Below are 72,089 nucleotides of genomic sequence, written 5' to 3'. Positions count from 1 at the left end.
TGATATAAGATCGAGAAAATGCATCTATAACCTCAGATCGTTGGATTAATTTTACAAAAGTGGGCCATTGGATGAAGATTTTTCTCATGAGCAATTTCTCCTTTGATGAATTGAATTCGATCCAAACTCCTCGATTGCATGAGAGGGCCAACATGCTAACAATGGTTTCCTGCAGCCTATATTGGAGGAAGACAATGTTGTTCGATGTAGAATTTGAATTGTGACAAATTCAACAGATGGATAATTTGAGGGCAAAGATGCTTGAACATCCAAGACTTGAGTTTGGACTCTGTATGGTAATGCAAGGTTCACTAATGATTGTGCAAGCTCCTCCATGGGCATGGGATGCACAGGAAGGCTTGATTATGCAATTTGTTGCATTGGTGGGAGAAGGCAATCTAGAAGCTCTAGGCTTGCATCAGATTAGTCGATCTGATGGGAGTGCTCTAAATTTTGGATTTTAGAGTGGTATTGCCAGAGTTTGGTCTAATGCAATGAGGCTTCCAAGGTTTTTTGGATTATTGACACTGGATACATGCCATTGTATGGAGTAGTTGCATGCGAAGCATTTCAAATGCCTCTCTTGAATTTGTTCCTCACTTAGATGCTTCCCCAAATTCATCATCGCACATGCTTTGGCCAAAGCCACAACACCGAAGTCGTAAGCCATGTGATTAAGATGAGACTTATCCCCACTGGAGCATAGTACCATAATCTAAAGCCACAACATCGAAGTCGTAAGCCATGTTGGGGTAAGACCATGACCATAACCTAATGGTTCCTTGCTTAGATTGTGCAAATGGATGGCGTTGTGGCTATCAATGGCAAAAACTATAACGTGTATGCCCGATCTTGAAAAAATCATGGGAACAACTCTAATTGATAAGCAAGTTAACCAGGGACTCATCTTCCATAGCGTTAATGGAGCAGATGAGAGCATGACACAAGGAACTTCTAAGCATTCTCTACATAGGAAAAAAAAGAACTTTTCCTAGTTCCAAATGAGAAGAACTAGGAAAAGTCTTAACTAGGAAAAAGTGAATACTTTCTAGATAGATACCTAGGAAAACAACTAGCATCTCTTCTGTCAAATTTCCTATGTACGCCTTATTATCTATATAGTAATTTTTCTCTATCTAGAAACTTATTATCTATGTAGTAATTTTTCTCTATCCAGGAACTTTCCTATATCAACTTGCTATCCATTTCCCATATAGAAACTTATTATCTATATAGTAATTTTTCTCTATCTAGGAACTTTCCTAGATCAACTTGTTGTCCATTTCCCATATAGAAACTTTCCTATATCACTGTGAATCAAATTCAACTGCACATCAAAGAAATATATGTCATTAGAAAGATAGAGCATTAACATTCATTCACAATGTGCCTAACTAAGCAGTTTTTCTATTACTTGACGTGCAGGTATTGGTTTCCCATTTTCATATGATTGTCTGAAAACAAATGATTGTCTAAATGTTACAACTATCTTACTATCACGTCATCAAGGCTCAAATTTGTTGATGCGCCATTTCTAATGGGTATTTTGCTTTCTTGCAAAAGCCACTCTACCACTCCCTCTCTCATGGAATGATGATCTTGTTCTTGTGAACTCTTGGACTTGCCCTTTATGCAATTCCAAATTATTTTTATCTGACCATACATTTTGTCTACGGTCTTAGCACCAATGAATTTCATGAGTATGGTCTCTTGATTGACTATACTCCAACCTCTTGCCTACAACAATTAAAATATAAATCAATCCAAATTGAATACACTTAATGAAAAATGAATGTGTCAAATAGCATAATAGAGCTTTTTAAAACTCTACAAAAAAATGTGTCACCTTTTTTGGATGTGTCAACTCATTAATTTGCAAAGTGGAGCTTATGAGATGAAAGATATATGCACACACTTCAGGTAAGGACGTAGCTCAAAGCAGGGCATCCTTGTCTAGCAACCTCGACATTAAGAAGTAAATTTTGCGTGTAGAATAGATTCGATATAGATCATATCAGTTCTAGCCTGGTTAAACAACAAGACCCCTTCTACTTTGAGGATCCAACCCTGTCATGGTGAAGCACCAACTTGAAGATACCAAGGCAATCAAGAAGTGACTACAACAACTGACAAAATCTAGATGAACTGAGAATACAAGTAGCTTGGTCACAGCAAGTAGCTTGGTCACAATAAGTCATCCAATGTACAAGTCATACAAGTAGCTTGGTCACAGCAAGTCATCCAATGTACAAGGAAGGTTTGGCATGACAAGCACATTGCCCCAAAGAATCTCAAGAAAGGAATTATTATTTTATTAGTGGAACTCGTTCAACAATCCATCGTTGCATGAAAGCTAATGGGGAATCAACTAACAATTGCAATTCATTCTCTAGTGTGTTTCAAGCTCTACAATTATGCAGCTCCAATCTTTGTTCGCTACCTTTTATCAACGCTTTTGCCTTCACCTCCCTCTCTTCTTCCATGGCTACCTCTCTCTCAAAATAGAGCTACCTCCAGTCCAACTCAATAAGGCTACTTCGAGAGTCTTGACCCCTTGCCTGATGGAGATGAACATCAAAGCTATGGTGATTCTCAAGAGCAATCAATTGTGCAAGTTCATAGAGCTTCCATGGGAGGAAGGATGGGATGCAGCGGCCATGGAGGAGACCAAAGTCAACACTGGTGCCTAGCAACACCCATTACGAGACCTACTTTGAGGATGGGAGTTAGTTGATGTCATAGGGGTATCTCATAAAAAAGGCCTAGATCTGGACACCTGCCCATTCTTTCAATTCAGCTCTAAGTTCATCGGCCTCACTAATAGTACAAGTAGCATACCTTGGACTTTTGTGGCCAAAGCTTTAGCCAGGTATGAGGACAAATAAGCTATTCATCGGCTTGATGTGTTTGCTAAAAATTTTAGTTCATAGCTCTCATCAATGAGCAAGGGCCAAGCACATTGCAAACTTGGTCCCCATTCATGTATGTGGAGGTATTGCTTGGACAATGGCCATGTAGCTTGGCCCATTCCCTCACATTTTTTGATTGGTAGACCTAGACGGTGATTACTTGAGAGGTGAAAGGCTCAAACATGGGAAGGGTACCTCTAAATAGAACAAGGATGGAGAGAAGTTGATTTTTGAGCAACTTTATGACAAGGATAAGCTGAATAAAGAAAAAGGGAGCCAAATGATGAGGCTGGCCCAAATGAAAAGGCTAGTTACAAGCAACCAATTGAGATATCGAGCTCCACACTCGTGATATGCCAGGGTGACCGTTGTGCATTTATGTCACCGACTTGTTAGTTGCAGATGCGGTTGGTACACCGCCCATGAATAATAGCTGGATGATAGCTACCCTTATGTACTCTAGTTCGTGGGTCAGTTAGTATGCCACCTTAGTTAGCTGAGTTTGGTTTGAGACCCACATATAGGGTTCTCCTATTTTTTTGTACTAGAGTTCTTTTGGCTTTCACAACTAAGAAGAGGAAAACTGTTTTCAGCCTCCACCTTTGTGTGTATTCCCCCATTGTGTATGTGAGAAAGCCGCAAGTGAGACTCCTTCCCTCTCTCCCACTATCTTCACACATCCTACACTTTGGAATAAGGACAATAGCAATAGACCCTAGATATGTTTCAGATTCTGCTCATCCCCACTGACATGTCCCTGTAAATTCTTTGCAAGCAACAGTTTTTTGACCATAAAACTCCACCAGTAGTATCCAACTTGTCCTCTTGTGCCAAAACCCCAAATGCATCTCCTCCTTAGTGACCATCATTATGCAAATGAAAGTTAAGAAAATGCTTGCAATCTGCCCCAAACAGCTGACTCACACTAAGTCTAAAAATCTGAATCCTCAAAAAGTTGCAACAGTAGCTTAAGCCCCAAAATGCTTGTAGACGAATCTGCAAAACTTTGATTTCTTGCAGATGTCAACTTGCTTGTCTACAAAATGCAGATTTCAAGCAAAACCATAAATTTTACACACAAATATACCTAAAATTGATAAAGCCCCAAATTTTCACATTCTATCTAAACGAAAGAAAGAAAGGTTTTTATTAGTCTTCCAAAGACCAAAGGGTCTATGAGACTGAAAGAAATTGATATAATGAAGCTATGAATTGCTGCATGATCTCTTTATTGTAATAGCCAATTCTTCCCACATTCACTCCATTCTCAAGAGTGACCTCCACAATCATGGCAACTGAAGGAGTGGGATCGATTGGAAGAAGGGGGTGAGGGAGAGAAAAGCCAACTCCATTCTCAAGAGTGACCTCCACAATCATGGCAACCGAAGGAGTGGGATCGATTGGAAGAAGGGGGTGAGGGAGAGAAAAGCTAGTGAATTCATCACCAAATGAGAGTTCAAGGCAAATGCTATAGTAGAAGCTCTCTAGAGTCACCTACGGAGGAAAGAGAAGCAGTGCAAACTATCCACGTTTGAAGCCTATGGCCTCAAGCCGCTTGCTTGCAAACTTGCTACATCAGCTAAATAAAACTTGCTACAAAATGATTGCATGCTTGTAGTAAGTTATGACCTGTTCTAGCTCAAGGGAGCGCTGCTCCAAAGGCTCAGACAACTTAGGAATAGGAATACTAGAACACAAAGTACATAGGAACACTGGAACAATGCGTGCCTATAGGATGATGTGACCCGTTCTGGCACATCATACTACATTGCAAACAAAAGTATTTCTTTACATCTAACCAAACAGTTTTAGGGCCCCCCTTACTATGCCCAGACTGGACATATACAACAATCATGGCATTTGGGGAGGTTCAATTCTTTCTAGCATTTTTGTGAACCCTGCCCTAGCATTATCTAGGCTTATACATTTCCATACATATTGAGAAGGGTTGTCCCACCAATAACAAATTCTGCCATTACCAGAGTGGCATGGATCAGTGGACCTCTACTAAAGCTAACACGGCAGCAACTGTATCCAATGTAGATGAAGGTTATTTTGTATATCCCTTGACCAAGATAATTTGCATGGCTTCCTTGCCATGGCTATTCTGAGCACGTGCAATGATCATAGAATATCCATACTATAATTGCTGCCAACTTCTATGCAATCGCCTTGATTTTAGGAATGCTGCGATTGATGAGTAGTGAAAACGTATCAGTAAATTATGTACCAAAATCCCTTTCAAAAGGATCGCAGGGCCACTGGTGTGGTTTTTATTGACAATAAATTTTGCAAGTTGGGGCATGTAATGCCCTCATTTATGCAACATTTTCAAGCAAAAATGAGGTCAACAATACAACCCACAAAAGAATGGCATTAGAAGCATTTTAGAGCTACTTGGACTTGAAGATTTCCACGATTGAAAATGGCTTCTATTTTTGGATTGACACACATGAAAGACGTAAATTTTTTTGACTGTTTTTGGATTGACACACATGAAAGACGTAAATTGTTTTGACTGTCTTTCTTGCAAATTGCTTAAAGGTTAAAGAAGACATCACCTACATAGCTTTCTCCTGCAATGTAAAAATCATTCATAATTGAGATAAACACTGAGCAGACTCAATCTTCTAAGTTTTGTCTTGATCATCTCTTTGAAAAGGGACAAATTGTAGACTTTCAAGACGACTTCCTTGCTCAACATTGGACCCATCACCAGCTCTTCTGTGAGATGAACTCGTAAAAAAATGAGGCCTTTAGGATTAAAACTTGTGTATGACGGCATAAAGTCGCACCATCTATGATACTTCTTCTTCCCTGAGAAGCGATGCCACAAATCCCTCTTGATCGAGTCTTTGATTGACCACGCATAATCTCTATAGCTAGCAAAGCAATCCTTCTTAGATGAAGACAAGCCGCACAGATCCCTGACTTGCAAGCAGATGGATAGATACCCTCCAAAGCTTGTGAGTCTCCTCAGAGATAGAGGAAAAGTTTGCAGTCATAACCTTCTCCCTCAAAGTAACGACTCCACAGTGTGCGTGCTTTCAATTTGGCAAATTGCACAATCGTCGACTTACAAATTGTTGAATGCTCTCCTCGCTTCTCCGCCATGACTAGCTCATTCCCGCCTTCACGACGGGGCTCACGCGCATGCTCCTCGCCAATGCTCTTCTCAGCCCAAAAATTTGCTATTGCCTAAGGCCTGGAATGCGTGCAATTCCTGCAGAGGTAGGAACCGCTGAATTATGAGAGTGCTCTCAACGGAAGCAAGAATAGAAGAGGGAGAGAGAGAAACAGAGAGCCACACAAGTTTTGGTGGGTGTAGAACCACCCTAATCTTCTTTTTCATTAATTTATATATGTGTTTGAGTATTGTACATAATCGGGGTAAAGGCACAGTGACCTTTAACCCCCACAACCTCCCACTTAAAGGACAATGTGCCTTTAAGGGAGAACAACCAGTAAGCATACTATCCAATGCCCATCAATACACGACAATACTCAAACCGCTGACTAGGTAGACTCTTCGTTAACATATCTATAGGGTTATCATCTGTATGAACCTTGACAAGCTCTATGCACTTGTCCTCAAGTACCTCCCTGATGAAATGGTACCTGACCTCAATGTGTTTGGTCTTTGCATGAAAGACCGGATTCCGTGCTAGCTGAACAGCACTCATGGAATCACTATGCAATGTCGGTACACCTGTATGAATCCCCAAATCTCCCACTAGCTAATCAAGCCATATAGCCTCCTTGCAACCCTCTGTGGCTGCAACATACTCAGCCTCTGTGGTAGACAAAGCAACGCACTTCTGTGCGCGAGACATCCACGACACTGCACCACTTGCAAAGGTGAACACATAACCAGAAGTGGATCTCCTACTATCCACATGCCCTACATAGTCTGAATCTGTGTACCCAAGTACATGCATATCTCCTTTACCAAAGCAAATGCACATCTCCTTGGTATGCTCCATGTACCTCATGATGCACTTAACTGCCTCCCAATGCCTCTTTCTTGGATTAGCCATATACTGGCTAATAACTCCCATTGTAAATGCAATGTCTGGTCTAGTAGCTATCATAGCATACATAAGACTCCCAACTGCTGATGCATAAGGAACCTTGGCCATCATGGCCCTTTCCTCATCTGATTTGGGACTATCTGTATGACTCAGTTTCACATATGGAGGCAATGGAGTACTCACTGCCTTCCCCCCCTCCATATTGAAACGCTGCAATACTTTTGTAACATACTCTTTTTGTGAAAGCCAAAGGAGTTTCCTGCTCCGATCACGCGTGATGTGCATACCAAGAATATGACCTGCAAGTCCCAAATCCTTCATATCAAAGGCCTCATGCAACTTGGCCTTTAATGCATCTAGCTCATAAGTATTCTTGCTAGCCAATAACATATCATCCACATATAGTGCCAAGATTATCATGCTATTATCCTTAGCCCTTTTAGTGTAGAGGCAGTGATCAATTTCACTCCTTCTAAAACCCTGAGACCGAATGAAAGCATCAAAATTCTGATACCATTCTCTAGGCGCTTGCTTAAGACCATAGAGACTCTTCTTCAGCTTGCAAACTAAATGCTCTTTGCCCTTTTCTTCAAAGCCTTCCGGCTGCACCATGTAAATTTCCTCATGCAAATCCCCATGCAAGAAAGCTATCTTCACATCCATCTGCATAAGCTCCATATCCTCTGATGCCACTAGTCCAAGCATGCATCTAAGTGTGGTCATCTTCACAACCGAAGAGAATATCTCATCAAAGTCCACACCCTTCTCTTGCTTGAACCCTTTAGCAACCAAACGGGCCTTGTACCTAGGCACATCATCACATGTGACCTTCATTTTGTAGACCCATTTACATGGCAATGCTTTCTTTCCATGTGGCAAAGAAACCAAGTCCCAAGTCTTATTCTTCATAAGTGAACTCATCTCTGATTGCATAGCATACTCCCACTTGCGTTGATCCTCGCGCATCATAGCCTCTCTGTAGCAAGAAGGCTCCCCGCAATCAGTAAGCATCACAGAGTCTACCCCTGGAACAAACCTATCAGGCGGTCTAGACACTCTAGATGATCTTCTCAAGGGCATTTCAGCTTGCTGTCCCACCTGCATATCAGCCACATTTGGCTCATCATTTCCACCAATAGATGATCCATCATCTACCCTTGATTGTATACCTGTGGGAGTACTTAGTGGTACCATTTCTTGCACATTTGGTGCATGGACAGCTTGCTGTCTATCCACATATGCAGGTGGATTCACATCTTGGAAAGTGATTCTTCTCATTTCCACATCCCTCATGGGTGTCCTATGCATCTTCTTTTCGTTGAAGACTACATCATCGCTGCGTATGGTCTTCTTTGCTTCTAGATCCCAGAGATGATAGCCCATCTCTCCACTTTCACCATAACCCAGAAAGATGCATTTCCTAGACTTAGGATCTAGCTTCTTTCGAAGCTCTTTTGGCACATGTGCATATGCCACACACCCAAATATACGTAAATGAGATTAAGAGGGCTTCTTGCCACTCCATGCCTCTTCAAGAATACCACCATCCAAACTCTTACTAGGTGATCTATTGATCACATGCACTGCAATCTTCATTACCTCAGCCCAAAAACCACCAGAAAGACTTGCATTGGAAAGCATGCATTGCAACCTTTCTTGAATGGTACGGTTCATCTTTTATGCAACTGGATTTTGCTCTGGAGTACAAGGGGATGTGAGCTCCCTCTTAATCCCACGTGTATCACAGAAATGCTGAAAGTCATGAGAGAGATACTCTCCACCATTGTCAGTCCATAGGCATTTAAGCGTTCTACCTGACTGATTCTCAACTAAGGCCAGCCATTTCTGAAATACCTAGAACACATCACTCTTCCGAGCTATAGCATAAGCCCAAAATTTCCTAGTTGCATCATCAATGAATGTCACATAGTATTCAGTCCCGCCTAATGACCGTGTAGGCATGGGACCACATACATCTGAATGCACCAAATCAAGCTTTTTAAACTCTTTCTTTCCCCTTCTTTTATGGGCTGATTTAGTCTGCTTCCCATAGAGACAGTGCTCACAAAATTCAAAATCAGAGAAACTCAAATGCGGTACATAACCCAAACGACATAAGAGTTTCATTCCATTCTGGCTCATGTGTCCCAACCTGCAATGCCACAAAGACGTGCTTGGCTACTCGGTTATTGCAACAACATGATCAAATACCCCTGATACATGTAAGGGATACAAAGTCCCACACTTGGCACCCCTAGCCAAAAGCATAGAGCCCTTCTGAATTTTCCAACTCTGAAAGCCAAAAGTGGTGTGAAAACCAGCATCATCTAGCTGACCCACTGAAATAAGACTCTTGGTCAACTTAGGCACATGTCTCTGTTGGGGTAAAGGGTAGTGTGCCCACCCACTTGTACAGTGCCCATGTATACTCATATATATTTGATAGAGGAATAAGCTGGAGTAGCTTTTGCTCCACCACTTTTGGTGTCTCCTAACCCCTTTGTGTGTGCTCTCCTCTCCCACAACTGGTATCAGAGCTCAATGAGAGGAGAATGGGCATTGCTTCGAGAGATCTACTGGGAGCTTGGAGATGGGTGTGGCATTGTATGTGTTGCCTGTTGCATGAAGATGGAGGTAGCTCGACTTGGTGCTTAGTCAGCTGGCACCTGGGATATGCAATTGTGTTGGGCATTGTGGAGAAGGGACTATAGACGTGTATGAAGAAGCTCAAAGGTCCGCTTTGATGGCGACTATTTAACATAAGAGTCATTGATGGAGGAGTTGGGCGTCGTGGGTAATGACCACGCTGCTAACCTTCTCTGCTCTGAGGATGCCTTCGGCGAACAACAATAATGGATTTTTTTTTGAAGAAGGATAGACGAATGCCTCTACAAAGGCCCTATTGTTGGAATATCCGACAAATCGCTCTAACTGCCGTGGGCTATCAGTTGCTTAATAGGAGAGGATTCTTACTCTCAAAATTCAGAAATGTCTCTCTTGAAACTCTCAAGGAGAGAAGTCTCTCTTTTTTCTCTCTCAATAATCACTCAAAACTTTCTCACACTCTCAACAAGAGAACAACAACATCCCAGCACTAGCAGCAACTCCATCCTGTGAGCAAAGGAAGAGCAGCCCAGTGATAGCAACAACATCCACTTTGGAGAAAAAGAGTGAGTTCTTTGTTTTTAGTTTGGAAATCTGACAGTATTTCAGACAGTAAAAGTAAGCAGAATGCCATTTTCGATAGCAAGTATTTGCAAATCCATAAGGATTTAGGCTCGGTACCCAACAGAGGAGTCGGAGAACTTTGGAAGGGCTACGTTTTCTCTGTTGATAGCTCGGTCATCCGAGTTTACAGTATAGAGTTATTTATTGTCCAAAATAGGGACAGTTCGATAATCAGTGTGCAGACAGCCATCTTGCAGACTGTATATCTTTTCACTTGTGCAAAATTTGCCACTAGATTCAGCTAGAGAGTTGTAGATCCTTCAAAACACTACAACTTTGTTGTTGGACGCAAGTTGATCCAACTTTTGGATCCAAAGATATTGCTGTTTAAAATCAGTGACAGCACAAGTACAGTGCCATTTTTTCTTTTTGCAGATGTCACAAGGGTACAACAGATGCATGATATTGTCACTTACTTGGATGCCTATGCTCAGAAGTTGGATGCACAAATAATATAGTGGTACATGCCATTTCGATGCCATTTTGGTTGTCAATTGACACATTTTGGATGCATCATTCCTCACATGTTGTGAGAGGTCTCAAGGTTGAGCAGAAAATACAGCCTTGGTAACATTTGTGAGGTGTCTTGATGCTGAGTTTAGTGACATTGATAGTCACTTTGCATTGATTTGTTGGGTTGATTTACATCTTTTGGACAACTTTCGTTCTTCAGTTTTATACTGGCTTTTCATAGGGGAGACTCTGACAGATTTATGACAGGCATTTGGTACGCTTTTATGCATGAAAGTGGATACATGTTTGAGCTGGTTTGTGCTCATTGACTTATAGGAAGCTGTTTTTCATGTGAGAATATCTAAGAATCCACAAGGATTTGGCTCTTGAGCTCAACTGACAACTTGTAGATCTTTCTACAGGCTACAACTTTGCTGTTTACAGCTTTGGCATCCGGTCTTTCAGTGAAAAGATATTGCTATTCAAAAACAGGGACAACGTGTTATTTTGCCCAAAGTGGCTGTGAGGTATTGTTGTAGGAATTTCTCTTGTACAAAAGTGAATTGGGAACCCACAGTAAATTACAGAAAGTGATTGGGATCTCACTTCAGTCCAAGGGCATTATTGGCATTTTGGCAAGTCACTTTGGCACATTTGGCAAGTGGTGAATGCTTGATTTTGTTGCCAAAGGATTGCACACTTGAGGTGATGCATTGGTGATGCAGTAAATGCCATTTCGATGCATTATGGATTTGCATTGGTGGATGCTGCACTGATGTTTATGGATAGTTGAGCTGGGCTCCTATTGCCATTGGTTGAGCAGGCATTGCTCATTTGGTTCAGTGCATTTCTTACTTGGATTGCCAAGCATTGGCAGGTTACTGGGCTGCATATATTCCTGCTTATGCCTCTTTATGGCTGAGTGCTTTTGAGCATTGGATCATCCAGTTTATTTGGAGACCTGATTGGTCTTGACAACACTATATTTTTTGGTCATTTGGGTTGCCTATTGCACTATACTGTTCTTTGGTTTGTTGTGAGCTATTGTGCCACAGATATGGCATCTACAGTTGGTAGTGCCCTCTTTGATATTGAGAGGTTGGATGGATCAAACTTTCAGTATTGGAAAGAGCAGATTTATGATGTGTTAGTGCAGAAGAGGCAACATAAGCCCATTCAATGCAAAGGTGTCAAGCCTAATAGCATTAAACAGAGTGATTGGGATGACATGGATGAGCAAGCATGCTCTATCATTCAGTCATCACTCTTGAAGTCAGTCTACTTGCAGGTACAGGATGGTGTACAGGGTGTAGACTGCCATGCATATGAGTTCTATACTCGTATATGCCGGATGTATGACCATGATAGTGTTATGTTACAGCATGATGGGTTGAAATGCCCTGATGGGCTGAAATACAGCCTTGATATGCACTTCAAAGGTCGATCAATTGGTAGAAACAGATCATGTTCAAGGGGGAATTCCAAGAGCAAGTCATGTTCAAGGGGGAATTCCAAGAGCAAGTCTAGCTCTCGGACTTGTGTTAGATGTTTCTATTAAGGAAAGTATGACCACATGAAAAAGTACTGCTGGAAATGGCTAAGCAAATGCAAGAAGAAGAGCAAGGTTAAGAATGACAGGAAGAAGGAGAAGAAGCATGTTAAGCTTCAAGGCGTGGATGCCAGGGTTTCCATTGACAGTAGCAGTGATGAAGGCATTCTTTTGTCTATGTCTGACACCTCCTTCTTGGCCATGATGTACCCATTCTCAGTGATTGGATGTTAGATCCATGTGCTTCATGTCATATGACCCCTCATAGGTCATGGTTCAGTGCATATCAGGAATGCATTGTGGAGAGTGGTTTGATGGGCATTGATCATTCTATGGATGTCTATGGTTATGGGGATATCCACCTTGTTATGCCTAGTGGCTCTATTCTTGTTCTACAGAGGGTTAGACATATACCAGGACTTGCTACAAGCAAGATCAGTACTGGACAGTTGGTTGAGGCAGGTTATCATGTCTCTTTGGGTGATCATGCATGGAAGATTGCTAGAGGCAATCTGGTTATGGTAGGGGATCACGGGTTGGATTCTCTTATGCATTGCATGTATCAGGTGTCCAAGATAAGATGCTTATGATTAGTAAGCAGCCATCAATTAGTTTATGGTATGCCAGACTTGGACATATTTCTACTATAGGTATGAAAGCCCTTACAGCATTGAGATACATTCCTGTTATGGATGTCTCTCAAATTTTATGTCATGATTGTGATGATGGTCAGCAGTCAGGATCCTCTTTTGTGAGGAAGACGGTCAGTGAGAGGTATGTTGAGCCATTGCAGTTGGTTCATAATGCAGTTTGTGGGCCTATGCCTACCATTTCACTAGGTGGCGCCTCTTACTTTGTGACATTTATTGATGCTGCTACAAAGTACATATGGGTATATCCGATTTGGTAGAATCATGATGTATATGATACATTTCAATGCTTCTTGGGTAATGTTGAAAATCAGTCAAGAAAGAAGCTATTGAGCTTGATGACTGATGGTGATGCAGAGTTTACCTCTTCAAGATTTCAGCAACTATGTGATACACTTGGTATCGGGAGGGTGTTGACCACTCCTCATCTTTCTGCTCACGATGCCTTGGCAGAAGGCATAAATCATATTCTATTGGATAGGATTAGTAGCATGCTATGATATGCAAGTCTTACCGAATGCTATTAGGCTGAGGCATGTAAGACAGCTGCATACTTGCTTAACAGGTCACCCAGGAGATCTCTGAATGGTAGAGTGGCATTTGACTTCTTGACAGGTAGGGCACCATGTTATGAGCATTTACGTGTGTTTGGCTGCGAGGCTTATGCTCATGGTTCCTGATCGAGGAGGTGTATCTTCCTTGAATATAGTGAGTCCAGTAGGGACTACAGGTTATGGGATTCTTCAACTAGAGAGTTGATACGCAGCCATAATGTCTATTTCAGAGAGGATGCTATGTTTAGACAACCTAGGACTATGGATAGCAGGAGAGTGGTGTTCCAGGAGAGTGTAAGTGCACTGATACCTCCAAATTCTTTGCAGGGGCAGCCCATATCCCTTGGAGTGGGAGGTTTTTCCCACAATGAGTAGGTTATAAATTTGGGACAGCCACGATTACTTCCTGATTTTGGTCAGAGACGATCAGATGTCTCAAGTATTCCACAGATTCATACTCCTATGGAGATTGTTAATGCATCTTCTATGAACAGTTACAGTTTACTCCCAGGATGCGAAGTGCCTCTTGCAGATGAGGATGAGGCTATGCATGGTGAGGAGGATACCTTGGCTAATGATGCCTGGTATGATCCTTGGCTAATGATGCCTGGTATGATCCATTGCCAGGACAGATGTGGTTTCTGCAGTTATTGACTCGGGTCATATTGCGCATGGGCAGGAATCATTGATATGTTTGCTTCGTAAGTGCCTCCATGGCCAGAAGCAATCCCCTCGAGCTTGGCTTCATAGGTTTGATACCGTTATGAGAGCTCAGGATGTGATGCGCAATGAGACAGGTTATGGTCTCAGTATTCAGGAGGTTGCTATCCTTCTGAGGTTACTTGCCATATGGTTCCTTATGGGCAGTCACACATGATAGTGACAATGACGTTCTCTTCATGTCTAGTTTATCTGCAGAGTTGCTTACCACTTCAGATGATGCATATTCTCAGGATTGGATTTTGGATTCTGGTGCTTCATTCCATGTTACTCCCCATAGGGAATGGTTCTCTACTTATGACAGTGGAAAGACAGGTTGTGTGCATCTTGGAAATGACTATGCATGTGACATAGTGGGAGTAGGTGACATAAAGTTTTCTTTTGCAAATGGGTCTGTATTTATTTTAAAACATGTGAGACTGTGGGAGAGGAGAGCACACACAAAGGGGTTAGGAGACACCAAAAGTGGTGGAGCAAAAGCTACTCCAGCTTATTCCTCTATCAAAGATATATGAGTATACATGGGCACTGTACAAGTGGGTGGGCACACTGCCCTTTACCCCAACAACCTCCCACTTAAAGGCAGTGTGCCTTTAAGGGAGTATAGTATACATATAATACAATCAGCCATAGGCTAAAAAAACAAGATGACCAAACCGTCATCCTATGGCCATCAGCACTTTACAATGTGCAAAGTGCATAGAGGATAAGCTGCTAGCAGACATCAGGTTTGCAGGATGGAAAATCACAAGCTGTAGATGCCTATCAACCAAGAGCTCATGCCAAATCTCATTGGGAGGGTGAAGTCTCACCACCACGTGCTCCTGTGCTAAGTCCATAGCACCCGAACTATCACTGTGCAAAGAAAATGTCTCTGTACCACCTGACATGCCCTACAATAGACCTCTGCTGGTCTACCCAACCTGCATCACCTGCATGCTGCTCCTGGAAGCATAAGGACCTGATGTCCACAACCGCTTCCCTACTGCCAAAATCTACCATAATCATGCTACCAACTCCCACTGCAACGGAAACAAGAACCGCTCCTCGATCTTCACTTTTCCTTTGTCCTCCCTTGGACTCTCTTCCTTTTGATTTGCACCCCAATTTGCATTCTTTTTCTTATCCTTTTGCTCTCTTTTCAGCTTGTAGCAATCCTTTTTCATATGGCCCTTCTTGCCACAGTGGTAACACTCAATGTTCCGTGCCCTGGATTTGCTACGAGACTTCTCTCTTTCTTGGGACTTCCCCCTGAACTGTGATCTACCCCTTTGTACATTTAAGGCTGCATCCTACTTGTTGCCGTCCATAGACTTCCTTCTAATCTCCTCGGCCAACAAGCTACCCACAACATCATCAAATTTCAGTACTCCACCAGGTGTAGAGTTACTGACAACTGTACGGAAGGTATCCCATGAGGATGGCAATGAACATAAGAGAAATATTGCCTTAGTCTCCGCATCAAAATTCATCTTTTGAGCCTAAAGCTGGCTGAAAATAATATTGAATTCATTCAAGTGAGAAGCAATGGAGACCCCTTCCTTCATCTGCAGCTCAAACAACCTCTTCATGAGGTAAACTTTATTAGAGGCGGTTTCCTTTTCATAAGTGGCACACAGTTTCTTCCACAAATCTTCCGTAGTCTGCTCATTTAACTACTATAAAATAAACAGACTCTACAAGATGAAGTCTAATAGTAGATTTTGCTAATGCATCCAACTCATTCCAATCATCCTTAGACATATTTGCAGGCTTAGCTTCAATCCCTGCCATGATGCAAATGAAGCAAAAATCCCAAATGCTAGTGCCTACAAGAGAGAATCACACCATGATGCAAATGAAGCAAAAATCCCAAATGCTAGTGCCTACAAGAGAGAATCACACCAAATACCAGGTGCACCCAAATGTGTATGCCACAATAGAGCGAAATATCACCAAAACTCATGTCTCAAAGCATCTGACTCATGTGCATACACTATGCATCCATATGAGCAAATCTGGCCCAAAAGAAAATGCCAATTGCAATGGCAATCCAAAATGCCAATAAGTGCCAAATGACTCAAGCATAAACACCGTCCACTAGCATATGCATTAATAATATCTCATCCAAGAGAGCATAGCACTATCAGTGCATCACCTGCAATGTGTCAAAGCTGTCCCTCAGCATAAAATAGCATCCATGTGCAAAGCGTCCATAAAAATAGCATCCCACAAGGCAATTTGGGCCTATCAGCGCATCCAATAAGGACCGCAATGCATCCAAATGGCCTATAAAACATCCATTGCAACCCAATGCATACCACGAATGAGCGCACACTGCTCAAACCTGCAACCAGAGTGATCTGCATAAGGTATGCTCAAGAAATCATAGTCCTAGGGTAACGACTGCTACTGAAAATAGAACCTGAGATGCCTCAAAACATGGGCGCCATTGCATAATAGGACTCAGCAAGAAAATCTGCAAATATCTCTCCTCTACCGGAACTCCAAAATCCCAACCGATGAGTGAGAAATGGGAGTCAACACTTATCTACTACCATGTGGCATAAATCTAAGGTTTCAAAACCTTAGAATGAAAAATGCATAACAGAGAGACGAAATCGAATACACAGAGATCTATAACTCTGAAAATCCTCTACTGAATCGCGTAAGAACTGACAGGTAGGGGTTTTTGGGCGTCCGGAACGCAATGGCATAGACGGTTTTGGAAACCGTCGTCTCAATCACTGGGTCCAACACACGGACTGAAAAACGTTTTTGAAAACAGAGCTGTTTGTAAACTCCACCGGAGTGCTCTGATACCATTACATAGAAGTTTTAGGACCTCTTGAGTCCACCGGAACTGACAGATCTGCAAATGGCTACTCCAAACTTGAGTTCCAACACCCGGGCAAAAAAACATAGAAACTGACACAGTGAGTCAGAAATCCAATGAAATGATCCCAGATTCAAGAACGAAGGTGTTTCCAAGCTGCTGAAGTGACGTGGACACCAAAAGCAAGCAATAGTTGTCTCTACAAGTCAATACAGAGTCTCTGTCATCGAACGGAACAAAGAAAAGCTCAAAAAACGACTTTTTCTTTGAAAACACTTAACAGGCTCTCAAAACCACTTCGCAAAACCAAAGTGACTTTTCCAAAGGTTCCTCCAAGGTCTCTACACACTCAAATGCAAGTAAAGTCACCCACAAAGCTTCCCACAGAGCTTCTCCTTCCTCCCACAGAGCTGCTGAGCTTCAAGCATTCACGCACGCTCAGCTAGATCACCCGGGCTCTGATACCAGTTGAGAGTGCTCTCAACGGAAGCAAGAATAGAAGAGGGAGAGAGAGAAACAGAGAGCCACACAAGTTTTGGTGGGTGCAGAACCACCCTAATCTTCTTTTTAATTCATTTATATATGTGTTTGAGTATTGTACATAACCGGGGTAAAGGCACAATGACCTTTAATCCCCACAAATTGAACATGGAGCATAGAGGAAGTCAGTTCGGGAGGGAGAGAACTTCGAGATGTGATAGGCATTGCTAAGATATGCTGAGTTTGGGAGGCAAAAGAGGCATAGGCAGAAGAGGATTGAAGGCGAGACTCGTCAATCATAGCCAGCCAAGAACAGGTATGCAACGGTTTGATTGAAATGCAGAAGACATGCAAGGAAATAGAGGGAGTGTCTTGTCAATATCAATATTGATATTTAAAATGGAATTTTAAATCATGACACGTGGCTTAAGGAAAAGGACAATACTACCTGCGTAACCAGTTTGGACTGTGGAATCTTACGTTACCTACCTTGAGAGACACGTTAATTCCCATGCTTGATTAATCGTCTGCATCGCCTTTGGATTCTACTTTGGACTTCGGGGAGAGAGTAGCAAGGGAACGGCATTCAGAGTATGCCTTACTGCGAAGTAGGACATTACAAAAGGAAATTTAAGAAGCCCAATCTGCCTGACGTTGTCAAGCAAGATGAGACCGATACAGTCAAAAGCTACTACCAGATCTATGGCCAAGGAGACATCAAAGTACTGCTGATCATGGGTATGGTTCTTGCTAGTGCGATGAGTGGCTTGAGAGACCGTCATTTTCTTTGTTTGAAGAGGTTTCTGGGTTCCCAATTGCCATTTTTGCGGATGTATTTGTGTAGCTTCCCAGTACCTCCCGAACATTTCAGTTGAAACAAACTCATATGCTGGCACTATATCTACTACCGCATCCTTTTAGACGAAAGTATCGCACTTGTATTCAAGCTTCATCATCCAAAGGGATACGTTGCAAGGAAAGACTAATGAACATTGCAAACCGATTTGACGAAAACGAACTTTCCTTATACGTGACAACATTAGAGGTTAATAAGTACGTTAAGGAAGCTACGCATTTCACCCGATACATCGACCTTATTATCCCATACGACTGGAGGAGTCTTGTGCGCTCTTCCGACATGATTCAATATGAATCCGCCAATGGCCGCATTGGTTTCGTCCAAGGAATAAATTAAGTTACAGAAGATGCGCATTGGTGTGCAGGTTTGGCAGCAACCCATGAGGGTTGGAATCCTCAGATTTTAAAGCTTGCTGGAACTAATACAACTAATGCTGCCAACGAAGAGGATCACCTGGCAGAACACTTGAGTGTGAACCATGAAAACGGTCGAAGTTTAGATGATTTTGCTGATCTACGACAGACTCAAAGAAAAAGCTCCAGTTTTCATGATGTCGAGGTCGCTCCAACTGGCATTCAGGTTTGTGCATTTGACAATCGTGGAGTTGGAAAGAGCTCTGCACCCCTGAACAAGTCTGAGTATACGTAAGTACTTTTCCAATCTTATACTCTGTTTGATTATATATATATTGTTGTTTTTGAGCAAAGGGTGAAAAACAGCGATTAATTTTTTCTATCCTATAAAACTGGGGAACTATGAACGCTTCTGTTCTCTCCAGTTGTTCGTGTTTCCCCTATGGGCTGAGTTCATCACCAGTGTAAGCGGCAGTGAGGTTATAAGTAAGGACACTTTCTTGGCTTGCATAACTCAGCTCTTAGTTGTGATAACCTTGCAACACACAGCTCTTATTTGTGAATTATCACAAATAACAGCACAATCTCATCTGACATCGTTTCTTTTGCGTCTCTGCTTGTTTTTAGTACTCCTTTCCTGTTGGATCTGTCCTGGGTTCGATGGCTTTTTTTTTTAAACCTTAGTATCCTACCTTGATAAAGCAGAACCTGAATCTTTTGAAGACAGCAAATCTGATTCCATTCGTGCAGCTCCTGCTCTACAGTGTCCTTATTGTCAGTTGTTGATTCCAAGTGGTATGACACAGGACCGCCATAATGGCCATGGATGCCGTGGCTTTAATGGATCACCTGGGATGGGAGAAGGCACATGTTTTTGGTCACTCTCTGGGTAGGCTTCAAATCGGTTGCATCAAATGTAGCTTTAATTGTAATAGTACCTTTACGTCCTGTTGTTTTTGGGTGCATCTTGTAACTCACAGTGCTCTATGCAGGGGCTATGATAGCCTGCAAGGTGGCAGCAATGGTACCAGATCGTATTGCCTCTCTCGCCCTTATAAGTGGAACAGGGGGTGGCTATCAATGCTTACCTAAGGTAAATTCGACGTTGCAAGCATAACTTTTAAGCTGGAAAGCAACTGTATCTTCTACGTGAGGATGGAAGTGTCTGTTTCATTATGCTTAATTTTATCAAGGGATTTCAGGCTCAAGGTGTCAAGATTGTCTTTTGTTCATTCTCTTCCGAGACGTGTAAAGCTTAGGAGGGTTTTACAGAGCCCGTTATCTGATCAACTAAGCTTGCTAAGGATCTTGATATCTTATAGATGCCAAAGTTGAGCAATACGTATTTTAGGACCACTTATTTAGCAAAACTTCATATAGCAGGTGTGACTACGTCAAAGTGGATGCTGTGAGCTTTGGAAAACATTGCCTTCATCCTTGTGGTCTCAAATTTACGTAAATAATGCATAAAATTAAAATAAGTATGAAATGTGCTCGTTTCGTTGCCAGTGGCTCAATTCCAAAGTAGTTTACTCATGATCTTTTCTGTGGTTAAAAGAATGTGCGTTGCCCTATCATCTAGATTTAGATGCTCGTCTGGAGAGATTAAAATGAAATAGTTTAGTCTTCACAAGCAGTTGTAGCTTGAACGAAGTGATTCTGGACTACCTTTTGATTAGCCTTCTCCTTTAGTGCTAGCCTTCGTCATGGCTGGGTCTGCCCTTCACCTCCGGAGTGCTGACAGAAACTCAGTACGAAGACTTTGTATAAATGGATGCTCAAGTATGTGTGGGTGTGTGGATTTGTATGTGTGAGAGCATATGTTTATACTATGGTCTACACCCACTGTTGGGCGCGTTGATGACGTCAGTGGGGATGTCATAGTAGCTAGTCCCTGCTATGCGTGATGGAGTTTGTGGTTTTCAACCTTATGAGTGACTATCATGAGATTGAAACTGCACTATGCTGTGTTTTTAGAGGATGAGTTTGGGCATGTTCCTCTATCTAGGTGTATGGGCGATTACGAATTGCTGTAAGGTGTCAAACCTGCCATCCACCTCTTCAAATCATGAAGAACATTGAAGCATGCAGGAAAGGCTGGAATCTTATTTTAAATCTAGACATATTTTTGGAAGGGGATGATGGGTGAAACGTCAAGGTTTTGGCCCCTAGAGAAAAATCGGTGAAGTTTCCAGGATTTATGGGCTAAAAGATGAAATAAAATTGCCAAAGAAACTGATGTGAATGAGTTTTCAAGACAAATTTGGGCAGTTACTTCAACCAAGTGCACTGTAATGTACTCGTCTTGTATATTTGCCAAAGAGATGTGAACTGTTGTTAAACCTTCAACACTTTTACAGAGGGGGAATCGTTTTTAAAAACACTGTTTTGATATCATTATGATTGTTGCTATTTTAGTTGTGTGTATCTCTATTTTGATATTGTTATGACTCTTTCTACGTTCTCTATGTGTATCCTTATAAAGGCTGGAATGCTGAGTTTCAATAAGCACTCTGTGCTAGCATCACACTTTTTTCATACAAGTCAAAACTGCTTGTGAAGACAATAATAATCATTTTAGTCTGTACAAAACAAGTAGTTCTGATGAAAGCCATAGATGATTATATGCAATTTGCTTATATTTTCTAGCTAAGGTGATAGATCTAACAGGACATGATCTCCTCTTGCTTCGATCCTTCCAAATCCAGACCTTATTTGAGAAGCTGGAAGATTTTTTGATCCAACAAGAACATTGCAGATATTGAACATTGCATTTCTTAGAAGATAGAACATTGCAGATATTGAAACTAATGTGTTAACAATGTTTATGCAGTTTGACAGCACGCTGCTGTCAATAGCATACCGGTTTTGGAAGGCAAAGTCTCCAGAAGAAAGGGCTCTGGTTGATCTTGATACACACTATACACAGGTAACATGGGGTCTTACACAAGCTAGTTCTGTCTTATTCCGAATTTATAACCAGCAAACTTTTCTCGGTTTTAGTGTAACTATACAGCTCATCTTTTTTGCTTCCTATTGACTGGAAAGTTGTTTCAGAAAGGTCCGGCATTGATGTTGCGAGAGCTGTTTGTAGTTGTAGAAGACCACGCAATTGCAACTAAGTTTGCAACTTACCAGTTCAATGCTTTCTAAAATCTCAGGAATACCTTGATGCAATGATTGGAGAAGTTTCAATGAGAGAAAAACTGTACAAGGTATACCTTTTGCACAAAGTTTGTGAGTTCTTTGGATTACGAGATTTAGATGCATTTTCACTTCTAATCAATGAGATGAAATTTGATAAAAGCAAGGAACAATTTATATAACCAAATTTTGAGCAATTTAGGAAATCTGAATGAAAAACAGAATACTGTAGTCATTGGATTAATTGTGGTAAGAACTACTTGCTTTTTACAAGGGTTTTGTTGCTCATCTCAACGTCAGGTCATATTCAAATTAGTTTTGATTGAAAGGCTAACCTCTTCTGCAATAGAGTTATGAGAATCATGCTGCTTAAGCCTTCGTTACAAGCTCAGTGCTACATATAGAGAAATGGTGCGATATTTATTATTGTCTAGACTTGTGTTGGTGTGGTATCATCTTGGTAGGGAACATCAAATCATTTTGTGACATCTAGGAAAGATTTGTGAAGGGGTTAGATTTCATGTGTTTTTCTAATTATAAAGCAAGAATAAATTTATCTATTCCTTGAGGATTCAATGGCTTAGTGGTCCACATCAAGATCTTCTGTTTGAAACCTCATTTCTTGTATTTTACATGCTCCATTTAGGGTGAGGAGTGTACTGATTACCTGCCAGAGACCTCTTCTTGGGCTTTGCTATCTCATATTTCACTATATGGTCCCTTTCATCTCATCATTGTTTGGGTTTCAGATAACCTGTCGATCCCCAGTCCCAATCGCTCTCCTATATGCTTGCATTCACAGTATATAGTGGGATCACCGATAAGATCAGGCATATTGGTCCCGTTTGGCTTCTGAATTGTCAGACATGTAGGCGTCATTCGATGCTCTCCAAAAGGACGCATCGCTTTCTTTTCCTCATACTGAGCATCACCCAGGGCACAACTTAAAAGGGTCAGATTTTTGAAACGGGTTGGTGTGATGAAGACTACATGAGACTAGATTGATTTTGGTACATATCTTGATCCTTTACCTTGCCTTAGTATGGGAGGCATGGAAATGATGAGGATAAGAGATGACGTATGTGGTGGCACAGTTGGATGAGATTATCTCTACGTGTCACTTTGAATTTAATCTTAGCTAGATCTGAGGGTTTCTTTTGTATATACAGATGCGTGCAATTTGTTTCAGCTTTTCTTTTGAGCTGTATCCTGTCATCTCTCCATTTCTTTGCAAAAGGTATTAGAGCCACCCACTTTCTTTAAGAAATTTGATTGCAGAAGGCTGCATCAGACTCTGTATTGTAGGAAAATACGGCAGTATCCATGTCATTCAAACATGTGGATTATCTTATCATTATAGGCAAATGATGGCACTCGTTGAATAGATCAAGGCTTTATATGGCAGGCAATTTGAGATGACAGATTTGCACTATCTCTTGGGGCATAGAAACATGCAGCATATAGATTGCATCTTTGTGTGCTAGGGGTTTACAAACAAAGTTTCATATGCAAGACAGCAAGTCAGTCTCCACACCCAGATGGAGCTGAAATGGGGTGCTGATTTCAGAAGTGATGCCAATTGGCTGGTGGATGGTCTAATATATTTGATGATCACTAGAACATGTATTCTTTAGCTCTCGACTGTGTCAGTCAGCTCATGGCACATTATAAGGGCCATCCATTGGAAGATGACAAAAGTATCTTGCATTTTGGGATTGTTAATGACAACAGATCCAAGCAAGAGTTTGTGACAGTGATTGGGCAAGTAGCAAGGACAAGAATCCCATCACTGAATAAACATTTTTATGCACATTGAAGTATTTGATGTGTGAGCAAAAAATAGAACATTTGCTCTTTCTTTCATAGAAAGTGAACATACGGACTGCATCAGTGTTTGAAGCGATCTATAGCTTTAGAGATGGCTTGGTGATCTTGGGATAATAGATTAAGCCTGAGTTCAAGAATCTTGTGAACCATGCTAGAACTGAGCACATTGACATTATGTATCAATGGACAAGTTCAAATGCTCTATTATTATACCAAGGCCAATCCGATGGATAGAGTCCCCAAGATACTACCAAAGAGAAGTCCTTTCTTTGCAGGTATTTCAGGACAAGGTAATCTTTGAGGGAAGGATTTATATGCATATGATGGATTTTAAGAGTTACTTAGTTTCAGTCTCTTTCTGTCAGTGTGTCAATATAAGGATTTTGCATTATGAAGGGGGGGGATGGGATAGTGCCCTCATCGGTTTTTGTATTTGTTAGTTGAACACGAGAGTTCAGGGTCCCCTAGCTCCATGTCGAGGCATTTTATGGAGATGGAGGGAGCAAGCCCAAGATTGCAAGATGAAGAACGAGAGTAACATACAAAGCCCTAGGGTGGCACCCAACTAGGGTTAAACCATTTAAGTACAGTTTGGGGGGGGGGACCCTAGAAAAGGGCCTCTAACCCTTCTAACTAACCCATACATTGGCCACAGTCTTAATAATACATTATTTCTAACACACACCTACAGCGACAATGTTCTGGTGTACAGGCAGTGATCTCAATCACCAAATGGAAGTAAGCCCAAAGCTTTACTTTGAAGAGGCCCTTGGTAAGAGAGCTGCAATAATTCTGATGTGTAGGAAAGTAGATCAAACTGATCTCTCTTGGATCTAACCTCTCTCTAACATAATGATAATGGATCTCAATGTGTTTCGTGCGTGCATGAAAACAGGATTCCGTGCCATCGTTATAGGACTCCGAGTGTCAGCGACTATAAGAGTAGATGGCTGCAAACCAACACAAAGTTTTGCCATCAATCTCTTGAGCCACACGCATTTAACCATAGTTGTGCAAGCTGCCTTGTACTCAGCTTCACAAGATGAGGTTGCCACAATTGATTGTTTCTTGCTCAATGATGAAATGCATGAACTGCCAATAAAGAAACAATTTCCTTTGGTAGAATATATATACCTTTGTAAGACTAGAATATATTCAATCGCACAAATTTATATTTTTGTTGTTGTAAAGTCCAAAATTCTACAAAGAAAATAAAAGAGAAAACGAAAGAGAATAAAAATGAGGTAACTTTTTTTTTTTGAAAAACAAAAGGTATAAATACTTAACAAGCAAAGCAACTCTTATGTCGTCATCAGTGCCCAAGCATAAGCAGCTCTAGTGTATAATCACGTGACCAATCTGAAGCATGCAAGTTAGAGTGATCCCCCTTGGTAAAGAACGGCGGACCAAGAGACTAAGTACCTTGCCAATATCTCAAAACACGCTTTACACATACCAAGGCTTTGTCTTTGGGCTGTGCATATATATGCTCAACTGGGACACAATGAAGTGAATATATGGATGGGTATTGCAGAGATAAATAAGACATCCAACAGCCTAACTGTATACAATAGCATCAAAAGGTTCACTTGCATCATACATGGACAGCATCACATATTTACTTCAGTTACTGCCAGATGACACGGACCAGCACACCCTAGAGAGATGCCCTAGCCGAGGACTTGAGCATGAGATACGACAGACCCACTGCGTGTTGATACACAGACCAGGCTCAGGGATCTTCCCCCATGTTCACCAAACTAGATGCACGGACGATAGTAGTGACAGTGGCCCTTGTTGTACATAGAGTCACAGCCAGCAGACCGCAAAGGACCACACATACCAACCGCCTACAATGCTCTGTGATGGGTATCATGCCATCACAGCCCCATATATCCTTGGATTCTACCTCGTACTTGACGACTCCACCAGCTTCCAGAGGACCACCATAGTGATGCCACCCCACAGCTTCCGTCCTCTCCATGGACAACAGTTCCTTGTTCCACCTACTGCCATTAGAAATCGTAGCAGTTGTCAATGTGCTTTGACTTTTCATGATCTTTTGGATTCTTTGGCAAGGCAATGGCACTCTGGTTACACAAAAGATTAGAGTAGCACCATCTTGGACTGCACCAAGATCCTCCAAGAGCCTTCAAATCTAAATTGCTTCACATGCACACTGTGCAAGAGATATGTACTTAGCCTCTGTTGTAGACAATGCCATAATGGTGTGGCTCTTGCTAGACTGACATACACAATGCGCATTCAGCATAAATTTGTACCTTGAAATAGACCTGCATTTAGGATTTCCCCCCTAATCTGCATCACAGAACCCTTCAAGCTTTGGTTCTACATATGGGCTTTCCTTCAAATATGCCAGCCTATGATTGGGTGTCCCACTAAGGTATCTGAATATTTGCTTCACCCCATTCCAATGGTCGACACATGGCTTTGTCATGAATTGGCTCTTGTTCAGATGACCCCAAGTACTTCTTCAAGAGTGAGACATGGAATACATCATTGAATCGTGGAAGATGGAGGCAGTTCCAGTTGGTAAGCCAATTCACCAACCCTCCTCAGCAGTTTATATGGGCCATAATATCTATGTGCAAGCTTGGTATTAGTGCTTCCCCTAAGAGAAGCATATATGGTCTTGTGGATCCTGAGAAACACATAATCCCCCTCCTCAAAGCAGAGTTCTCTTCTATGCTGATCTGCGTACTGTTTTATACGAGCTTGGGCCTTAGTCATTTTGTCCAACCTTAGTCATATCTGTTTGGGAGATAGGTTGGACTGAGATAAAAAATATCTGAGAGTTCGATAATCAATTCTTACCTTAAAATGACCGCCATCTATATAGTGATTGATAGCATGTAATATGGCTAGCATTTCCTGGTGGTAGGTCAGCTCTTTGTCATCCAACTTCCGGCTCTCATAGGGTATTACCCCATGGCTTTTCTTGAGCACTGCCCCAAGGCCCCTACCACTAGCATAAGCTTCTATGGTGAATGGTTGAGAGTAATCTGGACACACAAGGATGGGAGCTGAGGTCAAAGCATCCTTCAGTTCCTGGACTCTTTTCTCTGCAGTAGCTGTCTAGGCCTCCTCCTTGAGCTGGTCAGTAAGGGACGCTGCTATTTTTGCAAAGTGTTTAATGAACCTTCTATAGAAGGATGCTAATCCAAGAAATTCTCTTAACTGAGTGGGGTTTTAAGGGCGTGGCTATTCTTTCACACACGACCTTATTAGGGTCCCTTCTTGTGTGCTGGCTGCTGACTATATGACCAAGGTACTCCACCTCATTGGCCATGAATGTGCACTTGCTTGCCTTGGCAAAGAGTTGGTGGTTTCTCAAGACTTAAATGAGCTGCTTTACATGCATTAGGTGCTCCTCTTTAGATTTGTTGTTGATGAGAATATCATCAAAGAAGACTAGGACAGATCTATAGAGACAGGGCTGTAAGATCTTGTTCATGAGTGCCTGAAAATGTTGGAGCATTATTGAAGCCAAATGCCATCTCTTTGAACTGATATAAACCACGTTCAGTTCTAAAGGCAGTTCTGCTTATCCTCCTCCTCCATCCTTATTTGGTGGTAGCCTGCTGACCTTAGATCAATCTTTGTAAAGTACTTGGCTCCTCTTAGCTCATCAAGTAAATCATCCACTCTGTATAGCCTATAGGAAATCTGTTCTTCACAATCATTTTATTCAAGTCCCTATAATCAATGCACATCCTATATGAGCGATCCTTCTTATTAACCAAGAGAACAGGAGAAGCAAAAGGAGACTGATTGTGTGCGATGAAATCCCTGTCCAAAAGCTCCTGGACTTGCTTGGCTACCTCCTCCCTCAGCCCTTGAAAGCCTATAGGGTGGTACATTTACTGGTTTTGATCCTGGCTCAAGGTTAATTGCATGACTCACATCTCTCTTGGGAGGTAAGTGATGAGAAAATCAGCCAAAACAAAAACATTTGAAAATTGCTGCAGCAACTTCTGTATATCCACCAATAGTCCATTGCTTTCCTCTGTTTCAGCTAAGTGTACAACATATATCCCACAATCCCCCTTGAGATCATTTGCTAGTTTACTTTCCTAGATGATATGAGTGTCAACTTAGGAGGTTTAAAACCTGTAAGTGTGACCTGTTTTCCAGCATGCAGAAACTTCATACACACCTTGTTCAAGTCCATAAAGAACTCTCCTAGGGTCTTGAGCCACTCACAGCTTGGTACAATATCAATAGGTCCCATATCTAGAACAAGTAGACCGCCAATAAAAGAATAGTCTTCAGAAAATTTAATTTGAGTGGCTTAGCAACATTGTTTGCTGATGGAGTGCTAAACCATTAGCCACTTCAACTTTAAGGCCATGGTCCAATGTAGATGGGTTCAATCTCACTGCTTGGACAGATTTGGTGTTGATGAAGCTGTGTGTACTTCCACTATCAACAAAAATGTGGACAGATCTGCCCCTTCAATCTGAGAGTTTTGGCTCTCGAGCCCATGATAGCTTCTGGTGAGATGCTGTACAGAACAAACTGAGTGTCCCAAAACAGGCTACCATCATCAACACAAGAATTCCCATCTGAATAACTGCTAACATCCATTCAATCATCAATAACCTCAATCCTCGATTGCTGGGGTATCCTAGAAGGATTAGACTAGCAGTGACGGAGGGATCCTCTTTGGAACCATGGTTGACCGCATCATCATCTTGGCCATGATTTACACAATCATGAAATTCAGATTTTGCTTCTGGGTTCTCAGAGGGTAAATCACCTTCAATCTCAAGTATCATGCTAAGTTTTGCTTCTGATATAGCCTTGCATTTGCTCCTATGGTCTGGGGACCATTTCTCTCCACAGAAGTACATAGATTCTTTTTCTTCCTTTCCTCCATGAGAGCTTGAGAGAGATGCTTAACTAGTCTTTCCTTCTTGCCCCCCATATCCTCCTTGCTTGGTGGCATAGGTAGGGCCTTAGCATCATCAGCCTTGTAGGCTTTAGGATGCCCCATGCTACTGCCATACACAGTGGGGAATCTAAGGATAGAGGGAACTGAAGAGGATACCACTGATTTCTGGTCCAAGGAAGTACTAACCTTGGGCTTGCTGCCAAAATGCCCAATACCAATGCTCTTTTCCTTCCAGCTATGCTTGGGCTCATAATGTTAGCAAGTTGCATGGCCTCCTTCAGAGAGAGCTGAGCCTCTGGGCAGAAACATCAGAGCCTAGGCTAGGGTGAAGACCATGAATGAACTTGCGCATTTTCCCCTTTTCTTAGATCCCATGAGTAAATAGGGATACTTTCCAGAATTGTTTAATGTAAACTTTCACTATTCCCTGCTGGGACAGATCATACCACTGACAACTATATTAGTCTCTAGCCAGTGGTGAAACAAAAGTCCTGAACATCTCTGCCTTAAATTCATCCCCTCCACCATGAGTGGGGAAAATCATCAAGGTGTAGGACAACATATCTGATATTTCTTTGATCCCCTTTTGGGTAGAGAAGAAAATAATCATCCATTTTGCTGAGCCACTCCTCCAACTCACTGGCGGAGGATGTTTCTCCTTTGAATTTGGATAGGCTTATCCTTTACATCTTTCTTTGGATGCGGGCTCCCTTTACATCAGTTGACTTCACAGTTTGGATATATTGTTGAAAAGTCAACACCGCCCTAAAGTCTGCTGGTAAACCTGAATTTCTGATATAAGCCATCAGCATCTGGACTATTACATTTAGGAATATCAGCATTGGGAGGATCCTCAGCCTTGTGAGCTGCCAAACCAATTGAGTAATAGGCCTTCCTAGCAGAGGACATGAAGCCCATTGGATTAGCTTCCACGGGATCTTCATCAGAATCAAGGTCTGTGACAGCCACCATGGGCCACTTTTGGCTTCTCTTAAGTTGATCAAACCCCCTATTCATAATTGAAGATAGATTCTGCAATCTCTGGTCCATCCTCTGATTTTCAACCTGATTTCATTTGTGAAGTCCTTAAACACTTGGAGCATTGGCCCCAAACAGTTCGTAGACCTTGATTGGTCAAAAATGTATGAATTTTCTCATACCAAGCCTGTGGTGTTTGTTTCAGCCAATAAAGTGCGTTGTGGAGTTTGCATACCTTATGTACTGACCAGGAAAATGGAAACTTGGTGCAATAGAGTCGGTCATCTCCCCACATGTGAGCCCCCATATGAGGAGGCGGCAGGGGAGGGGGGACCATAGAATAATAGGATGGGTCATGGGGTGGCCACATGGGCAGCACATGGGCTGCCATGTGGGCAGCAGAAAGAGAGAGCAAGTATCTGGTAGAGGAGATCCACCATGGAGGGCAGATCTGCCAGAGAATGTTCCAGATGCTGTCCATGCTTGGAGAGGGCAGACTGCACAGGGAAAACCAGCAAGCAAGGCTGCGACGACATCAGCGATGATGTCAGCATATATACAGAATGCCACGCTAGCATGTACGGACTGTTCTAAAGCAGTTGCGGAGGCTGAAAGTGACCTGAACAGAGTGGATCTTGTTGCAGACAGAAAGGACAGGAATCTTAGGTGTTATGGCGGGCCTACGGGCCTGGAAAACAGTGGGTATGGGCAGGCCTGCTTGGGCCAGTGGCAGCCTGCCACGTGGCCAAGCAGGGCTAGCCAAAAGGCCTGGAAGGTGCCCCCAGGGGGGGCTCCATAGGCAGCAAGATTTTGTGCATCAGCATGTTAAACACTATATCTATTCCTACTGCAGATCACGGGAGCAGCACCAATTATTTCCTCTCAGCCAACCTTGCTGAAGCACACGAGCTGACAGAGAATTACAGTCCGAAAAAAACATACGTGAATTTCCATATCTTCTCTCTCTTGCTTCAACAAGCGCCATCTCCCTAGATGGATCTAGATGCCACATGTCATCATCATAGGGCCTTCCTAATGCAACATCTCACCCCTCTCTTGGGATGCTTTAAAATCCTTTGCCCCTAGGCACATTCCTTGCATTAGGCCCTTAGCCTTAGATCCACCTAGTCTGGTGCTATCAACCCTCACCTAGGACCTTGACATTAATTCCCTCCCGATCATTTACATGAAGCGCAAACAAATAATTACAAACATAGATCCTTTAAGGGAAATGTCGACTGATCCTTCTGAGGTCATGCTACCTCGGCTAGAGCATAACATTCCTTCCCTCTTCAGACATCAGCGTCATCGATGATAAAATCTGGGAATACTCTCCGCAACTGGTCTGCCTCTGCCTGGGATTAAGGTACTGTGCATTGCCTCTTTCAGTTTGCTGAGCAGTCCTTTTTTTTGCTGGTTCCTCCTACTTCGATGGGCTGTCACATGCTATGGCCTTGACAAAGTGGTGAGAGAACCGGCTTCTTGGATCTCTCCTTTCATTTATTTCTGCAATATTGTAAGGGAATAGACACTGCCCTTGCATCTTAGCAAGAGGTAAGACCTTCCCACATGGCCTCTTCTACTCATTCTCTCATGTCTATTGACAAATTTAATGGGTCTAACTTTCATACTTGGCAAATCAAAATTAAGTGCCATCTTATGAAAGAAGGTCTTTGGGACATTGTTCACCGTGCTGCTCCCGAAGATCCCGACATTGAGCAAGTTGTCACTGCCAAGAACGACAAAGCCTATGCTATCATCTTGCTCGGCCTTGGAGATGATTACATTCATCACATCTCCGACATACAGTCTGCTCCTCAAGCATGGATCACTTTGGATACCCTTTTTGGACCCCGATCTAAAAACTCTAAGATTGCACTTATGATCTCATTCTTTGATCTACATATGCAGGAAGGAGCTACTATAGCCTCTCATGTCAATTATCTTCGCAATCTTATTAATCAGCTTGCACCAGTAAAGTCTCCCATCTCCGAAGATATTGCTATTGCTGTGCTTCTCAAAAGCTTACCTGACACCTATGCTACTCTTGTCACTACCTTCAAGTATCACAATAATCCTTCTCTTGAAGGTATCATCAATGCTCTCCAAGAGGAAGAAAGAACTTAACAATGAAAGGTAACTGACACTGCATTTTTAGCAAAGAAAGGAAGTTCTAAGGTAAGAAAGCCTTGCACCCATTCTGGCAAAACTAATCATATGGAGAAGGATTGTTTTAAGGCTCATCCATGCACCATTTGTGGCCGTGATAATCATCGGGAGAGGGACTGCTACTCCAAACCCTCTACATCAGCCCCTGCATCTACCTGAGCCCATGTTGCTGCAACATCTCCATCAGCAGATCCTGCTGTTCCTTCCTCATATGATGAGAAGTGGGCTTTCTGATTACTTCTATTTCTTGTCTACCACTTTGACCACCGATGATGTAGGTCAAGGGGTTCTAGTGTCTTGGTCTTTCTGTTTGTCTACAGTCAGTCTTCTGTCTATCTAGTCTTGTCTGTCTGTCTATTTGTCTATCAATCTGACTGTGTTTTGTTTTAGATCCATCTTGTCCCTACCCTTGTGGACCCATATGAGGATATCACTTGAGGAGGGGTGTCTTAGGATCTTTGTCTGTCATGTCTTCTATCTTGTCTCTCACTCTATCAGTCTTTATGTCTGTCTTCTAGTCTTGTCTTTCTATCTTACTCCTAGTGTCCACTTAAGGAGGGTGTTGGAGATAAGTGCACACTAAGTGTACTATTTCCCTAGTCTACATTTGTCTAAGTCTAGTCTAGTCTTTGTGTCTTGAGTGTGTGCCATGTGGCACCTCTACAATTATCCCATAAGCACTCTTGCTTTATGTCTTGTACTTTGGCCCATATATTCATGGGTCACATCATTGCAATCTATCTATCTAGCTTGTGTCTTGTCTACACTCATCTACAAGGTAACTCTTTGTCTGTCTTTCAATCTTGTTCTTATTTTACTTCTAGTTTTCTAGTTTCTAGTTCTTCCTTTTACATTCCTACACTCTGGAGTAATTATGAATCCTAAATATTCAAGCCTAACCATACACAGTATAGTTTTCTTTTTATTTACATAAAGACTGGCTTTCCTCAAAGTATTGAACACTACTCTTAAGTGTTCACGATGCTCAGTTATACTTTTACTGAACACTAGAATATCGTCAATAAAATGTACTACAAACTTTCCGATATACGGACGTAGTAAATCGTTCATAAGCATGACGAATGTAGCCGGAGCATTGGTAAGTCCGAAGGGCATTACCAAAAACTCATAATGACCAAACTTGCTTCTGAAAGCGGTTTTATGCACATCCTCGGCTCTAATCCGGATCTGATGGTAGCCACACTTAAGATCTATCTTGCTGAAAATTACGGCTCCATGTAATGCATCTAGCAAATCATCAATCCGAGCCATCGGATACCTGTGCTTAGCAGTGATATTATTCAATGCTCTGTAATCTATACAGAGGCGAAACGTATCATCCTTTTTCTTCTTTAATATCACTGGCGAAGCAAAAGGTGAGAAACTTGGTTGAATCTGCCCCAACTTGAGGTATTCTTCCAGTTGTCTACGCACCTCCGCCTCTTCAGTAAAACTCATTCTATAGGGAGGTCTATTTACAGGTTCTGCCCTCGGAATCAGTTCAATCTTATGCTGAACATTCCGCTCTGGAGGTAACCCATAAGGTAGTTCATCCCTAAAACACTCAGAGAACTCCTCTGTTATAAGATTAGCCAGCTTGGCCATCTCACCACTTTGCGTAACATCAGTACTAGCCGAAGAATCATCAACCGTCTCTACCGATGCTGTGCAAAGGAATAAAAACTCTTCTTGAGCTTTTCGGATTTCCATCACGGAAACCAACGGTCCCTGAGGTATATCTTTCTCACCTCGCAAGACATAAAGCACATCATTCATCTTGAATTGATATACGTGCTTTTTTCAATCAATGGCTGGATTCTTCCTAGAATGCCACGCCATACCCAGGGCTATATCTGCATGAGCAAGCTTGGTCATTTCAAAATCAAGCTTCTCAGTATAGTCCTGAATACGAAGCTCCAACTGGGTAACCCTTTGGTCCCATACTTCAGTTGAACTTCCATATGCCATCCTGACTGTATACGCATAGTCAGATGGATTTGTCTTTAATTTCAGCCTCTTCACGAGCTTGGAGTTAATCATATTGTGAGTTGACGCCGAGTCAAACAACACAATGACATCATGATTGGCCACTTGCCCTTTCATTTTAATTAACTCCGTATCATTAAAGGTTGTATACCCCGTTGCTGCGGGCTTAGATAGGATGTTATCAGGTGCACTCGTTACTAGCTTAGCAACAGACACACATAACAAACAAGGTACTAACCTCTGAGAAGATCCCGCTAGCTGAATCTGCATCTCTTCCGCTCTGGGACTTCCCTTCATCTCCACGTCGCATTCTGAGATCACCATCTCAGCCATCCGACGATCTTTGTTACGTGGACAATCCTTCCACTGATGAGGCTGAAGGCAACCAAAACATAAGCCTTCTCTCCTCGCTTTTTCCCTTTGTTCTGGGTTTAAGGGAGACTTAGACCAAGCCCGGGCTGCCATTGGGGTTACTTTCCTCTTCACTCCAATGGTGGTACTTGGTTTAGGAGTTTCAGCCGGTTTCGCCTGCTTGGCTTGACCACTCGGCTGAGAACCACTCCCTCTACTAATCCATTTCTTCTTAAACCCAGATTTCTTCGGATACCCATACTGGGTTCCGACCTGTGCAAACCCACTTGGCCTGCTACCCTTGGCATCTTCATAGTTCAGGGCTATGGCTATTGCATCATCTAACGTGTTCGCATACTTAGCCCGAACTTCCATTTTTATTCGATCATTCAATCCAAATATGAAATCTTTCACTTGGATTGATTGAGGCAGGGGTTCATCAACCTTCATTACACTCTCTCGAAACTTATCAGTGTATTTTGCCACCGATAAATTTCTATGACGAAGATTCCTATATTGATCCCAAGCTCGGGATGCTTCGTCAGGAGGTAAGAAGTATTTCTTGAATTCTCTTTTAAACCCCTCCCAAGTAGTGGATGCTATACCATCTTTTTGTTGCTTTATCCACCACCGTTCCGCTGCCTCACTAAACATGTGGGTGGCCTCGCGGATCTTCTTGATGTCATTTCTGATTTCACAAATGGCGAACGCCTCGTCCCATTTGTGTAACCAGGTCTCAATGACATCTGAACTATGGTCGTTCATCCGACTAGAATACTTTTCTGGCCTGTAATTGGCAATATTTGGCACTTTAGCCTTCCTAGGCTCGACCGTATGGACACTAGACTACTCCGGTTCCATTGGAGCCTTTCCCTTCTCCTCTCGAGAAGGTCTGGCAGACATACTGTGTATCGCTCTCCTAAGTTGAGACTGCCCTGCATTGGCCTATAACTACTGCGCTAACAATTGTTGCAAGGCATCCTCCAACAATGCAATCTTGCCAGATAAGGTATGAGCTACTGGGCGCGACACCTGCTGGGTCGGCCGGACTCCTGACTCACCAGGGTCCCTCCTGGAAGCCCCTTCTTCTGCTTCCATTCAGTTCAATGGGTGTTTAGTTTTGTTTTGGTGTTTTATATATATATATATATAAACACCGCTAGAAAACTATATTTACAAACTGACGCAATTCAGTGTACTGACAGTCTGACACAATTCCCTATACTAGAGAATTCCTGCAATCCCACATGCACACTGACTAGGCATTCGACACAGACATATATCCCAAATAGCGCTTTTCCCTATCCTAGGGAAGCTCCTGCAAACTAACTCTGACTGAAGCACATAGGCATAATCTCAAGCATAATCTGTCCCTGCTACAGCATCAAAGCTTCATGCAGACTAATCACTTACGAGATCCTGTTTATGAAAGTAGAGCATCAACCGACTAAATCAATAAAAAAACACGGAATTGATGGAGGTCAAAGAGAGCTCCCTGGTCATCAACGATTTCGTCACAGCCTTCTTGGATCCATGCAAATCCAACCAACAGTCTCCCGCACTGTCTACACAATCCCACTGCGTGCACGACCCAAGGAAAGGCGTTCAGCTTCGCCCTCGCTGTCCAAGTCCTGAATACGTGGCCAGCTGCTCGTCGACTAGCGCTCCACGTTCAGCGAATCACATCGAAGGCCTCCCATACCAAGCCTTCATTCCGTCGTAGACCACGGGTAGCGCCAACCAAATCTGCCCGTCGTGTGGAGGTCACGTACGCCTTTACTGTTCCTCCGTTGGGCGTCACGCGTGGCAAGTCTGGAGCGAACAAGACCCGTCGTATCGATCTAGTCTCAGTTTTTGTCGTCACACCTGCGCTCCAAGCTTCGTCATCGCATATGACGTTAGCAGCTTCTCTGCATAATCCACATCCAGACCTCCGCTCACGCCTATGAGGTACACCCCTTGCTGTCCAAGGCAAAGGCAGAAATAGAGCACCAAAAGGCCAGGCCTTGCTTGGACTCTCCGTCACCCAATCACTGGTTCCGTCGTAGACCACGTTGATCCCGTCCGTCCATCGCAAGTCACAAGTAGTCGAGTCGCCACACCTACGCTCCACGCCTGCTGTCCGTCGTCACGGGCAACCCCCTCCAAATTCGTCGTTGCCTGTCGCAGGTCAGCGTCGATCCCGTCCGTCCATCCGTCGCATGGAGGTCACAAGTAGCCGAATTGCTCCACGCTCCTAGTACCTTCCCTTGGTCTCTTCCCTTGGGCTCTGATACCAAATGTTAAACACTATATCTATTCCTACTGCAGATCACGGGAGCAGCACCAATTCTTTCCTCTCAGCCAACCTTGCTGAAGCACACGAGCTGACAGAGAATTACAGTCCGAAAAAAACATACGTGAATTTCCATATCTTCTCTCTCTTGCTTCAACAAGCGCCATCTCCCTAGATGGATCTAGATGCCACATGTCATCATCATAGGGCCTTCCTAATGCAACATCTCACCCCTCTCTTGGGATGCTTTAAAATCCTTTGCCCCTAGGCACATTCCTTGCATTAGGCCCTTAGCCTTAGATCCACCTAGTCTGGTGCTATCAACCCTCACCTAGGACCTTGACATTAATTCCCTCCCGATCATTTACATGAAGGGCAAACAAATAATTACAAACATAGATCCTTTAAGGGAAATGTCGACTGATCCTTTCGAGGTCATGCTACCTCGGCTAGAGCGTAACACAGCATGTGTTGGCTGAATATATTGGTTTTCCATTGGCTGCTCTGCCAGTGAGTGCCTATATGCAACTATTTATCAAACTCAGTCATGGACTGATCCGATTTTTCATATCTCTACTGACAAAAATTCTTCTTGTCTGAGGATTGTAGAGACGGTAAGACTTGCTGTCATTGTTGTAGCCATCCGTCCACACTGTGTGCTGCCCTTGTGAACCCCAAAGCTTGCCAGATATGCTGCAATTTGCTGACTAGGCAGCCAGTTGAGATAATATCCTAGACATGCTCCCTCCTCTGCTAACTGAGTCCCCATAACTAAGCTTTCAGAAGGAACCATACTGCTTTGATACCAATGTAACATGCGGGGACTAGCTGAGCGGGAACATAGATGAACATACAAGAGAACTGAAGCATGAGAGACACAAGAGATCTACCTAACTATAGTATACATGGTTGCCAAATCGGCATACAAAACTGTGGTAACACAACTCCCCTAACTACGACATGCAGGAGATGGAACTATGCTGTAGAACTAGGACACCCAAACCTCGCTCATATGCTGGCTGGGAGCGTTGCTGGAGGCTGGGAGCTGAGTCTTGAATGAGGAAGGCTGAGTGAGTGAACACAGGGGGGCTGAAGACCCCTTACATAGGGCTGGGAACCAGCCAACCTTGGGCCAGCACAGTCAACTGGCTGGTCGGTTTTGGCCGACCAGGCTGCTGGCCCTTGCCTATAAAACGAGGCCCTTTTGGGCCATTTCAGGAAGGCCCTGGGGCTGCCTATGCAGGGTGCCCCTCTTGCCCTCCGTCCACACTGTTGCTGCCTTTGGGAACCCCCAAAGCTTGCCATATATGCTGCGATTTGCTGACTAGGCAGCCAGTTTAGATAATATCCCAGACATGCTCCCTCCTTTGCTAAATGAGTTCCCATAACTAAGATTTTATGCCAGAACTCCCTCCAACCTAACACAGATAAGAAGGAACCATACTGCTCTGATACCAATGTAACATGCGGGGACTAGCTGAGCGGAAAGATAGATGAACATGCAGGAGAACTCAAGCATGAGAGACACAAGAGTTCTACCTATCTATAGTACACCGCTTTGTTTATACATGCTTGCCAAATCGGGATACAAAACTGTGCTAAGACCATTCCCCTAACTACGACATGCGAGAGAATAATAACGAGATGGAACTTTGCTGGAGAACTAGGACACCCAAACCTGGCTCATATGCTGGCTGGGAGCGTTGCTGGAGGCTGGGAGCTGAGTCTTGAAATGAGGAAGACTGAGTGAGTGAAAAGTGGGGCTGAAGGCCCCTTACATAGGGCTGGGAACCAGCTAACCTTGGGCCAGCACAGCTGACTGGCTGGTTGGTTTTGGCCGACCAACTGCTGGCCCTTGCCTATAAAACCAGGCCCTTTTGGGCCATTTCAGGAAGGCCCTGGGGCTGCCTATGCAGGGTGCCCCTCTTGCCCTCTGTCCACACTATGTGCTGCCCTCGGGAACCCCCAAATCTTGCCAGATATGCTGCAATTCGCTGACTAGGCAGCCAGTTTAGATAATATTCCGGACATGCTCCCTCCTCTGTTAACCGAGTCCCCATAACTAATCTTTGCTGCCAGAACTCCCTCCAACCTAACTCAGATCAGAAGGAACCATACTGCTTTGATACCAATGTAACAGCCGGGGACTAGCTGAGCAGTAACATAGATGAACATACAGGAGTACTCAAGCATGAGAGACACAAGAGATCTACGTAACTATAGTACATTGCTTTATTTATACATGACAAAACTGTGCTAAGACCACTTCCCTAACTACGACATGCGGGAGATGGAACTATGCTGCGGAGCTAGGACACCCAAACCTCGCTCATATGCTGGCTGGGAGTGCTGCTGGAGGCTTGGGAGCTGAGTCTTGAAATGAGGAAGGCTGAGTGAGTGAAAAGGTGGGCTGGGAACCAGCCAACTTTGGGCCAGTACAGCCGACTGGCTGGTCAGTTTTGGCCGTCGAGGCAGCTGGCCCTTGCCTATAAAACCAGGCCCTTTTGGGTCATTTCAGGAAGGCCCTGGGGCTGCCTGTGCAGGGTGCCCCTCTTGCCCTCCGTCCACATTGTGTGCTGCCCTTGGGAACCCCCAAAGCTTGCCAGATATGCTGCCATTTTAGATAATAGCCCAGATATTCTCCCTCCTCTGCTAACTGTGTCCCCATAACTAAGGTTTGATGCTAGGACTCCTTCCAACCTAACTCAGACTAGAAGGAACCACTCTGCTTTGATATCAATGTAACATGTGGGGACTAGTTGAACAGAAACATAGATGAACATATAGGAGAACTCAAGCATGAGAGACACAAGAGATCTACCGAACTATAGTACACTACTTTATTTATACATGGTATCCAAATCGGCATACAAAATTGTGGTAAGACCACTCCCCTAACTATGACATGTGGGAGATGAACTATGCTGTAGAACTAGGACACCCAAACCTCGCTCATATTCTTTCTGGGAGCGCTGCTGGAGGCTAGCTCGGACAATTGTAACATGGGTAAAAATACTTCAGTTCAATATATAGCGAATGGAGAAAGAAAGATAGAAAGAAATTTTATTAGAGTCTTCGGAAGACTGATGGAGAAATTTTATTAGAGTCTTCGGAAGACCGATAGGTCTATGAGACTGAAAGAAAACCTGATACAAATCCTAGTAAGGGTGGAGCTACTAAAACGAGCATCATCACCCGTGCTGAATCCTAAGTCTGATCATACATTATCAAATACATCTGGGTATGACAGTGAAAAGAAAAAAGATTGGATCGGAACGTAATCCTCCGTATGTCATGTCGCCCTAGCTGGTGCATAGCCGGTGATGGTGCTGGCGTCCGTCAAGGGGTCCCGTGCATCTCGGTCTCTTGGAGGAGGCTCGACGCAAGACCAGAGCCACCGTGACTCTCGTGGGACGTATCCCGGGTCTAAACAATGACGGGAGATCCCCTAGAGTGATCTATGTGTCCCCTCGATGTCTCGTGTGTCGTGCTACGATCGTTGAGTCGAGGTCTCTATCACGTCTGCGGCTAGAGACTGGACGATCAATGTTCACTCGATGGGAAGAACTCTGTGATCCTGCTCTGAGAGGTGTCTGATGGTGTGGCCAAGCCCCATCGCCTGAGTAAGTACTCTCTGTGTCGGACCCCCTCATGAATGAAGGCCGCGAGGCATCTCTGATCTGGGTAGGCGAGGAATCTAGAAAGAAGCCCGGAGCCGTCTCTGAAGAGACAGTGGTAGCGGCCTCGGATCTCGTAGTACACTGGGCACTTGAAAATAAAATGCTCCTCCGACTCAACCTCCTGATAGTCGCACAATATGCATATGCGATGCTCCCTAGGGATCCCCTCTGCTCTGCCGCTCTCTATGCGGAGGCGGTGTGATGATACCCGAAACTGTCCGGTGGAGATCCATAGTGAGTGAGGCATATGAAGCTCATTATACCCTGGTGGTGTGATGAATCCCTCCTCCAAAATACGAAGACAGTGATCTCTGTAGAAACTCAGCTTCACTGGAAGCTCCCTCGACTCCAACCAGGTCCTAAAGGTGTGTAGCTGCAGGAGATCCTCTCGAATGACGTGGTTCCGATCGGGATGGTGGGTGGGAGTACCGGAGGGGCATCTAAACTGTACTGAAAAGGAGGTATCCTATCGATGTGAAACCCTAGTCTCACAAACCATCTGTGAGTCCGTGCATACCAACATCGCTCGTCTCCCTCTGCTGCCAACCTCATGGAGGAATTGAGAGCTAACCATGGCAACCTCTATCTCCCTGATGTGCAGTCCCCATATGATCTAACCCGGTGTAGATATGTGATGGTCTGAAAGGTTGCATCTAGCTGGAGTGGAGAAGCACCAAACTCGGCCTGAATGATGTGATGTGGGACAGATGGTTTCCCCCGGATCATCTGTGAGAGCATGAGGATCTGCAAGCACTCCACCCGTGTCCACTCTATCTCTGACATGTCAGGTCCCCAACAAGGGCTGCCATACATACCGGCTGGTCCGACCAAGGAGTCGAAGAGAAGAGCCTTGGTCCGAGGGTCTTGAAAGTGTGAGTGGAAGCACTGTCTCTCTAGCCGAGCCAGTGAGGCGTATCCTCTGCTCAGTCTGGCCTGCATCGTTGGTCTCATTGTGAAGATCGGGCCGGAGAAGATGACCCCCAAGTAAGTGTATGAGGATACGATCTCAACTGGTGACCCACCGAAAGTAAACTGCTTCCGTTGCATGATTGCTCGAGAGGTGTTAAAGATCATGACCTTGGTCTTGCCAAGGTTGACCTCTAAATCATGGGATAGACAAAAAGCCTGCAGTGCATCCAGGTGTCACTGGAGCCCATCGGGTGTGGACGACAAGAGTACCACGTCATCTGCACAAAGAAGAATCCTGATGATGATCTCGGCAAGTGAGCAACCGGTCCCTCCAAACGTCCCCATGAAAGTCTCCAGCTCATCGATGTAGAGGCCAAATAGGGTTGGTGATAAGGGACAACCGTGTTTGACCCCTATGGTACTCAAGATCTCATCTGTCCAACCTGCGCCTGTCCGAACTCGGCCTGAGACTCTCTCAAAGTGCCATGACTGCCCAGATGATCTCCTAGTGTCTGTAGGCGTGTGATGAGACGAGCTCAAGGAACTGTGTCAAAGGCTTTGCGGAAATCCACAAAGCAGCAATATACCCTCTCCTTCCGTGATTTGGCCTCCTCAATGACACTCCTGAGTGTGAGTATGTGCTCCATAGTCCCATGGTCTCGCCTGAAACCGGCCTGACCCTCTGCTCTGAGCCCTCTCATCTCTGCAAATAGGCTAACCAACGCATCTAATACAATTGCATAGATCTTGGACATCACATGTCCGGGTCCATGGGATCCCCTGCCTTGTGGATGGGGGTGATGGTGTTGAGTGTCCAAGTGCGGGGGAAGCCAAGGCAAACAACGTCATTGAATAGCTTTGCTAGGATCGGGGCTAAAGTGTCGATTCCATATGCGATAAACTTAATGCATAGCCCCTCGTGATCCTTAGCTCGGCCATTGTGCAGTTTCAATGTCGTGTCCTTGACCCCCCTCTGGTGAACAACGTGCAAGTAGTGGGGTGAGGTGTGTGTATGAGATCTGGAGTGGGCTGGTGTGGGACATCATAAAGATGGTGTGCATACGTGTGCCAGACTCTCGTGTCGGTGAGGGGTGATGGAGACCTATGCTCAAGGAATCTCCGCAAAAAATCCTTAGAGTTGTTGCTGTACAAGATGTTCAGCAGCTCCTCCTCATTTCGACAAAGAAATGCTTGCTTCTTTCGACGTACGAGACGTCGGTACTTGCGTACCGTGTCTGGTGTGTTCGGAAGGTGACATCTGGTTTCAAGTCGGAGCTGTCGGCGATAAGCCTTGCACTCCTCATCGTACTAGTTGTTGCAAGGTACAGAACCAAGAGGTGGTGGTCTAGTGGACCGTGTGGTGTGGGAAAAGATTTGGAGGACAGTCTCGTGGAGTGTGCGACTAATCAAGGCAGCACGGTCCTCTATGAGTGGTATGTGATCGATGTAGATTAGGAGTCTGTTTAGGCATCCAGAGTAGGTTGGGGAGAGGCTGTGGTTAAAGTGTATGTCGTGTAGGTGTAGTGCTTCCTATGTGGTGTGTGTGGTGTGGCTAAGCATGGGGTGGCGATAGTGAAGAATAGATATGTGTGATCAGCTCCTGGAGGGAGTGGTGCTACAGTGAAGTCGGTGATACATGAAGTGAAGGTAGGGGATCCCATGATGTAATCTACTACACTAGTGCCCCCCCGTGTGGGAAGCAAGTAAAACCACCTGAGGAGGGCCATAGGTCAAGCCCATTGTAGATGATGATATCATGCATCTTGCCCAGATCAAGGGGTGCTTGTCCATATGGTGTAATAGGCCCGTGTCGGTCCGATGAGGTCCTAGTCATACCTGCTTCGTCTAGGTCCATGTGTGGTAGCGTGATAGAGTCGTCTCGGAAGTCCAGGAGTGGTGCCTGGCGCGTGCTCGTTCTGGCATTGAAGTCCCCAACAAGAACTTCCCCGCGGGCTGAAAGGTCTGGGATATCGTGATGTAAGGGTGCATATGGCGATGTCTCACCCTCCTCTCGTGCCACTCTGGCGAAGTGGGATGTATGTGGCGGGAAGTAGCATATTGCTATGAAAAGGTCACGGGTGTCTGTGCGTCGGATCCGGATCCACATGAATCGGGAGTGTGCGTCCTTCCTCTCAATGGAGATGGCTCCAGCGAGGGAAGACTTGTACAATACTGCGACCCCGCCTGATCCTCGGACTCCTCCTGTATCCCTCCTCTCATCCCTGAAGGTTGACTCCCATGTGTAGCCACTGACTATCGGTAGTGGATGCTCTGGGCTTTGGTGTGTCTCCGTGTAAAAGACTATGTCTCGTCCTGTATAAGACTCCGAGAAGTTCCTTGGGTCCGACCATAAGGTACCATTATAGTTCCAAATGGTGCAGGCTAGGGTCTCGGAAACCTGAGTCTCATAGGCCCCGTCCCCCTAGGGGGTACGGGTGGGAGCCTCGGGTGGGAGCCCGATGGGTGCCGGTCAACAACCTACCACGGACCACGGCCCATTTTTCCTCCTTACGGGCAACATCCCACTGCTGTAGAAGAACTCGTCGCTCCTCAATCTGTAGTGGTGTCAAATCCTCGTCCATGGACAGGGTGGGATGCTCTCGTAGGGCGGCTCGGTGTTGGAGTGTCGCTAGTCGAGCATGTGAATCTTTGAAGCGAATGACTAGGGGCTGCTCTCGGTTGGGGTCTCTCCCAACACGCCATGCTCCCTCTATGCCATTGTCGGGAACCCCCATGGTGGTGGTCACAAAGGTGATCGCCTCCTCCATGGGCGTCATAGTGGTGCTGGTGCTGTCTCGTGTGATCCCTCGTATCCGGATGTTGAGGGCCTTCGAAGCCCTCTGCTGTTGCTCTTGTATGGCAGCTGAAACGGTTGCCTTTGCGGACTCCCGTTTCGCCACGTCCACCCATCTTAGTCGTCTTTGCTATAGGTGACTGTATCGTGGCTATCTGTGCCTCCATCTCTGTGATTGGGGTCCCTCCAGGTGTTGCTCTGAGGGTCCTGAGCTCCTCTCGAAGGTGCGTGATGTTGTGTCTGAGCCCCTGGATAAGGGTCCCCTGCTCGTGTATAATGCGGGCCTGCTCCTGGGTGTATCGGGCTTGCTCCTGAGTGTAATGTGTCAGCTCTGCCTGATGGGCCCGGATGCTGTGTATCTCAGCCAATAGGGAGTCCCAAGCATCTGGTGGGGACCTAAGATATCCTGGTCTAGGTGGGAACTGGATCTTGAGAGGGGTTGGAATGAAGGTGGGCTGTTGAGATTGTACTGAGGATGGGGACGCTGTGATCTGGGCGGGGGAGTGGTATGTAGGAGTAGCGAGGCTGGACGAGGTGATGAAGGGTGGCTGACGGAGAGGTAGAGGTGATACGAGAGGAAAGTACTGTGGAACCGTGGCCGGTGGGGCTAGTGGTAAGGCCACTGGAGAGGAGACCTATGATGATGATGCAGTAGAGGGGGAGGAGAGAGGTGGCGTAGATGATGAGGCGGATGATGGTGGTGAAATAGTGGTGGTAACCATAGCGATCGAGGATGTGGTGAATGGCATGGGCTTTGGGTGGGCCCCTTTCTTCTGGGCCGTGGAGCTGTCCACTGTCAAACCGCTCCGGTTGCTATGTTTGTCGTAGTCCTCCAGACTGAGTTGCTTTTGTGTTTTCCCCTTGTCACCGTTTCCCTTCCCCATCTCCTTGCGTATGTAAATTTGGACCGAAGGGTCTCCCGCCTTAGTCTCCTATCCTCATCCCCCTGTTCCCTTCATTATGGGGGAGGCAGCAGTGGGCAAAGAAAGGATTGTAGGAGGTCAGAGCTGCAAGCGGGGGGAGGGGGGGAGGGAGAGAGAGAGAGAGAGAGAATATAATAAAAATAAAATAAAATAATAATAATAATAATAAGTCAGGGCTAGAAAAAAAAAAAGTCGGGGCTAGAGAGAGAAAGGTACCCTTAGGTGAGTGGACACAAAGATCCACCTAGTATTATCCATCCAATCACGGGAACATCGAATAAAGAAGTCTTTACAAGGCTCTTGTCCCCTAATCACAAACTTGCAAAGTAAAGCCTTGCACTACATATCTGAGTCAATGATATTAAAGCCCCCTTCTTGTGTTGGGAGAATCAAAGTCTCCCAAGGCACCCTAGCTCTGGCATCTGCTGAGCCATCAAGCCCACTACATAAGAAATCCAAGATGAGTTTTTTGAGTGAGAGATGCAGCCCCTAGGTGGCACCACTAAGAACGAACAAACAAGTTGTCGCCAGCAGTACTTGGTTGATAAATATCACTCCAAAAGCAAGGTCAAGTCTAGCTAAACTCCAAAAGAGTAGTTCCCTCTTGATGCTCTCCAACAATTGCAAACTGTTGCGAAGAAGAGATGCCCCGCCACGTTGTAGCCCAAATATTTGACAAGGACACCCCTTTGAATCCAAGCGGGGTCAAAATCAGCCCCCCAGTTTGGGATTCCCTTCTCACTAATCCAAAAGCCATTGGATTTATTCCAATTAATATGTGCACCTATTGTGATACAAACTATATCCGAGGCTGTCTTGAAGGAGGTGAGAGTCTAGGGAGTGGCATCCAAAGAGAGAGCTCTGTCATGTACAGCTCACTATCCAAGAGCTCCTTGTCCTGCTTGAGGCAAGCCTCATCCCTGATAATATCTGCCCGGGATCTCAAAGATGCTCATGGCTTCAGCGTACAAGAAAGGGATTCTTGATGGACAGATCTGGAGATCTGAAACCTCTTTCCTCTTCCCCTTTGATAAGCACCTGGTTGTGGGTTGGTGTAAGAAACTCCTCTGATTTGGGTCACTAGAGTGTGGTAACTTCCCTTCAAAAACGCCATCAGAGTATTGTAACTTCCTCTGATTTGGGTCACCAGAGTGTGGTAACTTCCCTTCAAAACGACATCCAGATCGCCATTGGCAAAGGATCCCTTCTTGCATGTCACACATAATACGTTGAAAACCCTTATCATTATATGTGGAGATGCATTAAGGATGGCCATGTTGATCTTGCCTACAGTTTTCTATAAACAATGTGGCAAATATCTTTACAGAGCCACTGTGAGAAGTTGACAGTCTCAAAGGGGCAGTAAATGATATGCTTGTTTGCACTTCCCATAGGCTGGATAACTTTTCCTGATCTAGATAAAGATATGCAACCATGGCACTTTAGGTACATGCCAATTGAAGGGTATTTGCAATGACATGGTCATGTGCGCTAGTTAGATACGGGTTTATCTTCATGGTATCACCGACAGTAGGTTTTTTAATCTGAGAGCAGATAACTTATTGTATCTCATTTGTGTTAGCTATTGCTGTGTTTAAGTATCCAATGTCCAAACATATTTGGGGTGTCATATATAACCCTAGCCTCTTTGTATTTTTACTGTTCTATGGCTCATTTGTGAAATATACTTCAGCCCATTGTCTCGATGCCCTTCTGCTCTCTATTCACTTCAATCAAGGATAGACAGGTTGCTTAGAAAAGGTGTATGCAAAGCAAGCTTGATATTTAATTATTAATTCTTTATATAAAGATTGTGTTACTTCTTTGGATTGACAGTTTTGATGGTGAGTATACAAGCTAAAAATCTGATTGCTATTCTATTGGCAAACAGGAGTATGTCAGAAACATTACAGCTAGTGGTATGCAGCCTAAACATGGATTAAATGGCCAGCTGAATGCGTGCTGGACACATCATGTGACGTCTGAGGAACGCGAGAGAATACAGACTTCGGGTTTTCCTGTTTCTGTCATCCATGGCCGGTAAACAAAAAAGGTTTCTTTTTAACTAGATTGCATGTTAATCCTGCCTCTAGCTCAAGCATACATTGTGTTGATTCGATAATTATTAATGACTCTATTTCTTCTTTTTGCTACTTCATTTCACTCTGGAGTGTATCTGCATGTGAACTGAATGTGTTGCTTATGTGAGTTGTATCTCCAGTCTTTAAAGAGTTGTGACCGTGATTATCTCCTCTTGAATTAACGATACAAAGTAACATAGAAGAGAAAGTGAATGAAAAGACTACAAGAACTTTACCTCACTTCACGTAGAACATGCAACGCCACAATCCCTTGTCTTCTAGATTTCCTGATGTCCATCAACCTGCCAACAATAACCAAACACAATAGAACTAAAATGTTTGTGCTTTTACTTTCCGGGTTGCTCAACATGAAATTAAATTGTGCAGCACTCTTCTTAGGTAGATCATTGAAAAAGCCATGGAGAATGTCCTCATTTTTTGAAACATGTTAGCACTGAAAGTAATAAAGAAACTGACAATGTTATCATGATGAAGACTTAAAACTATCTTGTCACAAGCAGGGGTGATGTCATTGCCCAGGTACGGCATGCAAGAGCTATTGCAAAGAATCTTCATCCAGTTGCCCGCATGACTGAGCTTTCTGGCGGTCACCTTATTACACATCAGAACACTGATGAAGTAAGAAAATCATGTGTGTTGGTAAACCAAATAGCTAATAATAATCTTCAATTGATGCGCCTCATCTGACAGTTACAAATTTCCAGGGCATGCTTTATAGCTGCTTTACATGTTATAACGTGCTTGTAGTACTTTCAGAGAGGACAGCTGTAGTTACTGAGCACCTGTTGGGTGTAAACCTTACTCCTCTTTTGAGCAGGTGAATCAAGAGCTTCTTGAGCTTATTCAGGCAGGCGAGTCTAAACTCCATCATTCAGAGTGGACTAAACAGTCAGCTCTCTCCAATAATGAGGGTCAGTGCTTTGTGCTAAGAGAGAATTTTCCACCAGTTCATTTTCTTCTCTGCTCGTTGTCCTGACATGTAAATAAACTATAGCTCAGCTAATCGTCGTGTATACCAGGTGTGGGGCCAGAGAAATCTAGATCGAACCATGAAGGAGAAGGGGACCAAGAAGTCCAGGACAACCACAGTTGTTTTGCGTTTCTGAGTCCAATCTGCAAATATTTGACGCAGGAAAGTTTCTGCGTTGCGTTTAAGAGACTGTACAGATGTTTCTTTAAACAGAAGCAGTAAACATATTACAGGAGTTCAGATGCTGTATTTCTTACAGCTTGGTGCATGGAGGGATAAATTTATTCTTTCTATCCATCAACCGGATGGATACAACAATTCTCATGATGCCACAAGGTCGGCTAGCAGTCATGTGAGTGAGATCAGTGTAAAACAAAAACCTTTCCCATGAGAGGCATTCATAAATGTCACAATTGTATATCTGGTTAACAATGGGAAGACCGAATTTTAATGGAGATCTGATTAGCCATTTAGAAAGTCATAACAATCCAAATTGTTTCCAAGTACAATTTGTTAGCAGCCTCGACAATTAAAAGCAACCTCATCATCGATGTGATAACTTGCAAGCATGCCTCAAATTTTAGGGCAGTCCATTACTCCTGAAAAGCTATGTAGCAAGCTAACGACACCCACCCAAGGCTCCTAGTACTGACAGCTGGCATGTTCAGCTACTTAGATGCTTATTTAATAATATTGTCTTATTAACGCGTTTTAATTTTGCACATAGTTCATGGAGAATCTAGCCTAATTCAAGAATTGGCAAATCTCCATTACATTGGTTTGATTCCCCATGAAAAAATAAGGAATTTTACAATTAGAGATTACCATAGTGAAATGATAGGCTCTATCATCTTTTCCTCTTCTTGACATGGGAGCACATATCGAATAGTGCTTATTCCTATGTAAGAAAATGATTTTACAAGGATAAATCACATATTTTCTTGACATGGGAGGGGCTCTATCATCTTTTCCTCTTCCTGACATGGGAGCACATACCGAATAGTGCTCATTCCTATGGGCTCTATCGTCTTTTCCTCTTCCTGACATGAGAGCACATACCGAATAGTGCTCATTCCTATGTAAGAAAATGATTTTACAAGTATAAAGTAAATTGATTATAGCCTATCACAAGCAACGATATAAGTAGTTCAAATATGTCCGCTTAGGTATTGTGATACCAAATGTTCATCATGCAATTGAGCAATAAAACATCGAATATATATCCACCCAAATGTGCCATTGTAACTGAGGAACACTAATAAGACGTAGCTCTAAAAAATGTCTCTACCCGATTGTCCAATCTAGGGTAGATATTGAAGTAATTGAAGCTTGAATGTGGAGTCTCAACTTGCTACTATAGTTGACGAGAAAGTGGTATCCAAGGCGTGACCTTCACCTCAGGCCCAAAATGGAAAGAAAGATATCTTGTGTAAAGCATTATGCCAAGCTTGGACATAGCCTCAATAGCCTACATTTACCTCAATGCCAAGCTTGGACATAGCCTCAATAGCCTACATTTACCTCATTACCTCTTTATACTTGCAAATGAGTTGCTTTATTCAATGCCTCTAAATGCCTTTCTTAAGCACATATTGAGTTTTTAATCATAAGATACTTCTTGAGGGGGGTATTAACATTGAGGGAAGACAAGAGAGAATCCTAAGGGTGACTCCCTAGAGAACCTGGGATAAGTGCTCCCAAACTTAGAATCCTACTATTGCTATAGTTGAGTGAGATCATCTTACCTAACCTCGTAACCTCAATGGTGCCTCATGTGCCATGTGAATTTCCCATAGAAGATTCTAGCTTTGTGAACTTTCTTATGTTCACAAAAAGCTCTTCTTGCATATGCAATTGGCAAAGATCGGAAGGACTTTCCTTTATTGAAAGAAAGGCTTCGTTATTTTGTTGTTGTGATTAAGCTACATTGCTTGTAGCCTTGCAAGACCAAATTTGTAAGTTCCCTATATGTGAACAGTAGAATAGATTTCTTGTTTGGCACAGGAGTTCTATGCCTTCTTTAGTATGCACTTGCTTTGCTCTATTTTATGTATCTATTTTGTTATGCAATAGTCGCAAGTAGTATGCAGATGTGTTTAAAGTTGGAGAGTGAATGCTACAATTGTTTGGATACTTTAACATATATTGCTGCTTCAAGAACAATCACTATCTAATTAGTTTGAAATCTCAGAGGATGTGTTTAAAGTTGAAGGAGCATGAATGATACAATAGTTTGGATACTTAAACATATATTGCTACTTCAAGAACAATCACTATCTGAAATCTCAGAGTAAAATAATTGCTACCTGATTCAAAAAGTGGCAACTTATTGAGGTATGATGAGTCATACTACACATGATTCTCAATAGCATATACATGCCCTTAATTATTCCTTAAGGAGTTTCATCCATTAGTATGTTGCATTTTTCTTGTTGTCACCCTCCCAAGAAAAGGCTATGATCATCCAAGTAGTTACTAATGCATGGGAAATTCCTTTGCACCTTAATAGTGTGAGAAAAGAAGAGCCAAATCTAATATGTTGTTTGGTTGCGATGGAAGCAGATGTTTGCCACTGTGGTTTATGAGTGGTGTGTTGCAACATCCGTCTCAGTCAAATTTTGTTTGCCAAGATCAAGAAACTTTTATGTATGTATTTATCCATGTATGCATATGTATAGATAGATAGATAGATGGACAAACAAGCAAACACACACACACATATCTAGACGGACACACACACACACACACACACACACACACACACACACACACACACACACACACATGCACACACGCATGCACGCACATGTGCACGCATGCACGCACGTGTGCACGCGTGCACAAGAGAGAGAGAGAGAGAGAGAGAGAGAGAGAGAGAGAGAGAGAGAGAGAGGGGTTTATAAGACACATCATCAAATATTTTCCACTTAGTACAAATATATTTGGTAAATAGGGAAAGCAAAGGGTGTTGACCTTAAAAGCGTTGCAAAGTGAGAAAAGTAGAGTGACAATTCCTACTTATGATAGCTAGGTAGAGCTTTTGGGTTCACAATTGTGATATTAGATGAATAGATCTTTTTTTTGCATAGTGGGGTTCAAAGACATAGGCAGTTGATCCCATTGATGGGATTCCCCATATTGTATCTTCACTTGGCTTAGAAGGGTTCATCTAGTTGGATATTCCTAGGTTCACTCATGGCTTCATCCTTGACAACTGATATTTGTGAAATTTAACTGTTCCATGGTATAAGTCAAAAGATTTCAAGATATAAGGGAATGTTGTATCTTGATTTGGCTTAGAAAGGGTCATTTAGCCGTGGATTACTAGGTCCATTTATAGCTTCATTTTGTTGGAAAAGTAGACATTTGTAACATTTAAAGGTTTCATGGTCTAAGATAAAAGGTTTCAAGGTATAAGGGAATGTTGCTTATCCCTACACGGTGTCATGTAGGAGTGAAATAGAAATTGCAAGCAACATTATTCAAGGTTGTATAATCCTACATAGCAGCATGTATGGATGAGAAGGTAACAAATTGCTTCTTGTTCAGGTCATGGACAATCAAGCAAGACAATTTTGAAGTGGCTACCTACCAATTCCATTCCCACATATCCATCTACACTTTCTCATTATAATTTTGGACACTCTCTCTAGTGATTTGGACCATTGATGCACCCTTGAATTACATGATGGCTCTTGAACTAGCTTTATCTTTTTCTACAAGATCCATGTCATTCTCAAACTACACACACTTGAAAGAATGGTCAAATTCCTTACACAAATCTTTAAAATTGCTCATAGGCCAATCGACTGTCTGCTTTGATACCAATTGTTAGAATTGGAGTTGTTGCATATACCAATTATACTATGAATTTTATTTTAACACACATATTTAATCACATGCAATATAGACTGCAATGTCTTTGAGCTACCACAACTTACAAAATCATGGATAGAGGAGGCAGATTGTGATGCACCAAAATAACTTGCATTAAGAACCAGGAGGGACAAAACTCCTCAACTCAACTAGCCTCACCACTATTGTGGATTTTTGGCTTTTCAAGATACCATAAAGTAACTCAGCTATGGACCCTAATGACATGACTCACGAGCTACTACCTTGCATGACACCACTGTGAGCAAGGCAACTTGAGCACGACCCTCATCAAGACCAACACAAAGAAAAGGAAGGAACCCAAAGTAGTCTCCATGCCTTTGTAGAAGGCAAGACATGCCAACTTGCCAACCGTCTTCACACTTGGCTCCCATGCACACACCAGCCGCTCCAGCCATCCAATAACAAAGTTTCAGCTACACAGTCCAATAGCATCATGCAACCACCTAGAACTACCAATAAAATAAGACCAACCAAGTCTCTAAGGTTCCAATGAATTCCACAAACCTATGCACAAGACACAAACCCAGTAGCCCCATGAGGGTCATTTCCAACTAAGACTTCAATAGATATAAATGGGAGAGTAATACTTCAATACGGCATCTAGCATACTAGAGAAATAATGGGAACTTGAAAATTGACTTACTCAGGGAGAGCACCTAACACAAACAAAAGGATCTCCTTTCTAGGATGAAAGCTCATTTGAAGGAGAGGCCCTAACTTACTTCCTTAATTAGGAAGGCGTTATCATCCTAGAGTTGCTAAGGATTTTGGCTCCTTGTCAACCAACATGGTACGACTACGTTGCCATGAGGACTTTGATTACTCCCTTGAGGCAATATCAACAAAGGCAAATATTTTTGTGTCAATCATGTTTGGAAGAAAGTTTGGGATACATCATCAACGTGCATTAATACATTTGAATATTTATATACAAGATTATCTTAACATTAAATTTCATTGGTAATCAACAATTGATATTAAGGGAATGATTTTTTGACAACAATTCATTGAGCAAGTTTCAATAAAAAAAATGTAGTTTGATGCCTTCAACAAGTTGCAATAATGGGAATATTCTATTTAAAGCTAAATCAAAGAAAGTGAAAATGAAAAGTAAAGTCCGTCATAAAAAGCAAAGTTAATGTGTGAATCAAAATAAAACTTTATCAAGCCTAACCAAAAAGGCATACTATGTGCGATGAAGTTTTATCAAAAGAGGAAAATAATGATAAAGAACTTGCAAAAAATATGTGGAGTGATATACCCATATGTCCCAAACTAATTGATAAAATAAAAAAACAAGATAGCTTTATTACATGAAGGGTGAAAATATTAATGCAGCAACATAAAGTCGTTTGGAAACACATTTGGATGAAAAGAGATGATGTTTAAGAAAAATAATATTTTGAGAAGAATTAAGGAAATTTTCACTTTAATAAAAGCTAGACAAGGCTAGGATAGCCTGTAATGCATAAAATAACAAGTGAAAATGTAGTGAGGAAAATATATACTAGAGTAATAATATTCCTTGGATGTTGTCAATGTATTTTTTTGGATAAAAAGGGGAATTATATTCCTTTGGATGCTGTCAATGATTCCATAAAAACTTGTCTTTACATATCCATTGTTTTTTATTTTGGCTTAAAGATTGATGTTTAGGACCAAAAATCTTTTGAAATACAAGAAATCCTTCTCATTGTTGCCTTAACTCCAAATAAATTTGGCATCACGTCCTTTAATATTATCCACATGTTCAATTTGAATATGCCAAATTTCCCTTGTACTTGCTTCTTTTGTAGATATTGCATTGAACCTTACCTCTTTGCATTTCAACTTGAGATCAAATTCTAAAAGTTCACAGATTGTATTTGTTGGAAAATTGAGTTAATACAAATGTATAGTCCATTTTCCCCTTATTTATTATTCAATAAGGTCATTTATAAAGCTCTAGAATAGCAAGCTATAAAGCATATGATGGGATACAAAAGAAAAAGAAAAAACAACTGAACACTGATAATAATGAAGCAATGATATAATAGTATAGAACTGGCATGAATATGCCTAAAAATTATATTCAACAAAAAACTCCTCTGCAAAAGCTACATTTTTTGTTGTGGTTGTTACAATGCATCCAATATAATTTGAGGTTGCACCTATATAATGTTGCCATGGCGGCAAGCATTGAATATATTCTTGATGTGCATTTATCTTTTCCACACAATATTGAGAGCTATTAATATAACTAGCCACATGAGAATTTTCCAAATTTGCTACAATAGTTACTCTCTTTGCCTTTGCTTGTACTTAGTGATCGTCACAAAATGAGTACTTTAGTAGTTAATTGTAACACATCAAATCATTTCCATGCATTCAAGTCATATTGTGTTCCATTGTACGAAAACTAATCCACACCCTATTGCACCTCTGAATGAATAAACAATCCTATTCGTGCACGTGGAATTGTAGAGTCTTATATTGAGTATATATTTTTGTTGAATTTGAATTGCACTCCAATAGGTGTTGAAAGATTCAGTGGTTTCTTTAGACTCTCATTTTTTGAACTCCTCAGGGTCAAGTATTTTTCTCATTTCTTTGAGCATGAAATTTGAATGGCATGAAAAATATGAATGTCTACTAGTGAACAAATAAACCAAAAAATCGATTAAAGCATTAGATTTAGCACAATTATTTGAAGCTTATATAAACATTATGTTATTTCATTTCCACGCTAATAACAATATAAAACTTGATGTCAATTCTTTGAGTACTAGGAAAATTTGTAAAGTAGCACCACTTATAGAGAAACTAACATGTAATTGAGTTTGACAAATGGGATCATTTCTTACTTGTTCTCTTACTTCCATGCTACCTTTCCTAATTTTCCGAAGGTGAAAGGTAAATTCTTGCGATTTTGCTCGTAATATATTGAGCCAAGAATCCAAATTCTTGAGCCCTTAATATCTCATCCGCATCACTCATTGAATCCACATTCCACATTGATTGTAATATGTCATGTTGTTCTACAAATAATTTACTTATCGGTGCTGAATTCTTCGTTATCTCCTTCATTTGTTCTTGTTCATCATGCTTTGGAAAATTTGATGGTTTCCTCTCCTTGTCTGAGGAAGAGTAACTTTCTCCCCATATTATTTGTAGAGGAGGAATAGAGCTCCACAAATTTTGAAAATGCTTGATAACACTCTCAATGTATCCATACAAGATATGAACTACTACAACTAGGCATTACCTAAAAGGATCTACTATAATCAGTGATCAGATACGTGAAACATGTCTCATTCAATGAGATAAAGAAAATCCTTTTTCTATGAGTGCAACGTTGTCTTGACTCCTTTGAGGTTGAATGGTTGGAAGAAACAACTTTCGAGAAGATTCACACAACCCTTATATGGGATATCATTGATGAATATAGTGTTCCTCTGATTCTTTCCATGATTCCTACATGTTATAATGCTTCTACATTCTACTTGTCTGGTGTGGACAAGCATGAGTTTTTTGTTTATAGCATTACTCATCTCAAACCATGACGAAGGGAAAATTCTTATTTGCTAATTCCTCTAGTAATTGAATTATATGCATTACATTTTACCCCAAGACACAAGACCATATGCCCACATTAATGTGTTTAAGAAAAATGTGTAAGAACTCTATGCATCCATTATATAGCAATATATTCTCTCTCCTAATCTTGTAATATCTATTGTCAAAGAATTTCTTATCAACCTCACATAGAAATAATCCATTTAAGTGTAGTATGATGGCTCATTTATGATTTCTATGAGTCTCATTTGTATGCAATGAATCCTGTATGGATTCTTGCATAAGATTTGACATATAGAGATTTAAAATTCAAAACTCTTAAATTGAATAATCCAACATTGAAATCAAATTTAAAACATGGGTATATCTCTAAATATAATAACTTAAAATTTGAAAGTAGAGATTTGAAATTCACTCCTCACCACCACTAACTATAGCCAGCAAAGGCAATCATCTTGGTGTAGCCCGACCATCTATTCAATGCTCCTCCAAGCGACTGTGCCTCCAAGCTCTAGCTCCATACTACTAGCATACAAGCTCTAGCAGAGCAGACGACTACTCATAAAACTCCTCTCCTAGCACCTTGGCTCCCGACGGACAACAAACTCTACAACGGCTCCCAAGATAGGTAGCACTACCTACCTCCACAACACTTATATCAAACAACATGAAGTAGGGAGTCCTAGACTGTCTCCACAACAGACAACCACATAGTGCCAAAGCCAACCGAGCCTCACTATGCCTCCAACCTCATTGCACCTACAACCTCTCCAACTGGAAGCTCTCACTCTCCATCAATGATGACCACGATCCAGCATGGGCTACCACAACGCCTCTAGATGATTCGGACGGGCGACCTCTACAGATGGCTACCTCTACAACTCTCCATCGATGACTGGCATCCCATCCCATGATTGATGGCCCACGGATCTTTTAAAGCAATCGACTTTGCATAGTGATTCATTGCCTCTCAACAGAAGTGCACTCACAAAGCTCCTCATGAGCAACACAACTTGACACACCGGCGGCTCAAACAACGTCTTCCACACCTCAACCTTCTACCGGACTGAACTTATGATAGAATCTGAATATTCTGTTGGGAATCCCACTGATTCCATCAGCATATGTGGCACACGCCTTATCCCAAAGGTCACCACACAAGGGGTGGGTGGTCAAGGAATTGATATGTGGCAAGGTCTATCTACCACATCACCACATTATTTACCACGTGGTAGATTTCATCCTTATCTACTACCACGTAGGCAAACCCCTATCCTCCACGTAAGCAAGGCTGCCTTGGTAACACATCATCATCATCAATGACACCTGGATCATCCCTACCATGTCATCATCCTCATCTACCACAGCTGTTACCACTGACACGTCACACCAAATTGACATCAGAGTCAAAGTGCCACATGATCTAAGTCAAAGCCACATCATCATTGTCACATGACACTGGCCCCTGTCAAAGCACTCTTGCCTCTTGCAAGGCACACACAACACACTACATGTGCACACAGGTGCCACCTCATCACAATGCTTCACAGGAACACCCCTTGCTAGGCACACCCTTGCATGTGACCCCTAAGTGCCACATCATCACTGAGCACATTTGCACTCCCTTTGCCCCTCCACCTAGATCAAGCCATATCTCTTGATCCAGGAAGAATTTGAGGGCGCTCCAAAAAGGAAAAACGTTGGATTTTTCGTGCTCTGCGTTCTCTTCACATCATGTGCACATTTTAGAGCAAGTTTCACACACTTTTTAGCCTCAGCAAAATAAATCCACTTCCTTCACGCACATCAGCCTCTACATCGACGCATATGACCCAACACCAAAAACGAACAAAGAAAAATAATTATTTGCTGCTTTTTCATGGCTTGACGGTTGGTCTAGATCTAGTTTAGAGTAGATAAGATCATCCATAGCGAAGAGAACTCCAAAGCAGCCAATCAAAGCCATGCCAAAAAATTCCTAAATAGTTCCTACTTAGAGTGAGTCCCAACGCTCCCATATGGTTTCACATCATCACATTACCTAAAACCTGACATTCCACAATTAAGTGAGCAGACTTCAGAGTGTTCAGACTAGCATTGTGATAGCAAAGAAAATGTTGCAAACATCTTTACCAAGCCACTCGATAAAGATCTTTTCGAGAAGCACAGAGAAGCTCTTGGTTTGACGTAGAGGAAGGACATTCCCATTTAGGGGGTGTGATGGAATGTAATTCTTAGTCCTTCTTCGATTCCTTAGAATCATCTTGACGAAAGGCCTACTTCATGATGTTGATCTTGAGGGAAGGTGTTGAGAGATCAGCTCAACATCATGTGATCATATGTGCATAGCACTAACACATATAGAGTGCTATAAAAGAAAGGGTTAGATGCCCTAACCTTAACCCTAACCATAAAAGGGTGTGATTGTATATATTCTACATTTTCAACTAAATCTAGTGTACAATTAGTCATTTGTGGTATGCTCTCTAGCTGTGCCCTCTCTCCTCATCTCCACTCTTCTCCTCTCCCCTCTTCATATTTTGTCATGACCTTGGGTTGATATAAGAACACACATACCAACATTGTAAAAGAATGTAAATCAACCTTAGGTCAATTTTGCACTCACACACATACCCAAACACATTCTAAGACGCACCCACACACACTACAAATCCACCTTGGGTCGACTTGAGAAGATTTCATAAGGGGTTGCACACAATGGCTAGGCTTTGCAAATGGACCTTCGGTCGATTTGATGACCACTCACATACACTTACATTCATGATCACTTAGATATGCACGGAAAAACATATTGTAAGACTCAGACATACACACTCCATATCGACCTTGGGTTGATTTGAAGGTGTGAACACAATGGCCAAGCTTTGCAAATCAACCTCACGTTGATTTGATGATCTCTCTCTCTCTCTCTCTCTCTCACACACACACACACACACACACATCGACATGACCTTAGGTTGATTTGTACTTCATGGATGTTGGTGATCACACAACACATTATAAGACATCATACAGACACACAACACATACATTACAAGACATCATACAAACACACACACATTATAAGACATCATACAAACACACAACACATTCTAAAATAGACCTTTGCAAATCAACCATAGGTTAGTTTGAGGGTGTTGAAAAAAAAGGCCAAGCTTTGCAAATCGACCTTAGGTCGACTTTATGATCACTCATACACAAAAACACATCCAGTATGCTCACAATCACATACACACACAAACACATTCAGTCCATTCTTGGAGATTTCAAACCAGCCTTAGCTTGATTTACACTCACTACTGCACATGGGCCTTGTGATTAGGCATCGACGTTTAGCACGCACGGTGTGCTAATCGTCAGTACATACGACGGGACTAAAAAAGTCAGTATATATCGATCAATGATAGAAGTGTTAATGGTTGGTATATACCGACCTTATGATTGACTCATAAGGTCGGTATATACTGACCAATGACAAAAGTGTAAAGGTCAGTATATACCGACCTATGAAGTTTTCCTATACCAATGTTTAATAGAGAGTGTTTCCCCTATATCGACCTTTAATAGAGAGTGTTCTCCAATGACAAAAAAATTTCTTTTCATACATGTTTGGTCCTTTGAAAGAATAAAAACACAAGAGCATGTACATCAAGTTTGAAGCTCATATATTCATGTCCAAGTTTGAGATGAAAAAAATCAATCAAGAGAATTTACATCAACGGCTTCATCCTGAGCACAAGTCCTGCATGCCAAACAAGTATAACTCCAACTCTATACCTAGTTGATCTCCTATATCATCATCATACTGTGGCATCGTACGTTCACCTAAGACTTGATCTTGTAATTCCCCTTCTTCAATAAAGTCGGGTGTTTCTTGATCGTCATCTTCTTCCTCAATATTGCAATCTCCATCTTCCTCCCATACGATGTCATTATGTGCATCTTCTTCTTGGCTCATATTGTGATCTTCATCTCATCTTCATCTTCTTCGCTAGATCCATTTGGATCAATTGGATCCGGCATTGGTAGTGGTATCTCCATATCCACATCTCTATTTTCAAAAATCTATTTACTTCGTGGTGCAACTTAGATCACGTACCACCATCTTGGATCATAATGATCCAGATGAAAAACCACCTATATTGAAGATGGGTGTCAAATGCCATCAATTATATGAATTTATACTTAAGTAGATACAAACACGTAACAATTGATCTTAAAAAATCAAAGAATTTGATTAATTAAATCATTAGTACGCACCTGCTCATAATGCTCGAGAAGAACAAAAGTATCACTTTCATCGGTCCAGATGAAGTCTATCGCAAAGAAACCACTATTGTCTTTCCAAACTGTAGCATGGGGACCGTTATAAATAGTTCTAAACCATTTTACATCAAGAATGAAAATAGTAAATCGTCTTTGAATCAATTTCATAGATTTCATGTATGGTCCCACAATAATCCAACTATGAGGAAGATTGGTATCCAAAGCACTTGCTCGGCTATCTTGTGTGAAGTTAGCCATGACTCCACAATCATATGTGACTCTCTTTGAATCGAGGTGTTCCATGTGAAAATGTTGTCCATATGACCATAATGAATTGTACTTTTTGTACTGCAAAATAGCATCATTAAAACAATGAGGATGCATATATTTTATAACGTATATCGCCACAAAGAACTTAATTACGTCAAGAGGTAAGAAACTTACATGCATCATACATCCAAATGAAAACTCTCGCTCGCTCTCATTTAGTGTCTCTCCATCGTGTTTAGCTTTACATAGAGCCAGTTGTAGCCAATCAAGTGACATGTTTTTGGGGAGAAGGCCGAGATCCCGTAGATATGGTTGCGCTTGCTTGTGCATGACTCTGAATCTCATCCTTACATTTATTCTTTCTGTTTTGGTCACTTCATATCTCTCAATCCACTACTGCATCTCCTTTCTATTGAGGATACAAACTTATTGAATTTCTCCATTTGCTCTTCACTCATCTTTCTTTCAATCCATTTTCCTTGGGAAACCTCTCCAACGATGCGATCATCATTTTTGTTATGCCAAGCCTACGGCATATCGAGATCCATGGATGCAAGAAACTCCGTAATATATACTAATGACTCTTGCACAAGCCATCCCTCTTCCATGCTTGCTTCTGGTCTTGCTCTCTGCCTTACAAATCCCTTCAAAGTTTTCATAAACCGCTCGAGAAAAAACATCCACCGACTATGAATGGTACCTGCAATGGCCACCTCATCAACTATGTGCCCAAGCAAGTGCACTTGAGTTGTCATAATGCTCGAGGGAAAGTGCTTCTCTGGACAACTAGCCAAATCTCCATGCTCACGACAAAAGAGAATACAATCATTAAGACAAGCATGGTTGGTATCATAATCCATACCCACCGTTGTCAGCATCTTCTTCGCTTCATCTCTTGATGTGGGCATGGTATTTGGTGTAGGGAACATCTTCTAGAGCAAACTATTGCAATTCAAACATACATATGCTTCCAATAATGAGAAACTATGATGATTCTCAAAACAATCAAGATCCAAATTGAGATAAATTATGTGCTAACCTCATTAAGGCCAAGACACTTGTATTGGACCACCCATACTTTGCTTGTAGATTCAAGATTGAGAGACAAGCCCGTAGTTTTTACATCCCAGCACCCTCCTGCAATCGTGTTGATTGCGACTCTCGCACTATGGCCTCAGACTCGGACATCACGTGTACATGTGATGTAGTGCCCCTAAAAATAGAATCCATCATGTCAAACATACCCCCATCATTGTTTGGCACATCTGGGAGACTACCCTCCTGCTCAAAGTGTGAAGGTATGTACACGCCCCCTTGCCACCCTCTTCATCTTGTCTCAAGGTTTCATGTAAATACAAGATCCTATCTCAAGGCTCTGTGTAAAGTATGCATGCAATATTCATCATGAACTCATAGCATTGACTTACCGATGATCCATCACCACCAACAATGGTCGGTATTAGAGCAGGCTCCTCCCTAGACATCCACATGTGGTGCATGACAACATGGCACTGATGTCGTACTTATCGCTTGCAATGAGTGCAAGGATAATACAACCTATCGGTAAGCCACTCTGTGCTCCCGGGCATTGGTGCATCATCTGGCAAGCTTCCACTCATCCCTTCCATCTGCACACCTCCAAAATCATGACACAAAATGATCACAATCCATTAAAGATTCAGAGAATAGCCTATTGTTGGTTTTTATGCTCTATGCATTGGTATATACCGACTTTCAACTCTATTCATTAGTATATATCCACTTTCAGGGATACACAGAGTTGGTATATACCGATGGTTTGGAAACAATGCAGCATTGGTATATACCGACATTGTAGTGCTAAAAGCTAAAACCCGCGTTGCCGTCCCTCACAATTCCATCGTAGAAAAAGCCAAAACCTCTCCTCCTTCCTCACCTTCGGCAATCTCACCTTCCTCCAACCTCTTCCCCACACTCTTCACCCCTATTTAGCCCCTCTCCCAACACTTGTGTTCCCTCTCCACCCTTCTCCCTCTTTAGCCATAGATTCCCCTAGTTAGGGTGCACTTCCACTTGAGAGGAATTGAAGGATTATGGCTTGTACAGCCCATGCTGAGACTCGCTCATCTTGTGCCATTTCTATTGATACAGCTTGCTAGAGCCACCATTTCAAAAATGGTATGAGGTAGCAATCCTCCAAGGTTCCTCTATTTTCTACAAGCATTTCTTGACTATTTTTTAAAATAGGTGCTACACTAAATGCTAAGTTGATGCTTGAGGAGTTAAAATTCAAATCAGAGATTCATAGATTTCTTTTTCAGTTTAGAGAATGCTCTTTGAAGTTCAGTTGATGTTGATTTCTTGACAAAATGCCAAACTCTCAATCTTCTTCAAGTGCCAAGAAGACTACAAAGACAAAGGATAAGGTAAAGAAGACCCTAGTTAAGAGGTTGTGGGAGAAGCCAACTAGTTATGCATATGCCAAACAACTAGGATTTTTTGAATTCTTATCTTGCAATTTGCATCTATATGGTGAAGGTGATTTCTTTGTTCAAAAAGATTGATCTTTTGTAAAGGGATTAGACACTGCCATTAAATTGGTAAGACCTTCCCAAAATGGCTTCCAAACTCAAAATATATAAGTTTGAAGGAGAGGGGTTCCACACTTGACAAAAAAAATTGAAGTTTATTCTCATGAAAAAGGGAATATGGAAGGTGGCAAATGGAAAAGAAACTAAACCTACAACTAGGGAAGGACTTCGAAGCTTCATGGCTTTCCAAAGATGAAAAAGCACTTGCTATAATTGCTCTTGGTTTGAGTGATTCTTTTATCCATCACATTGATGGATGTGAGACTGCTCATGCTGCATGGACTCATCTTGAGCATGTTTTTGGAGCACAGGGAAGATGCTCTAAGTTTAGCTTTCTTATCAAGTTCTTTGATTTAAAATTGGATAGAGGAGAATCCATCTCTTCACATCTAAACTCAATGAAGAGCATTTTGACACAGTTATCTGGCATCAAGTTTAATCTTGATGAAGATATTGTAATTGCCATCTTACTTAGAAGTCTCCCTGAAGAATATGGCACTATTGTAACCACACTCACCAACATACCAGAGAAGTCTAGTGGAAATTGAAGCATCCCTTTTGGAAGAGCAAAGAAAGATCAAACAAAGAAGTGATTACAAAGAAGGGGCATATTACAAAGAAGGGGTATATTTGGCCAAAAGCAACTTCAAGGGAAAGAGCAAAATGAAGTGTAACTTTTGTGGCAAACTTGGGCACTTTGAAAAGGAATGTTATGCAAAGAAGAGATGTTCAACCAATCTTGTTGAGGAAGCAAATACTGAAGAAGAAGAACCAAAGAATGCCAAAGCTCTCACTACGTACAACACCCAAATCAATTCTGACAAGGGTGAGGATCCATATGTTATGTGTGTGTGAGGTCAATAATGGTTCTCTGCCATGGATAGTCCATCCTCAAATGATTGTTAGTATTTTGAGATTCTTTCCTTGTTAAACTCATTGCCAGGCTTTTCATACATAGTCATTGTCTATCTTTCAATTGTAAACCAAGAATCCTAAGAGTGAGTCATAGGTTGGGGCCATGTGTGTTGCCACATGATGGTGGGAAAGCCATGGAGCATCCCATGTACTACTACTGAGGGATGAGGTCATCAATTTGTGGAGGGGAATGAAGGGGCAAATTGATGTGTGTGTGTGTGTGTGTGTATGCCTATGGGCGTGGAGTCCTATGCAAGGAGTGTGGTAGTGTAGGTGTGCTAGAAGGTTCTAGTGACTCATCAGTTAGGTATGACAGGTTGGTGTGATGTGTGAGTGATCATAGGAGGTGACTGATTGAGATATTCATGGAGATGATTGTGGATCTGGGATCTACCAACATGGAGGTAGTTGCCTATATATGTAACCACTCATGAATAAAGATTTGTTCATTGTGCCTCATTGCTTTCTCTATCAACCAATAGTTAATGGATATTTATCTAACTACTATTGATATTTTGAGTGTGAGGAGGACAATCGGTCCTTATATTGTAATAAACAACATAGCATAAGAGATCTATTCCAATTAATTAAAAGGACGTTTGTTAGAATTCATACACTCCGAGAGATTTGTTATAATTAGAGATTAAGAAGAACATACAACATTGTACTTGGAGAATTATGGGATATTGGATTTTTGTAGCTCATATTGCTTAGAAACATTATAAAGGATCCCAATTCGTCACTAACATTGGTTACTTTGGACAAAATGCTATACATACAAACCATAGGCTCAAGGAGAGTTGACATGACTCTAGTTCAAGGAGAGTCACTGACTAAAATAATTGTTATTTCCATACGCATAATAAATATTATTGGATGTAATGTAGTGAGCACTTGAGTAAGCCAGTCAACCGGATCTCAGACTTAGTTGGGACCACATTGATGATAGTCTCATTTTAATTCAACAGTAGTGAACACTAACCAAGCTAGGAGGAAGTGAAGTACAAAGCATTAATGAGAGTTGGAGGAGAGTTGTGGGAAGATTTATGCATGGGGGAGTGGACATTACATTGGATTTGGAGGTAGGAAAGAGAGTAATCTGTACTTTAGATCCTCTGGAAGTACATCTCCTTGGAGCAATCAGCCCACATTTGCATATGTTCATGGATCCTCTGGAAGTCCATCTCCTTGGAGCAGTTGGCCCACATTCATATTTTGGGTGAGCCGTGACAAGCGTTTCTAGGAGTTTGGGCTCTCGACTCTTCTTCACCCTACTGGCCAAACCACTAGCTTCTCCTTCTTTCTCAACTACAAGCTCTTCCTTTCTTGGTTTCACATCGAAGTTCTGAGCAGCAACACCCCTGGAGACATTTCAACAAGTCATGCAAATTTCAAGGGGATCTGAGCTATGGAGGGAGCTCAGGAAAGTCTCCTTTCTTATTCCTAGTTAGCACTAGGATGGGAGGATGGCTACTATGATATATGTTCTGCTACTTGCTAGGTACTATGTAATGGATCATTAGCACTCTAAATCTATGAGTTGGTAGCGGTCTTTCTCTTTTGCGAGCTAGTGTTTCAAGATATGTCATCTTTCTTTGTTTGTTTTTATGACATGAATAGAGGATCTCTACTTTTCCTGTGATAGGAAAAATCTTTAGCTTAAGAACATGATATGCTTTTATGACTATCAAATCCAAAACAAAAAGAAACTTTGAGCCTTTGAGTCTTGAGAGGCTGCACGGTATATTTGCTAGGCTACAATGCCTTGGGCTACAGTGGACACATGAGGTTTCTCAATGTCTCCAACGTCCATGCCAAGATCACTAGAAATTAGCACACTATAGCTCATGGTCAATGGGGCACTATGGTATATACTATTATCATAAATTTGGGCCAACTCCATTTTAAACTCGTCTACATAAGGTAGAACTTTGCCTCTACGTAACTCCACAAATTCACTAGTGTATGGATCGATTTGCCAACCCAATACACAGGGTAGTGCGGTGTCTACTAGATTTATAGCTGTAGCTCTATCATTGTAGAGATCTATGGCTCCAGTGACATTAGAAGCAACCTATTAGCAACTATATGAGAGAAGGATAGAGATTCTTCACTTAGCATGAGGATGTCTCTGGGTCTGCATAAATCACTATGCAGACTGACTACATGAAGGTGGGGAGCTTTCAGTGTCGATAGCAACACTCTTTGTGTGAAGCTCCTCTACTGACTCGGTAATGAACAAAACAGGCTATGTAATAGATTAAGTGAAGTAACGTTCTCTCGACTATGGGAACCATTAGTTTTTTAGAGGTGCGTGTCTACTATTGTTACATTTTGGAGTTATGGGTCTAGTTTGGAGTGACTATGGAGTTCCGAGCTTGAAAGTATGAAGGCCAAACTATCCAAGCTACACACTGATATGCCTCATCCCTCATGGATGGAATAATGAATTGATATTTTTATGTATAATCCTTTAGTGATGAGGTAAAATGATCGGAACCACTTACATTGAGTTTTAAGCACTATGCATGCTGGAATGAACGACTATTAGCTCTCTTGTTCGATTCCCCCAGCTTAGGTGATTTAACCCACTTAGAGATTTTGGCTTCATGATGTGATCTCTTATGCGTAAAACATTTTGAATATAGAGGTGACAACCCACTCGCAATTTTGGCTTCGTGATGCCTCTTAAATACATAAAGATAGAAAGAGTTTCCTTCTATTGCATATGGAAAACTTTAGATGGAAATTCGGATTTGATTGGAGGTCCCTTATGATTCAAAAGACAGTTTCCTCTTAATATTATTGATCCCCTTTCCCTTGATTTATTATTGGAAGAGGATAGGGATATAAGCTCCCCCCTTACCAATTTTAAATCCACGGTTAGTTAAAGGCATTCTAACATTTCTTAAGTGGGCTAATCCATATGATATTTTATGGGGGATCCTTACAAAATTTTCTAGCATTTTATTGGGGATTCTTATATGGATGACATAAATATTGTTAACCATTCTTGAAATTTTTTAAAACTAAGTAGGAAAGGATCTTGCTTTGAAAGATGGATTCAGATCCCTTACTTTGGAGGTTCCCTTACATTACCTTGGATATTTTTCTAGCATTTTATTAGCATTTCTAGTAACCTTGGAATCCTCTACATGTGGGAATTTCTACATACGAGACTTCCTTAGTAGATGTTATTTTAATATTTTATTTTATTTGAATGGCAAATACAGTTTTTAGATAGGCCTTTGTTTTATGATCATGGATCCCTTAAGCATATCTTTAACCATGGAAGAATAAAAGGAAATTACCATTGGATTTCTCCTCATAGGTGCATTAAGGTAGCCTCTATCCTTGAAAATAAGGGAGTTGCTTTATGATAGTATGAGGACTGTCCCTAAAGTGGAAAAGTAATTATGGTTCTATTATCTTTAAAAGTTTCAATCCTTTTCCTTCTTTGATTTATACCATTCTCCTAACTTGGGTTGGACAAGGATAATTCTCCATGAACACTCCCTTGGGCATAATAGAAAAGGGAAGTATACTATGCTCCATATCATTTTCACTGGGGGGGGTTCACCTCATAAAATTTTAGTGAAACCACGTGCATTCAAAAGGAGGGGTATTTTAATTTATCTTTTTGGAAAATTTTAACAGGTTTACAATAACAGGAGGGTTTTTAAATTCAACTTTAGAAAAAAAATCACTTAGTTCATAAGTAAAGAGGGGTGTTTTTATTGGGGGAAAATTTTAGTTGAGGGGTTTTTTTAATACCCTTTGAATGCATGCGATACATAGGGAGCTTCTAAGTAGTGTACCCCTCGATTTTCCTTGGCAAGTTATACCATTTTACTAGTTTCTCATTGACCGATCAGACATGCCTAATGGATCTTGTTTGCAGGCTAACATGTTCAACATCATGATTAGTTGAGAAGTGATCAAAGGATAACATGGCATTTGATTAGTCCATTTACTTCTTTAAGAATTGCTATAATTTTTTAAAAGCATTTCATTAAATTTCTAAATGCCAACCTCTGATTACTTTTGAATATCAGAATGCCAAGATTTGATTACGCTACTCTAGATAGAGTGACATGGATAACAACTGTGTGCCGGCATTGAAGCCTGGCTGCCACAGCTTGAATGAATTGTTCTAACTTTGATTTGGTTGTGATGGTGCCACGTGCGTCAGCATACCTCTCTATCGGTCTTGTATTGATAAATCTAAGGCATGAATATATGGTGTTGGCAACTTTGAGGAGGACTATATGGCAGATTATCTTCAACTACTGATAAACTGGAGGCTACTAATTCACACACTATTATGGATAAATTTGTCTAAGGAAAAAGGCATTAATATGTGTGTGTGTTTGTATGTGTGGCAATAGTATAATAAAATATGGTGTGCATAGGGCCCAAGGTTGAGGTGGCAAGGCATGACCATGTGCCACCCTTCCACGTAAGAGGATCCATAAGGTGTGATCCATGGTAGTAATATTATAAAATGTAAGGTGGCATGGCTCCTCCATGTGCCACCCCTCCACCCAGGCTGCATTTAGTGAGATATGGCTCAAAGTCCATGGGAGAAGTAATATAAAATAGGTGGAGAGGGATATTATATTGGGTTATTCCCTCCATATAGGATAGGCTCATGTGGGGGAGGTATAGATAGTCCAAGGATGCAAGCTAAATAATGGGGAAAGTAGGATGAGTTGGTAAGATTCCTTGTGCCAACCCTCCACTTGTCCTCCTAGATGTTTGAACGTATTATAAAATTGGAAAGAGACCAAGGGAGTATCATAGACTTGGGATATGGGAGTTGATATATGTGGGAAAATGTGGCCAAGTGTTATCGCACACAATTGAGAGTGCGTAACCGCCTAGCCTACATGGGAGACTCTTTCACACACACCATGCATGTGTGAGGATGCATTTATTGGGAAAGACTCTCTCTCTTGGCTATAAAAGGAGGGGGCTATTCCTTGATGAGACAGCTAATTCTTGTAAAGCCACCTAGCTAGTACTTTGATTTCTCCCTTCCCTTCTTTTCAAAATAAAGCATGGTCCTCTTCCCTTGATGTCTCCATGTTTACATTCCTCCTTCCATCATGTACATGCTTCTCTTCCCCCTCTCCCTTTCCCCTTGTGTCATAGTCTCCCTCTTCATTCCCTCCCGTTCTTATTCCTTTTCCCCTCCCATGATAACGTTTCACCCTCATGTTCTCCTTTCCTCTATGGCCCTTGTGCGTCGCCATGCTTAGCCTCTAGCCTCTGGTCCTGATTTCTTTTTCGGCTAATAGAAATGGTGTGGCTGCTGGGATCGAAATCTCCACGGCTAGTGGTATAAAATCTGTTACTCCTACAATTGGGTGCAGCACTGCGGCCTCTTTCGTGCGTAGTTCTCTTCCTTTGCGCCTCTAAACTGCATGCCTTCCCTGTCTCTACGGCTGCAAAACTGCCCTGCTTCTGTGCTTCCAGTCGACCTACTTTCTGCTTGCGGTTCCCACGTGTATTCTGGCTGGCAAGTCTTCTGCTCATACCGATTATAGCTGCAGAACTGCAACATCTGTGCTCCTGTGCATGCATTCGCGCATCCGCTGTGTACACCCGCGTGCATCATGGACAGATCACAACGTTTTTCTGGGCTCCTACATCTTCTGGTCGTGGACTATTTTTCTGGGTTTCTGCAAAACTGTAACAGATCCCGCACCCCCCTCTCTTCTCTTTCTCTTCTCCTTCTCCTCTCCTCTCCTCTCTTTTTATTAAAGAGTGGGATTTGAACCCAAGACCTCCCCCTTCACAAAAGGGAGACTTACCATTGGGCTAGCAGATAAGAAGTGATGAAAATGTAATGATTCTTGCTTATATATTGAAATCTCAGAAACTGTAACTCTCTAACCATAGGGAGTTTTCACATGCTGTAAGAAGCAAAAGTACTTCACTTCACAAGCTCTACTCATATCCCCTACTAGATCGCAGATTTTGAACTTTTACAAGTTCACTTCACGGATGCACACCACATGAAGAGGGCGGATATTTATGTCACTTCTCGACGAGTTCAAGGATTTGGTGCCTGGTCCTCTGCGCCTTACGGCTACCAATGGGCGAGATCTCTTTCTTGATCTTCATGTTGATCTGCAACAACTGATTGTATAGTGCATTGCTCAAGGAGACGACGGGTGGGATGATACACCGTGGATGATTCAAGGTGAAGAACTACTGATATGCTGGGAGAACTTTGATTTCAATTCTACTCATTGTACGGTGATCGAGCTACTTGTTGCTTCGGAGGTAATTAAAAGGGTGTCCTTCTTCAAAGGGTGGGATGCTCCCCAAGCTTGGGGGGAGATTTGGTGCATCTGCTTATTAATTCCTATGGATAAGCTCGTCTTGAATGGTTTATTCTCAATCTCACTACAAAGGCTTCTAGGCCTTGGCTATGGTTGGTAATGTTTCAACCAAGGAATCCATTTGTACCTAATCAACCCTTTGTGCCTCATTTTGAGCTTCAAGTTGTAATTCTTTTTTGTCTAAAGATAAACTATCAACAAAGGATTGCCAGTTTATTTGGTGCTGAACGTTTGGCTCAAGTATTGAATTCTCCCCACCCTCTCCTTCTACCTATCTTGGACTACCGAGAAACTTGGGATGTCCGGATTTTAGTCTTGGTGTGATGACATCTTGGATCCTTCAATTTGATGGAGCTTACAAACATTCGACCAAGGCTGCTGGCGTGGGTGTGAAGCTCACTTCACCGGGTGGTGAGGAGTATTATTATACTACTTGTGTCATGGTTCTAGATAATACTTAGTGTACTTTAGTACCAAGTGTGCTTCACTACACACACACCTGCAAGTACATGCAACCAAGCTTAGTACTCAGCACTCATTTTTGGGCTACAAAAGGCACAAGAGCATCGCATCAAGCAACTTGAGGTGCAAGGAGATTCTCAACTAGTGTGTGAACAAGTGATTTCTTGGCATGTGAAGCTTGTACTTCAATCACGCATGATGCGAGTGGAAGCACCACCCCAACAAAGCTGCAAGCCATGAAGGAGGGTGATCATTTGTAAGGAATGCAAAGGTTGTGGTCATCATGAAACTAAGTGTTGGGCATACTTGATACGAGTTTACCAACTTCGGAAGATCATCAAGAAGGTCCTCAAGGACATTGCTAAAAAGAAGGATGCTAGACCACACACCCCTTGAAGAAATAGCATGGCAACTACAAGAACTGGAAGAAGCTGAAGGTGATGTGCAAGCTCTCCAACTGTTGACATTTGTCATGGCATTCTTGTTTGCCTTGATGAACAACCTCATGCAGCGTCGCGTCTCTAACCCCCACTTGTAAAGATGGCTGCGATATGATGAGGGTTGGTCCTTTTAAGATTGTCTATGAGCTATTCTATGCTGAGAATTCTTCCCGTGTAGTATTTCACAATACACCAGTCACACCCTACCCTGCCTATGTGTGCTTTGTGGATGTATCTTCACCTGATTTTCACTTCAAGCTACTTGTTTCCATTGTTTGCCCATAGATAAGCTGCATTTCATCTCTCTCTTTTCCATTTTCCAAGCATGGCTGACATTCCTGTGTTTTGTGGACAGGTTGAAGAAAATCCAAATGAGTATCTTGTGGCCTTCAAGCGCCGTTGTGTTTCTCTCATCTTTCTTACTAAAGACAGATGGCTGTTGGTTCTTCCCACATTTCTAGAGGGTTTGGCTCAAGTGTGGTATGAGAAGCAGGCCGAAGACATTCGCCAAAGTTGGCCAAGGTTGACAGCAGCGATGATTGAGTATTTCGGCAAAGAAGAGGAGCCGAAGAATGTGTACTTGCAGGTAGCAAACTTGAAGCAATCAGAAGGAGAGATGGCATGTCGATATGTGGATCGAGCAGCTGTGCTCCTGGACCGTTTAATTGCCACACAGGAGGACAATGCCGGATTTTGAGCTAGAATGACTCAGCATGTGCTGGGCTACCTTGTAGCAGGAGCAAGTGACGAATTCCGCCTCAAGCTTAAATGGGAGAATCCAGAAACTATGGTGCTAGCAAATGAGATTGCTCAAAAGTTTGATAAAGTTCAGTCTGATCCCGCTTCAAAGAAGACGATTGTTCCTCCGCAACCTCCTCGATTCTTGCAACAACAACCTGGGGGTCTAACTCAGGGGCATACCCCCACCCCTCATCAGGGATGTATCCACCACCTCCACCTCAAATGTATGGTCCTCCCTTAGATGCTTACCCTCAATAAGGTGTATATTCTCACCCTCCGCCTCAAAGATTTTCCCAGCCTCGCCAATGAGCCCCCCTCCTTTCTACTCCCTCGGCCCCTCCAACTAAAGAGGCCCCTCCTGCAAAAGAACCCAGAGTCAATGACCTAGCCAAGGCCCTGAATGATCTTCGGCTTGAGATGGTGGGCATCAAAAATCAAGCTAACCGCCCTCCAGGAGACCAAGCTAATGTTGTATGCTACGAGTGCCACCAAAAAGGTCATTATTGCACGGAATGTCCCAATATTCCAAGGGTGAATCTTCTAAGTGAATCTGGCACTGAGGATTCTAATGTAGAGATCCTTGACCTCGGGAAAAGATGTCTTATCACCTCGGACCCCTCTCCAAACCGTGGACCAGGCCACCCCAGGAAGAAGGTGTCCTTCTTAGAGCCCTCAGATGTTGAGATGGCAGACCCACCAATAGAGAAGACTAAAAGATCTCACAAGAGTAAGTGGTTGCCCTTAGATTTTCCCATCGGCTCGGGGCAAGAAGACTATTCGGTCGTTCAGGACCTTGCTCATCATTCTTTGAGCATCACGCTCCCTCAACTAATAGCATTAAGCCCTAAGGTGAAACGTGAGCTGCAGCAAGGGCTCTCAACAAGGAGGAACAAGAAAAAGGGAAAGGTAAGAGAGGTATCTTCTATCTCTGAAGAAATTGATCGGCACCCACATACAGTCGATGTCATCATAGATAAT

General features: G+C 42.5%; 1 protein-coding gene across 1 annotated transcript; it reads left to right on the top strand.

Annotated features, from left to right (window-relative positions):
* Nucleotides 1-17,849: 17,849 nt before the first annotated feature.
* On the top strand, nucleotides 17,850-48,076 carry LOC147888557 (alpha/beta-Hydrolases superfamily protein). Its single transcript, XM_087392698.1, has 10 exons — nucleotides 17,850-18,127; nucleotides 18,613-18,892; nucleotides 19,408-19,490; nucleotides 19,594-19,694; nucleotides 21,435-21,530; nucleotides 21,763-21,816; nucleotides 46,444-46,592; nucleotides 47,155-47,272; nucleotides 47,472-47,565; nucleotides 47,674-48,076. The coding sequence occupies exons 1-10, from the start codon at nucleotides 17,983-17,985 to the stop codon at nucleotides 47,844-47,846; spliced, it is 1,293 nt and encodes a 430-aa protein (XP_087248824.1). The 5' UTR covers nucleotides 17,850-17,982; the 3' UTR covers nucleotides 47,847-48,076.
* The last annotated feature ends 24,013 nt before the right edge of the window (nucleotides 48,077-72,089 follow it).

This window comes from Dipteris shenzhenensis, chromosome 21 (genome assembly GCF_047967505.1).
Source record: "Dipteris shenzhenensis isolate YYH24624 ecotype China chromosome 21, Dip_SZ_1.0, whole genome shotgun sequence".
Taxonomy (NCBI): Eukaryota; Viridiplantae; Streptophyta; class Polypodiopsida; order Gleicheniales; family Dipteridaceae; genus Dipteris; species Dipteris shenzhenensis.
This window is presented reverse-complemented; position numbering and strand designations above follow the sequence as displayed.

What these genes read in the sequence shown, in the direction of transcription:
- LOC147888557 (XM_087392698.1), top strand. Translation starts at nt 17,983, where the DNA reads ATGCCTTACTGCGAAGTAGGACATTACAAAAGGAAATTTAAGAAGCCC. An exon ending in CAAAGTACTGCTGATCATGG is followed by an intron (nt 18,128 to 18,612) that starts GTATGGTTCTTG and finishes ATTGGTGTGCAG; the next exon opens with GTTTGGCAGCAACCCATGAG. An exon ending in GCTATCAATGCTTACCTAAG is followed by an intron (nt 19,695 to 21,434) that starts GTAAATTCGACG and finishes ATGTTTATGCAG; the next exon opens with TTTGACAGCACGCTGCTGTC.